The sequence below is a fragment of the Schistocerca nitens genome, chromosome 4, assembly GCF_023898315.1.
Source record: "Schistocerca nitens isolate TAMUIC-IGC-003100 chromosome 4, iqSchNite1.1, whole genome shotgun sequence".
In the NCBI taxonomy this organism is placed as follows: Eukaryota; Metazoa; Arthropoda; class Insecta; order Orthoptera; family Acrididae; genus Schistocerca; species Schistocerca nitens.
The window spans coordinates 652,169,703-652,241,791 of record NC_064617.1 but is presented as its reverse complement, the minus strand read 5'-3'; positions in this window follow the sequence as shown (position 1 = coordinate 652,241,791).

Here is a 72,089-nt window from a genome sequence, read left to right as displayed (position 1 = left end):
CGTGCTGCGATGATGAGAGGCACCGCCCACAATGACACACAGTACTTTTGTTCACTGCCAGGCCTCCGAAGACGTTCTGAAAGCGCCTATAAATATCAGCCATGCTCGGGTTTTCCGCCAAAATTAAACTAAATGACAGCTCTCAGCCCGAAACGCACCTCCCTTACATACTCCATTTTGCAGACTACGTATATTGCCGCCGTCTATCGGAACTTCAAGAAACCATAAGGACTGAAGCGGGAAGATTGCACGATTCCCCACAACAACCAACAGTGATCGAGAAAAAGGTGTGTTCACTACCTATTGAACGCCCCTGGTAAATAAAAGAAACGTTATTAACATTCAACATTTTTACTGTTCATACTTACATATTTACTTCTCAACATAGTCGCGCTGGCGACGAACATATTTCTCTCAGTGAGAGATCATTTTGTTGATACCTTCACTGCAGAATGTCTGACTTTGTTGACGCATCTAAAACCCCACCTCTGCATACACCGCTTCATCACTTTCAAAAGGTGAAGTCCTCGAAGGTGTTCCTCAAGTTTGGAAACAAATGAAAACCTGATGGTGTGAAATCGGGACTGTATCGAGGATGATCGATTGCAGAGAACCTAAGGCGTCGGATGGCTACAGATGTCGCTGCCCTCGTATGTGGTCTGATACTGTCATGCTGAAGGAGACGGTGCTCCATGTGTGGACGAGCTCTTCGAACTGGTAACTCGATTACAGCGTGCTATTTTTAACGCATCGACATAGTTACGTTACACGCCATTATGTTACAGGGATTCTTGCGGCAAATGGCTTCAGATAAGTTGACATGAAGAATAAATATGTGAAATGTTAATAAAGAATGTTGGATTTAAAGAGCTTTAAGAGATTTCAATAAAAAACTCGGAGGCATTATTTTCCAGCGAACCCTCGTATAGCACGCGTGGGCAACATGCTCCTCCCCGTGATTTGCCCTACAGCAGCAGTTGCCTGCTGTATCTGGAGCTCGAATCAAACAGTTTGTTTGCGAAAACTGACGTGTCTAAAATTGCTACGCTAGCTAATTTAAAACGCACTTTTGCTGCCTTCTCCTTATACTAATCTTGTTGTTCTCTCTGTAATATACGTAAGTCAAAAGTTCCATATTTATGAACACGACATAACGCGAAATGATAAGTTCTAGCTCCAGCCAGTAATGACGCCAGCGTTTAAGACTTTCAATGAAAGTAGTCTGACACTGGTTTTCGATAGTCTTCCGCATAAGATAAAAAATTTTGCCCCATTTTCACTTTCTACTGACTCGCTAATGACATTCTTCATCTACATCTACATCTACATGGATACTCAGCAAATCACATTTAAGTGCCTGGCAGAGGGTTCATCGAACCACCTTCACAATTCTCTACTATTCCAATCTCGTATAGCGCGCGGAAAGAATGAACACCTATATCTTTCCGTACGAGCTATGATTTCCCTTATTTTATCGTGGTGGTCGTTGCTCCCTATGTACGTCGGTGTCAACAAAATGTTTTCGCATTCGGAGGAGAAAGTTGGTGATTGGAATTTCGTGAGAAGCTCCCATCGCAACGAAAAACGCCTTTCTTTTAATGCTTTCCAGCCCAAATCCTGTATCATTTCTGTGACACTCTCTCCCATATTTCACGATAACACAAAACGTGCTGCCCTTCTTTGAACTTTTTCGATGTACACCGTCAGTCCTATCTGGTAAGGATCCCACACCGCGCAGCAGTTTTCTAAAACAGGACGGACAAGCGTAGTGTAGGCAGTCTGCTTAGCAGGTCTATTACATTTTCTAAGTGTCCTTCAAATAAAACGCAGTCTTTGGTTAGCCTTCCCCACAACATTTTCTATGTGTTTCTTCCAATTTAAGTTGTTTTAATTGTAATATCTAGGTATTTAGTTGAATTTACGGCTTTTAGATTACATTGATTTATCGTATAACCGAAGTTTACGAGTTCTTTTTAGCACTCATGTGGATGACCTCACATTTTTCGTTATTTAGTGTCAACTGCCTCTTTTCGCACCATTAAGATATCTTTTCTAAATCGCTTTGAAGTTTTCGTTTATCTTCTGATGACTTTATTAATATATAAACGACAGAGTCATCTGCAAACAACCTAAGACGGCTGCTCAGATTGTCTCCCAAATCGTTTACATAGATAAGGGACAGCAAAGGGCCTATAACAGTACCTTGGGGAACGCCTGAAATCACTTCCGTTTTACTCTATGACTTTCCGTCAATTACTACGAACTGTGACCTCTTCGACAGGAAATCACAAATCCAGTTACATAACTGAGACGATATTCCAAAAGGCACGCAATTTCACTACATGCCGCTTGTGCGGTACAGTGTCAGAAGCCTACCGGAAATCCATAAATACGGAATCGATCTGAAATCCCTTGTCAATAGCACTCAGCACTTCATGTGAATAAAGAGCTAGATGTGTTTCATAGGAACGATGTTTTCTAAACCCATGTTGACTGTTTGTCAATTGACAGTTTTCTTCGAGGTTATTCATAATGTTAGAACACAATATATGTTCCAAAATCCTGCTGCATATCGACGTTAACGATATGGGCCTGTAATTTAGTGGATTACTCCTACTATCGTTCTTGAATATTGGTGTGACCTGTGCAACTTTCCAGTCATTGGGTACGGATCTTTCCTCGAGCAAACGCTTGTATATGATTGTTAAGTATAGAGCCAATGCATCATCATAGTCCGAAAGGAACCTAATTGGTATACAGTCTGGACCAGAAGACTTGCTTTTATGAAGCGATTTAAGTTGCTTCGCTACTCCGAGGATATTTACTTCTACGTTACTCATGTTGGCACCTGTTCTCGATTCGAATTCTGGAATATTTACTTCGACTTCTTTTGTGAAGGCATTTCGGAAGGCTGTGTTTAGTAACTCTGCTTTTGCAGCACTGTCTTCGATGGTATCTCCATTGTTATCGTGCAGAGAAGGCAGTGATTCTCTCTTGCCGCTAACATACTTTACACACGACCAGAATCTCTTTGGATTTTCTACCAGGTTTCGAGACAATGTTTCGTTGTGGAAACTGTTATAAGCATCTCGCATTGATTTTTTTTTTAATTTCATTAAATGACGTAACATCTGAGGTCATCAGTCCCCTAGACTTAGAACTACTTAAAACTAACTAACCTAAGAACAACTAACTAACCTAAGAACATCACAGAAATCCATGCCCGAGGCATGATTCGAACCTGCGACCGTAGCAGCAGCGCGGTTTCGGACTGAAGCGCCTAGAACCGCTCGGCCACACCGACCGGCCGTCTGGCATTGAAGTCCGCGCTAAATTTCGAGCTTCTGTAAAAGATAATCAATCTTGGGGATTTTGCGTCTGTTTAAATTTAGGGTGTTTCTTTCATTGTATCTGGCTGGCTCTCAGCACTATGGGACTTAACATCTTAGGTCATCAGTCCCCTAGAACTTAGAACTACTTAAACCTAACTAACCTAAGGACATCACACACATCCATGCCCGAGGCAGGATTCGAACCTGCGACCGTAGCAGTCCCCCGGTTCCGGACTGCAGCGCCTAGAACCGCACGGCCTCCACGGCCGGCTCTTTCATTGTATCTGGAACAGTGTTCTAACCCGTTTTGTGTACCAAGGAGGATCAGCTCCGTCGTTTGTCAATTTATTTGGTATAAATCTCTCAATTGCTGCCGATACTATATCTTTGAATTCAAGCCACATCTGGTCTACACTTATATTATTAATTTGGAATGAGTGGAGATTGTCTCTCAGGAAGGCGTAAAGTGAATTTTTATCTGCTGTTTTGAATAGTTATATTTTTCGCTTATTTGGAGGATTTGGGATTACACTATTCGATCACGCTCATAATGTTTATGTCAGAAGATATGTGTAAGTAGGCTGTTTAGGTTTTCTTATTGGTAACGCCACGTAGCGCTCTGTATGAAAATCACTGGCTGTGCTGTGTGCAGTCTGTGGCTAGTTTGCATTGTTGTCTGCCATTGTAGTGTTGGGCAGCTGGATGTTAACAGCGCGTAGCGTTGCGCAGTTGGAGGTGAGCCGTCAGCAGTGGTGGATGTGGGGAGAGATATGGCGGAGTTTGGAAATTTGTAAGACTGGATGTCATGAACTGCTATGTATATTATGATTTTTCAACAGTATTAGGTAAATACATTGTTTGTTCTCTATTAAAATCTTTCATTTGCTAACTATGCCTATCAGTAGTTAGTGCCTTCCGTAGTTGGAATCTTTTATTTAGCTGGCAGTAGTGGCGCTCGCTGTATTGCAGTAGCTTGAGTAACGAAGATTTTTGTGGGGTAAGTGATTTGTGAAAGGTATAGGTTAATGTTAGTCAGGGCAATTCTTGTGTAGGGATTTCTGAAAGTCAGATTGCGTTGCGCTAAAAAAGTATTGTGTGTCAGTTTAAGCACTGTCATGTATATTTGTTCAAAGGGGACGTTTCATATGTACAGAATCTGGTAATAATACTTTCATGTGGTTCAATGTCTGGTGCACAGACTTGCTGAGTATCTCACTTGGACAGCACTTTGGCAACTTGCAGTGTCCCTGACTTAGTTATCGAACCAGGTAAATGGGTTCTACAGTTTAACAGGGAGTCCGAGCTGTGTATCGTTTTTGATGAAATTCCTCTTCATTGTGAAGTAAATGCTAGGTTAAATACTAGGCAGACAAATAGGTGATTCGACTGGAATTCGATCACGTAACTTTTCTGTGCAAGCAAGCGCTTTACCGCTGTACAACTCAGCCCAACATATACTGTGATCAAAGTTCGCTGCTGTGTATAGTTGTGGTCGCTGTTTACTGCTTTCCTGTCAGATACCGCCGCCTCTGTAGCTGACCGGCTCGTATCTCCCATCACTGCCTCGAGATGTTACTCTAGACACCAATCAGTTATGGAGTAGTATCAATACATAGATTACATATCCATAAGTGATAAGCGGTAATAAATTATATACACAAACCTTTCTCGTGAGTCATTGTATCTGTCAGTAAAAACCGTCTCAAAAACTCTACATTACTTCCTTACATTAGCCTGTACATGCAGATACACAGTACATACCCCGATCGCGCTTTATTTCTACAATTATTGAAATGCTTATCCATCATTTTACATTGCGTGATCTTCAACCCTGAGTAATTTTATGGAAAATTCGTTTGGGTCACCAAGTTTATGGCCATAGCGTATTATTCCACTTAAATTAGGTCACCCAATTGAATCCCTGAAAATATACGGTTATTAATCTGTCCCCTGAGAATCCAACTACGGTTATATAAGAAAGGAACGTGAAACGACGTATTGTACGCAGTTTGGTGAGTGTGCCTCAATCCTACTGTATACATCAGAAACAGCTTGCACTGAATTATGCACCATTGTAACTGAGACGTTCTTCGCGTCTCACAAACTATAACAGCTGATGTTTGCTCGTATGTTATTTAAGTGATCAATTACTAATACTATACCGCTGTCGTAAAAGGCAACGGGCGGTCTGTTATTGTAACTGCTTTACCATGTAACTATATGACAGCATCACTCAACACCAATCAGTTCATAAGCTAGTTCGTCGCTGCACCTGGTATGGTATAGAATGCACGTACTTCTCGTTCTTGTAAGCACACTCATCACAGCGACGTGCTGTGCGTCGTCAACTGTGATGAAACTTCGCTGAGTGGCAGAGTCTAGGTCACTGGTTCGATTAACAAAATGGTTCAAATGGCTCTGAGCACTATGGGACTCAACTGCTGAGGTCATTAGTCCCCTAGAACTTAGAACTAGTTAAACCTAACTAACCTAAGGACATCACAAACATCCATGCCCGAGGCAGGATTCGAACCTGCGACCGTAGCGGTCTTGCGGTTCCAGACTGCAGCGCCTTGAACCGCACGGCCACTTCGGCCGGCGGTTCGATTAACACCTCCAGTATTTCTTTAACATTCAGATATTATGATTCCTGGAAGGTTCTGGGACTTTTTATGGAATATTGTAATTTTCTGTATAATTCAATGTTTGTATTAACAGGAGCACTGGTTGCCAATGTAGGCGTTTCAACTTCATGTGTGTATCGTGTGTGCTGAGAAACATGCTTCCTCAATTGTTGGATCTAGTTGACAGGCCGGCTCTTGTAAACAGTACTTGATATTGGATTCTACTTGAGAAGGTTCAATAACACAGGGAACCTTTTAAATAAAAGAAACGTAACTAAAGGTCAGATGGTTGAATTACAGCCAACATATTTATTATGTAGTCGATTTAACAGGTAGCTGGCAAATTTTGCAGTCATCACAAACCAACTCAGGTCACAATTTCGCTGTTTGAGTCTGATACAAAAACATCACGCAACGACCGCGAATGCGACCTTAGATTTTCGAGCACTGACAGTATCGTGTCTCCAGGAGACATTGCTAAAATAGCACTGTCCTTGCGGGAGTAGACGTTTGCGTGTTTTGTTACGCTAAGAGCTATGCTGGTGGTAGCATAGCTAACGCCAAGCCTGACAGATGTTAGTCGATGAACTGGACAAAGAGCGTCCTACAAAGCCCTATCCTCTCACTCACTGTCTGTCATCTTTTCAGTTTTTAAGAAAAGGTAAGATGAACCTCGACAGCTGTAGAGAAAGCAATTCATTTAGGGGAATGTTATCACAAAAGATACAAAACTCTCGTGTTCCAGGTTGGGATTGGTGGTGGGTTACCACTACTTCACACAAAACGTGTCAGCGTTAAACAGACTATAAGGAAGTCTCGGGATTTGCTAATACAAAATGGCTGATGAGCGTGAGAGCGACGTATATTATTTGAAAGATGAAATATTCGTAGTTTATGTGAAACAAAATCAGTCTAGTCAAGGAGATCCAAAGATATAGGATGGATTTAGTTGCTTTGCAGGAAGTTCTTTGGGAGGGCACTGGAACCTTTGGTTTCGCAAAGTATACGATCTTTGTGGAAGCTGTGAGGCAGGACGCAAACTCAGTATCGTATTTTGTGTCATTAATGCTCTACTTGCTAAAGTGCCTGATTTGTTGTCAGTGACCCCAAGAATAGCAGTATTTACAAAAGACTGTATCAAAATGTCATTTGTGAACTGCCATGCATCCAGAGAAGAGAGCACATTCCATATACAAGATGAATTATATGAGGAATTGGAGGTAGCCGTGGATGCCATCTCCAGTAACAGTTGTGAAGTCTAACGGTGATATGAATGCTAAAGTGAGAAGGGAAGGCGTATTCCATCTAACATCCGAAAGAAACAGTTCACCTGAACGCAGCAACGTGTATGGCATCAGGCTCATAAGTTTCATAACATCGAATAGGACGTTCATCAACAGCGTAAATTTGCAACGGAAGGGTACACATAAAGGAACCTGGGTGTCGCCAGATAGTAAAACGGTTACTCACATAGATCACATTGCAACTGACATCGAAGCAAAGGAGTGAGTAATGGCTGTAAAGACAGCACGGCGTCCGGATTTCGAGAGCCATCACTTCCTAGTGGAAAGCTGGCTGCAAGTACAACCCGCAGCCAGAGTCTTTTTTTTTTCTTTTTTTTTCTTTATTTGACCGTTGAGTGTGTACTCAATTTAGCCATCGGCAACACATAGTGACAATGTACACGTAATTGAATAAACAAATACAGAAATGCATATTTACAAGAATAAAAACTTAACTGTTACAGTTTTGTACATAATGTTTTAAAATTTGAATTGAATTGTAAAATAATTAAAAGTGTCTTGGCTTACAATTCACACCACTTCTGAAATATCTTCATCAGCAAGACATATTTATAATTTATGTACACCATTAAAACCTACAGATTGTAACCAGTACTCTTGATGAAGTTAACTATCACTTTATATAGACGAACGTCTTTAGTACACAAAAGAGAAGAAGCTGATTGAGGAAGATGGTAGCCCATACTCAGCAATGTCTTCAGAAAGACCAACCGTTCACGGTCAAATTTGGGGCACATAAATAACATGTGGTTGACATCAGCTTCCGACTCAGGATCACACTCACATGCTGGTGACTGTAAACGTTGATCCGATGTAGATGTTGTGGGAAAGAGGCATGATTGAAGTGGAGTCTTATGATGGTAAAAATCGTGGATCGGTCCGCAGCCAGTTAGAAACATCTTCTTAAGAAAGTAGTACGCTACCAAGTCGATGCCTTCAAAGATACTAAAAAGAGAGAGGAATTTCAGCTCCATCTCAAGAAGGCTTTTAAATTCTGCGGGAAGAGTATTCACAAAACAGCACAGAAGAAGTGTAGAAAGAACTCAAGGATGCAGTAAATGAGGTTGCAAATGTAGTTATCAAGAAACGGATCAGGGGCATCAAGATGTGATTTGAGGAAGGCTGCACTACGGCATTAGCCAAGAGGAGAGAAGAGAAGACAAGGCGAGCTGGCTACAAGGTGCAGAGTTTCCAGAGTTTGCAGAGTTTGCACAAGAGAAAGCGAAGTTAGAAGAAGTGCAGAGAACTACCCAAGCAACCCAAAGGAGAGCAAAGAGAACGTACATAAAAGGAGTAATACAGGATGTTCAAGGTTTCCTGTGGGGAAGAAGCGCAAAAAAGGTACCGTAAGGTTAACTTATTTAAGAACAGACACCAGAGCCGCCAAAAATTCGCCATGGACAATAACGGAACCATTCTCACCAATGAGTGCAACACTGCTGAGAGGAGGAAACAATACTACAGGAAGCTCCTTAACTATGATAAACATAAAGATCTTTTAGAATTTCAACCTCCTGACGTGTAGATTTAGATTATCCACCACCTACACTGAAGGAAATAAAATATCAGATAAAGAAGCTGAAGAAGAACGCAAGTACAGGAGAAGATGGAGTCATTCAAACTGGAAGAGGGAGACCCCACAAGAAAATTCACCAACTAATACAGAGGGTTGGATTTTGGAGGAGATCCCAGTAGGTTGGAAGACAGCGGTCATCCGCCTCATACAAATAAGACAAAATGGACTGCTCCAACTACAGAGGAATCGCCCTCCTGAACGTCTGCTATAACTTGTCCACCTGTATAGAAAGCAGTTTGCTGGAGAAGTGAATGGTGAATATGGGGGGTTTCAGAAAGGGCCGTTCTTCTGTTGACAACATCTCTGTGCTACATCAGCTCATCGAGAAGATGTGGGAATATGAAGACCTGCATGCTATCTTCACAGATTTGAAGAAGGCAAGTGACTGTATCCACTGGGAGAGCCCGATTAAATTGCCTAACCGAGTTTGGAAAATCTGAGGAACTCGTCAGCCTAGTTCGAGTTTTTCACACTGATTCAAAAGCAAACCTGAAGCTTGGAAATCAAGTCACGGAAACTACTACTTAAATACAGGGCTGAGACTTGGAGAGGGTGTGTCACCCATGTTGTTCAACCTGTCGCTCGAAAACATAATGAGGGAAGCTTTCCATAAGATCTTATAGGGGACTGAGGTAGAGGGGGAGAAAATCACACGCTCCCATTTGCCGACGATGTGGTCCTGTTTTCTAAATCGAAGAAACAATGATACGAATTAGCGACAGTGTGGGGGCGGCAGCGAGCAGAATTGGTCTCCTTGTGAATCAATCGAAGACCGAGTATCTGGTGATAAACAGACTCACGACTATTCGAAAGAACCCCAGCCTCCTGCAGTCTGAACCCAATCATACAAGATGGCTCAAAATTTTAAATATCTGTGCGTAAACATTACAAAGGATGCATTATGTGAAGCAGAAATCAAAGCGACGATCCAAGCCGCAAAACGATCACACTACAGTCTGAGTCCGCTCTTTAAATCGCGCAGCCTCTAAAGATATTTCAAACTCCTTTAGTAAAACACATTGATACGAATCGTAGGGCTGTATGGTTGCAAGAGTGTCCGGAAAAAAGACTGAAATAATCTTACAGTTTTCGAGCGAAAAGTCTCAAGGATGATATATGATTCGGTACAAGATGAGGTTACTGGAGAAGGGAGGATCCAGCACAGTTGTGAGCTGGACGGAATCTACAATAGACCAAACGTTATAGGCCTGATGAGAGGCATGCGGCTTGTATTGGCGGAAGAATACCATATGGAGAAATGGAATCGCTGCAGATCGGCATATGGTAGATGGTGATTAGCGAGCAAGGCACAATACAGAATCTAGTGCAAGAGGGGTAAAGTAAAGTAAATAGGACAGAACCGTAATCGACCAGCGGTACACTCATCGAACATATCCTCACCCTATGAGCGTATATTTCTTAGAATCAATACTTCAGCTAAAAGAGTTTAAACTTAGCTCCGAAGACCAGACTCTTTACGCTACAGATTACAGTGATAAATTTGAGGCAACATTTTACGCATGAATTGGAACAAGCGTTCCCGACTTTGAAAAATGTTTTGCACAATGTTGCATTCCTGAATATAATTTTGATTTCCGATGTAAGCCTGAAGTTCTGAAAGTATTAGTGAATGACATCGTCTATAGTTTTACATGGAGTGTCTAGGAAAATTTACACTGTCGTGCTGTTTCTTGCGGAGAGAATACGGATTTTTGGTTATGTGACAACGATACAACGGTAGGATCCAAGAAATGATCGATTCCGAAACAACTAAACTGACAGTCAGTACAAGAGATCATTCCTCTAGTTTGCATGCTTTTCTGCGGAAAAGTCTGTATGTATGTATACTTTACAAACATTACATAACCACAAATATGGATTTGAAAGAAACGCTGCCGGGCCGCAATTGAGCTAAAGCCCACTGCTTACGTCCCACTGATACTAAGGAAAGAGATTCGTGAAGATAGGACTTTACTACGCTAAAGGTTGCCGAAATGTCGCAGCACATCAAACTGGGAAAGTCTGCATAAAACGTTCACTGAATGGTGAGATACTAACAGTGCAGTTATAAAACTTTTGCCATGAGAATATCTACTTGTGTTACAGGATCGATTGCAGTGCCATAGGTTACAGTGAAGAAAATTCGGCATGTTGTTACTGTTGCTAATTGTACACAGGAGCGACACTCATTACTGTCTTAATGACGCAAGTTTGTGCGTTGTATCCCTCTTCTCCTGTTACAAGGCAGCCGAGATGGCTGTGGTGCGCGGAAGCCAGACATGAAGTGGAACAGCTACGGAAACCGGTTAGTTGGTCCGACCTCCTCACCACACTCCACTAACACTTTCTCTCAGCTTCCAAGAACGGTGACAAATTAAGACGTTACTAACTGGCCTCTGTGGAGAAGCAGGTCTCTTAGGAACGGCCACATCCGTAAATCTGTTTTACGTCAAAGATATAAGGTAACTGAAAGGTCGACCACATCATTCAGATTATTCATCATAGTTTTGCAGCTCTTGCAGTAGCTACGTTTGCAGGTTACTGGATCTCGGGTCCACCAGTTATGCAACAAACTGATTTTATATAAATCAAGACGTGTTCCAGTACATTTATGCCATCGTCAGTGGGCTCTCTTTATTCGTTTACGTACACTGTACACATGTTTTATGTAATGACTCTTCTATCGCAATTAGACCTAAAAGCAACTTTGGTCTGGTTTTCTCAGCGCATTAATTTTTTCTACATTTTTGTCTTATGTACTGTATTACCCTCTGTACATTCGTAGCTTGTCATCTGCAGTTAAATTATGTTACTCTGAGTTTGGTTTGAGAGTTAACAAATCACTTTATCTATGGACGTAAGTTGGTTGTACGAAAATATTTCTCAACTAAAGACTACAGAGAGAGAGAGAGAGAGAGAGAGAGAGGGAGGGAGGGAGAGAGAGAGAGAGAAGGGGGCGGGAGGAGGGAGAAAGAGTAAACAAAGTTTTAAATTTGTAGCCAAACTGAAATAACAACAAGGCAACAAGTAAACATCAACATAGAGTGGACACACAGTACTCAGCAGCAACGAAGACATTGTATTTTTTAAAGTGATAAAATGTTGTTTCGTTTGAAGTTGTATGTTTGTGTATGTATTTCAACAACAGGTGAGAATGCCAATGAGAACGGAATTTCGAAACTAACTGTCACTGGTCGCAATATATAGTCGCGAAATACTTGCGTAATAAAGTTATATTTGTAGATAAAGTGATCTGTTAACTCGCTAACAAAATTCACAATAACATACTCGTAATTTAATTGCAGGTGACAAGATACAAATAGACGACTGTTCTATGCCTAGTTTCGTAAGAATAATTATCCCTTAAAACAAGAAACATTGGACCAACTATCCGACTCCTTCAACTGAACATAAGTTTCTTGTGTGTCAATATGTACATATGTATATGTACTTTAATTTCATGATATGTCTGTATTAGCCATACGCCAAATAAATAAATAAATAAATAATCCTTAAAACGTGCTTATGTGTTTCAGAACTGAGTAGATAGCAGCCCCTGACGAAGGAACAAAGGTGTTAAGACAAGTTGGATTTCATATAAAAACAGCTGTTTGAATAACAGACGGATCTGAAATCCAGTAATTATTTAGAATTCGTTAAAATGAAATTATTATCTTTCAATGACACATTTTTAGACAATGTATGTCATTATCATACAGACAAATTAAGGTGAATTTTCACTTCATTTCCGGTAATCAAACTGTATACAGGAGAACATGCTGAGTTCTTTTCTCTGACTATTAATAGAAAATTAAAACTGAGTGATGCAAAAGGAAACGTGAGGAATTCCGATAGCCTGTTTTCTCAATGTTTTCTTAAATTGCTCTTTACGAAACGACATAGAGCTTCAAAAACTGCGCCATGTTCTCGAATAAAATACCACGAAGAACTATCTATGCTGAACAGTTGAAAACGTGGTTTTTATTTCCAACTCATAATTAAGTTGTCCATATTGCAGTGTATTGCTTTCCGTGTGGAAAAATATATCTTCAACCAGACTGTGGGACCACTCAAAAGAAAATTGGTACCTACGAGGACTGTCCAGAAAGTAAGTTACGATTGATCGCGAAATGAAAATCACAGTGAAAATCATAAATGTTTCATTTGTAAAGTAAGCTACACCTTTCAGCTACTTCTCTACGTAGTCGCCGTTCTGACTCAGACATTCGACGTAGCGTTGTACCAACTTTCCAATACTCTCATCATAGAAGGCAGCCGCCAGTGCTTTCCGCCAATTCTCTACGCTGGCCTAAAGCTCGTTGTCTGTGCCAAAATGTTGTCTTCATAGCCAGCGGTTCGTTTGAGCAGAGATTAAACTCAGTGGGAGAAAATTACGGGTTGTATTGTGGGTAATCAAACATTTCCAATTGAAACGATGCAGGAACATCTTCATTGCCCCTGCAGAATGAGGCTGAGAATTGTCTTGAAGAAGAAACCGCACGACAGTTATGTAATGTTGGTTGCATAGCTTCAGGGGAAAATGCTCACCAGGCCCTTGTACTTGGCGGGAGATACTACACTCCTGGAAATGGAAAACAGAACACATTGACACCGGTGTGTCAGACCCACCATACTTGCTCCGGACACTGCGAGAGGGCTGTACAAGCAATGATCACACGCACGGCACAGCGGACACACCAGGAACCGCGGTGTTGGCCGTCGAATGGCGCTAGCTGCGCAGCATTTGTGCACCGCCGCCGTCAGTGTCAGCCAGTTTGCCGTGGCATACGGAGCTCCATCGCAGTCTTTAACACTGGTAGCATGCCGCGACAGCGTGGACGTGAACCGTATGTGCAGTTGACGGACTTTGAGCGAGGGCGTATAGTGGGCATGCGGGAGGCCGGGTGGACGTACCGCCGAATTGCTCAACACGTGGGGCGTGAGGTCTCCACAGTACATCGATGTTGTCGCCAGTGGTCGGCGGAAGGTGCACGTGCCCGTCGACCTGGGACCGGACCGCAGCGACGCACGGATGCACGCCAAGACCGTAGGATCCTACGCAGTGCCGTAGGGGACCGCACCGCCACTTCCCAGCAAATTAGGGACACTGTTGCTCCCGGGGTATCGGCGAGGACCATTCGCAACCGTCTCCATGAAGCTGGGCTACGGTCCCGCACACCGTTAGGCCGTCTTCAGCTCACGCCCCAACATCGTGCAGCCCGCCTCCAGTGGTGTCGCGACAGGCGTGAATGGAGGGACGAATGGAGACGTGTCGTCTTCAGCGATGAGAGTCGCTTCTGCCTTGGTGCCAATGATGGTCGTATGCGTGTTTGGCGCCGTGCAGGTGAGCGCCACAATCAGGACTGCATACGACCGAGGCACACAGGGCCAACACCCGGCATCATGGTGTGGGGAGCGATCTCCTACACTGGCCGTACACCACTGGTGATCGTCGATGGGACACTGAATAGTGCACGGTACATCCAAACCGTCATCGAACCCATCGTTCTACCATTCCTAGACCGGCAAGGGAACTTGCTGTTCCAACAGGACAATGCACGTCCGCATGTATCCCGTGCCACCCAACGTGCTCTAGAAGGTGTAAGTCAACTACCCTGGCCAGCAAGATCTCCGGATCTGTCCCCCATTGAGCATGTTTGCGACTGGATGAAGCGTCGTCTCACGCGGTCTGCACGTCCAGCACCAACGCTGGTCCAACCGAGGCGCCAGGTGGAAATGGCATGGCAAGCCGTTCCACAGGACTACTTCCAGCATCTCTACGATCGTCTCCATGGGAGAATAGCAGCCTGCATTGCTGCGAAAGGTGGATATACACTGTACTAGTGCCGACATTGTGCATGCTCTGTTGCCTGTGTCTATGTGCCTGTGGTTCTGTCAGTGTGATCATGTGATGTATCTGACCCCAGGAATGTGTCAATAAAGTTTCCCCTTCCTGGGACAATGAATTCACGGTGTTCTTATTTCAATTTCCAGGAGTGTATTTTCTAACATCTTTATGCGCTCACTAAGAGCTCAGGAATGAAAAGAGCGACATAATTCTACCTAGTCATACTAGACACACTGCCCAACACATCGTTGCAAAGCTTTATCGGATTTTCATAGTCGTTTCCATTTCGCGACCGATCGTAACTTACTTTCTGGACAGCCCTCGTGCATTAAAACTGACAGGATGGAGCTGGTTCCCTGTAGGATGTTTACGGTCAAGGTTCTCTGTGAAAACAGACGTTTAAATACAAGGACCCTGACCTAGTATCAACTGTGGTGACGTGGTATATAACAGAAAGAGCAGTTTGGGAATCAATCTTTGGTAACAAAATTTTCTAAGTGGACAAATATGTTAGAAGGGTTATGACTCATTAAGCAAGTTGAAAGCGACGATAACTTCACGAATTGCTTGTTTTTTCTAAGATGAATACATATTCGACGCTTGCTGCATCTCCGCAATGCCCAATAAGTCTAGAAACGTTTGGTGCTACGACTGTAACGTTTACTTTCTCACAAAGTACAATGGGCTGGCGTTAAAATAACTAGTATGTGGTGCCAGATGCGTATTTTACTACGTAAAATGTAGCCTTTCAATATGTGCCGGTGAACAACGATTGTAACAATGCAAACGAAACTTCATTTTGTAATGTGTCCTGTATAAAATAACGCCACCTTGATGTTTCACGGTCGCGACCCGGATGAAGCGCGTTCGCTTTCTAACACAGTTAGCACTCTGTGAAAAACAAATGTCTGTGCTAGCAGCTCTTCGAGGGAACATTACAAGGCGCTTTTCACTTTGCTTCTCTCTCCACTAAGTAGAAAACATGAGCGTCTTTATCTTTCACTTAAAAGAAAGCTTCTATTTGCAACACCAGGAAAAAGTTGATAATTTCTGAATTGAAATTCATTTGAGGCAAACTAGATTGAAGAATCATTGAAGTTATGTTTCATTGTTGCAGAAAATCTGTGTGATTAGCTATTGTATGAAGACATATGCAGAACGAGGGACTAAGGCAAAATGATCAAATATTTACTGGGCATTAGTCGGCAAATATAGCGGTTGCACAAAGTAATGTGAACACCTGTGTCAAAACAGTACTGAAAGGTGGCTACACTGAGCCACAGCGACAGAGATCGCTAGAGAGCATTGTTCCGCCGCCTCCACGGGAGTGATTATTGAGATGTCGTAGTAGTCAGTGCTTGTCCAGGACTCGTAGTAGTCAGTTCGTGTTCAGATGTGCTAGTAGGGAGTGCTTGCTGAGATGTGATACTGAAAGGTTCTTGTTCAGATGTGGTAATAGCGAGGCGGTGTGGAGATATATTGTAATTATGAGAGTGATTTTGGTCAATATATGAAGGTAACGAAACTTGATTTATTTTTCATTATTTCCATGTTTTAAATAATGTGTCATTACAGGTTCAGTCAACAAAGCATCTGGCTTGGGTTCTTGGATTAGAGTGTAATTGTGGTTCTCTTGAGTAATTATGGTATTTGTATTTTCTTTAATTAATTCAGTATAATGTTATTTAAAAATTGTTGTGTTGTTGAAGAAGAACCGTGCCAGATGCGTACGTTGAGTCACACTCCCACACACAGAACAGTTACTCTTGTGCTTGTTGTTGCGTTGGTTTTATAGTTGCTGGGGGCTTAATTAATTAACTGTGTTAATGAAAATTTCCATTTCATTCTTTGTTATTGTTCTAAGCAGTCAGATTGCGTAACAATAACAGTCAGGGCCAACCGTTACGAGACTTCGTAATCGGACAGACAGCTACTAAAGCAAAAAAAAAAAATTAAAATTATTTGCATTAATATTTTTATTAAGCCCCCATGCACGTGGCGTCCACTGCTTCGGATCGTCCCTTGGAATTCTTCTGATTGTAGAAATAGTAGACAGTAGGATTGTTGTAGTAATTTGTAGTTAGTAATTGTAGTCTATATTGCATGTGTAGATTTGGTAATTAGCATTCTTCTAATGGTATTTTTCAAAATTTAATTTTTATTGCCTTGTATACGCGTTTGACAATTTAATGCAATTATTTCAATTGTTCGTTAATCGTGTTTGAGGGAAGCATTTCGTGTGAAGGGTATTGTTGGAGATAAAGAGTCATTGTGTGTAATTTTCATATAGTGACGAGTTTTGTATATTTTGTAAATGATTACGCGATCAATGAAAAAGGCAAAAATGATGAATAGTGAGAATGACGAAATTGTTGACATGGCGAACTCGCCAACACAGGAGAACAGTATGTTGAATAATGAAGTGGAAATCAATTTAATAAGTCGGGAAAGTAGTCCGGAACCATTTCAAAATTTTTCTCAATCAGAAAATTCACAGAATACGAGATTAACGATAGAAAATTCTGGAATAGCATCAAACACAGATAGCTTTACAGCTATGACGAATGAAACTGGTTTTGCGGGAAATGTTAGGGGCGAAAGGAATTGCGAACAAGCTAATATGGAGCAGTTGATGGGTGCAATATTAAATTTGGGATCACAAATAGGAACAATTAAAACACAGATGGGAACAATGGAAACACGGTTAGACTCACTGGGATCACAGTTACGATCTGAATTAAAAACAGATAGGGGAACAATGGAAACACGGTTAGACTCACTGGGATCACAGTTGGGATCACAAATAGGCACAATTAAAACAGAGATGGAAACAATGGAAACACGGTTAGATTCACGAATAGGGACATGTTTCAAAAATATGAAAGATGAATTAAAGAAAGAAATCAGAGAAGAAGTACAACCGATTTTGAATGCTCACAATAATAGATTAATTGCAGTAGAGATTAGACAAAGGGAACAGGATAGAGAACAGGAGGAGAGAGATCGCGTGATAGTACAGAAATTTTCAGAGTTAAATTTACAACGTGCACACGATAAGGAAGAAATATTTGAGAGAATCGAGGAATCCGTACCAAATGACAGAATAAATAAACTAACACAACAATATGAACAGTTAACTACCAAATGTGTTAATACTGAAACCCGAGTCGCGACACTTACGGAAGACGTAAATAGACAGAAAGAACAAATAGGTGATTTATCGGAAAGAATTGAGGAGATTTCAGATAAATTGACAAGTCTTAGTTTAAATGGGGATAGAGATTCAGATGATACAGCTCCATTACCATTTGCAGAAACCGAAGAGTACCAGAACATAAATAAGCATGTTGAAAATCAGGGAAAATTTAATGAACGCGTTAAAAGGGAAGTTGAGGCATTACGAAAGCAAGTCAAACAAATTGAAGGCGAAATCGTAGGAAAAGACAGCAGAAGAAATTTAGAATCACAGATAGCAGAGGGGTTTGAAGAAAGTAATTTATTTCATTTACGGGACACAACAAGAGAGCGCCAGGCGCGCGAACTTGACAATAATCGACATTCAAACTGGGACAGACGCGGTAGGTCTTTGTCGCCACGAGGCGAAAACTTTGACTATAAACACTTTTTGACTGTTCGGAAATTTAAGATCTTCCGCAATTCTAAAAATGACATACATCCATGTGCATGGTTAGATCAATTTATGTATGCACTCCCACCAAATTGGCCACTAAGTCACAAACTGGAATTTATGTGTGGATATTTAGAAAACGAACCGGCGACGCGGATGCGTGCACTCATTAGAGATTGTAATAATCTGAATGATTTTTATCATGCATTTCTATCGGCATATTGGTCCGAAAACACGCAAGACAGAGTCAAACACAGTCTTATTATGCAGCGTAATTTCAAACAGTAATTCCGCACGCCAGCAGAATATTTTGAAGACATGATTCGAAAGAATCAGTTCCTTTCCAACCCTTACAGTCCGACTGAATTAATTCGCATTTGTTTAACTAAGCTGCCACAATCCATAAGACAAATTGCTTTAGCCGGAAGATGTAAAGACGACATTGAGACTTTTAAGACTTTGCTACAAGAACTTGAGTATGACAACGACGACGGGACTTCTTGTAATTTTTTCAGTAGCAGTAATTATAATACATTTTCAGAGAAAAGGGATAGTGATCGGAACGGACGTTATTTGGGTAACTTTGAGAATGACAGACGTAACAGACAGGACAATAGATACCAGCCTTATGACAATAACAGACGTTCTAACAGAAATTACACAGACAATTATAATAACGGTAATTCCTACCGGAATGATCAACCATACGGAAACAGTAATCGGTATCATCAAGATAGAAATTATTCATACAGTAACAGAAATTCTTACTACAGAAATAACCAGGGTAGTAGATACAACAATAATTTCAGAAGTGACAGTCGAAATTGCACAAGAAGTAGTTATGCAGACAGACAGGAAAACAGAAATTTTAATAACAGACACAACCAAGAATTTGCATCTAACAGACAGGAAGGACCTAATTGGCATCCTCCACGTGACAGAACTTCAGAGAGACAAGTGCAATTAGTAGAAATTGATCCGCGAAATGACGCGAATAATCAAAGACGTGACGCAAACAATCGACAATGACTAGCAGCTTCGGCTTCTGGCAGCAATATAGACGGTTCAGAAAGTAATGACACTTCGACTTTACACTACGTACGACTGGAAGACATGAGAGACATTTTGTTAGACGAAAAGGAAACTAATGTAGACGCATTTTTACATCCTGTTATTGAAGTATGTGTGGGTAAGAATAAGTTCACTGCAGTTTTAGATTCTGGGAGCCCATTGAACGTCATTAGTGAATCAGTTTTTCGTATATGTGAAAGAACTATTGCCTGTCCCGTGTTACCTATTTCTAAAACTACAATTCGAGGAGCGATTTCTGGAAAAGGTGTGGAAGTTAAACAACAGACCAACCTAAATTTCATTTGTCAAGGATACGAATTTTCTGCTAATTTTATTATTGTTCCATTACTCAGTACACAGATTATTTTAGGTATGGAGTTTCTTAACGCACATAAGGCAATTTTGAACTTTAAAGAAGGAAGTGTGAATTTGACTGTTGCCGGAATGCTGAAATGTTTGAAATTTTTCGAGTGTTTAGCAAGATCTGAATCAGATACAAAATGTTTAAGGTTTCTTACTTCTGATGCTTTTGTTGAGCATTATGACGACAGTGTGTTTATTCATGACAATGACAATAGATACAGGGACGCGATGGATGATGTAATTAATAGCGAAGAATTAATTAATGAAAAGGTTAAGAAAGCTGAAGTGCCAGATGACGTTGCAAGAGAAGAGCTGCACCATATTTTGACTTCACATGCTACAGTGTTTAGTCATCACACAGGAACTATACAAGGCTTACAATATTTATTTAAAGTAAAAGAACACACACCATTTCGCGGAAAAACGTACGCTATTCCTTTGGCTTACAGAGACAAGGTTAAGAATGAACTTCAATACATGTTAGATCAGGGCATTGTTGAGCCAGCAGTCAGTCCTTATACCAGCCCATTACACGTTGTTCTTAAAAAGGATGGGTCAATTCGTTTGGTTCTGGATTCCAGACAGATAAATAATATTATTATTCCTGAAACTGACCGTCCACAAAATTTAGATGAACTTCTTCAACATTTCCATGGAATTAAAGTTTTATCCACGATTGATATGCGCGCAAGTTTTTGGCAAATAGAACTCCACCCTGATTGTAGAAAATATACTGCTTTTTTAGCCTTTGGTAACTGTTACCAGTTTCGGAAATTACCGTTTGGACTTACTGTATCTTCAGCAGCATTCATTCGTAGCTTAAATGAAATTTTACCTGTTTATCTTCGTGACAATATTACTTCTTATGTTGACGACATTCTTATTGCTAAACGTTCTTGGAGTGAGCATAACAAAATTTTGGATTCATTATTACGTATTTTTGCACGAGTTGGCATGACAGTGAACTTGGAAAAATCTGAATTTGGTCGTTCTCAGGTGAAATTTCTCGGTCACATTATTTCTACAGAAGGTATTCTCCTTGATCCAGAGAAACTAGACGCTATTCATAATTATGCTGTTCCTACCACAAAACGTGATGTTCGTAGTTTCCTTGGTGTCTGTAATTTTCTTAGACGCTTTGCTAGATTGGACAATTTGGCCACACCTCGTTTATGTGAATTATCTGGAAAAAATTCTAATTGGTGTTGGGATGAGGAAGCTCAGTCAGAATTTGAACAACTTCGTGATGCTTTAGTTGCTGCCCCACTTCTTTCACATCCGGATTTATCTAAAGATTTTTGTTTGGCGACGGACTCATCATACAAAGGCCTAGGTGCACATTTATTTCAAGAGATAGAAGAAAACGGCGTTGTAGTACAGAAAACTGTTGCCTTTGGAAGCCGTGTTCTCTCTAAATCAGAGAAGAATTATTCGATTACGGAACTTGAAGCTTTGGCTGTTGTTTGGGCTTTCACAAAATTTCGCACATTTTTGTTTGGCAGACATACTAAGGTTTACACCGATCATCGAGCTCTGGAATTTCTTATGTCGACAAAATTAACTCATGGCAGATTGTCACGATGGGCGTTGTACCTACAGGAATTTGATTTTAGTATTGTTTACATACAGGGATCTTCAAATATTGTTGCTGATGCTTTATCACGTGCACCTATGGGTTTGAAACAAAGTGCCGAAGAGGACGGCAAAGAAAACCATTATTGTTTGATGTACATTCAAGGTGTTGCGTTTGAGAACTTTATTTCGTCTTCGCTCCAGGACATCGCTAAGGAGCAAAATAAGGATCCAATCTGGAAGGACATTAAGGAGAAGTGGAGGAGAAAGGAAAGCGTAGCGATCAGACAGTATTATTTAGTTCGCAATGATATTCTTTTCAAACGAAAATCGGTCGACAACTCTGTTTGGTTAGTTTGTATTCCTGATGAGTGGGTCAATAAATTGATTTGGTACACACATTTCAGTTATGCGCACCTTGGTCCCAGAAAATGCTTTCATAAATTACGAGAAAATTGCTACTTCAGTAATATGGAAAAACGTATTCGATCTGTTCTTGCCAAATGCAAATTATGTCAACAGGCTAAGCCGCCAACAGTTTCTCACAGAGCACCGTTGTTTCCTATCATTCCAGCGAAATTAAAGGAGATGGCTGCAGTCGATTTGTTCGGTCCAGTGGTTCGTTCTACTAATGGTTTTGCGTATATTTTCGTAGCAGTGGAATTAACATCAAAATATGTGTGTTTTACACCTTTACGCAAAGCAACAGCTCGTTCAGTATCTAATGCTTTCATCAAACATTTTCTTAAAGAAGTGGGTCACGTTGATAATGTTATATCAGATAATGGATCACAGTTTCGCTCTAAAATTTGGCTTCGTACTCTACGGCGTCGTAAAATTAAACCAATCTTCATTTCACTTTTTCACCCTCAATCTAACGCTTCAGAGAGATGGATGAAGGAAATCAATAAATTGTGCCGTCTTTATTGTCATCAGAATCACAGAACTTGGGATCAGTATCTTCATATTTTTCAAAACATTCTGAATGAACTTCCTAATGACTCAACTTCTTTACCGCCTCTATTGATATTAAAAAATAAAGTACCAACAAATCGCATTTCTGAAATCGTTCCTTTTCCGCCTTCACGGAAACTGCGGCATTCTGAAGTTGTCAACCTGGCTCTACGAAATATTGCATCTGCGGCTGCTAGAAGAGAGAAATCAGCGAAACGTCCTGGTCGTTTAAAAATCTTGTCAGTTGGCCAGAAGGTGTTAATTAAGTCCCACCGTTTATCTCATAAAGGAAAAGGCTTATGTCGCAAATTTTTTCTGCTTTATAACGGTCCATATAGAGTTCGCAAAATTATACATGATAACACTGTTGAAGTAGAAACTCTTAAATCTCGACGCTCTAAGGGAATACATCACATATCTAACGTAAAAATTTTTGTGGAATGACATACTTGTGAGAAACCAACAGTTTACGTAAACATGGAGAGAGTACAAGGATACCGCGCTGTGTTTGGCGGCGGCACATACTCAAAGCAACAGTCAGTCTGCGCGCCGCACAAGGCAGTCGTTGACCGCAAACAATTACCTTCCTACGTCACGCGCCTACAGCAGATCGAGCGCTCAGTGCGAATGCACTGACAGACGTAAACAAATACACAGTCTAATTTCTCCGACTAAATTCTGTATAAAGCTATAAGGACTTCATAAATTATGTTATTAACGTTCAGTATTTTTCAGGATACGGTTGTATAAAGTATTTAAGACCTTCAGGTAAATTCTGTGCGTGTCCGACGTTAAGACGACTTGCTTTGGAGAAAATTTTCAGGAAGAAGGTCATTTCGAAGATGAAACTAATAAACTAAAAAGGGTAACTATTAATTGAGTTTATTTTTCAGGTAACATAATTTCACTTAGGTACGTACTTTAGACGTAATTTGCTGCTCGCGATTACGTGACTCATACTTTGTGCTAAATTTTATGTTCTATGAAATTACTTGTGAAGCGACGTGCTTGTGTACATTTACTGATTTTGACAATTATTGATTAATGAACAGTGTTATTACTTGCGTATATTATGCATCGCTTGGCTGCTATGCTTTTTCACTGACGTCATATTTTTTTTATTATGTGCCTGCTGTGCTTAGTTATTTAAATTATAATTGTCACCTGATTAATTGTGCTGATGTGGTTAGATATGTAAGTTATACTTTGTGATTTATCTGCTTGCGCCTTCATGTTTACTTATTAAGATTACATATGAAGATTTATTTGCTTATGGCGATGTGATTCTAATGACCTGTTTATTGTGTAAGGCATGTTTGCTGCTGTGCGTATGGATTGCATATTTACACATTTCTGTTTTGTTGTCATAACTACTCTTCAATCTAGTATATTGAAATGCTGATATACTGTGTACAAATATAGAGTTTAGGTTACACTGTGGTATTAATTATAGATTGTTCACTTGGCAGAGCCTCGTTGTAGGGATTGTGCTGCATCCACTTGTTGACATTCTGTTCTCTACTGGTATATTTACTCGCTATTGCATGTTTTGCTTACGCTCAGTGCCTTATATTTTTAAGATAAGAAAATGAACTGCTATAATTCGACGAACGACATTAGTAAAAGAAAGTCATAGAAGTCACATGAGCTGAGGTTTTATGGAAGCTGTATAAATTTATGCTAATAGGAAGGAAGCTAACGACATGACAGACCAAAACTAGGTTTAGACCATTGACAGTATTACACTGCATTTTTCGTGAGCAATTGAAATAGGAAGTGACACTTGACACAAGGAATACTCCACATGATTGCTTCTGCCATGATTCTTGAAGTGGTGTACACACTGTGAAATATTATGATTATTCACACTCCGTAATCGTACTTAATTACTGAGAGTTATTCGAACTAAGTCTGTTAGAGGTCATGTATGCATTTCTTTTATTTAATGATGGACAAGGAACCAAAATGTATCTTATAATTTATAATGAGTAGAAAATTTGGGTCAGATGGAATACACAGAGGTTGTGTGTGGACAATGTGTCTTCGGATTGTATGGGATGCTGAATTGAAGTTGCACTAGGATTTTATCTGTACTTGTTCGAGGAGACTGACTAGAGGAAAGAGTTGTTATGGAAGTGAAATGATATTGGTGCTGAGGTTTATATGTATCGACGTATTATTGAAGTATTAAGATTAAGTGATGATTATTGGAGTTTGGTGGATAAGAGGTAAAGTAAGTGAGGAGCATATTTTTTTTTTTTTGGTCCATATGGAACAAGGAGGATGAAGATGGCAGACTAGAACACACAAGTAGAAAGAAGATTGCCTACACACACACTTTGTTAAATCAATAAGCAGTATACATTTTTTTTTGAAGAGAGGAAGTATTTGCATATCTTGGCTCACTGACAGTTGTTCAGCAACAGTACAATTTGATCTGGCTTGGCAAACATTGGTCTTGACATGATGACTATGACGTTGACTAACTATTATTGACTGTTATACATTGCTGCCACTACTACTTGGTACACATGATGAACATCAAATCTTGGACAGAGTTACATTTACACAGTTAACACTATTCAATTACACAGTAGCACTAATGTGGATGAAAGATGAGTGAGTGTGTTTTGTGTGTTTTCCTTTTATAATCCCAGAGAAGTGATCCCAACCTATCTCCTAAATATTATTTCACTTGTTTGTTGTGGCTTGCACTGACACCCATAAATATTATAGGTTAACTGTTATTGTGTACTGTAATAGTTAATGTGACAATTACCTGATATCATTTGTGTGTTTATTATGATTTGTATGTTTAGTGTAAGAGCATTGATAATAATTTGTTAAAGAAATTGTATGTGCATTCAAACTATTGTTCATGACTGAACTGTCTCAGTAGTTATGGTGAATAGTATGGACTGTTACTTGCACTTTTTCTACATGATTGGTGCCACAAGGACATGTTTAATTTCTGCTGATGAACTGTGTGATCAGTGATTGTAAAAAATTATGGACTGTTACTTGTACCTTTTCTACATGATTGGTGCCACTAGGACATGTTTAATTTCTGCTTATAAACTCTGATGAACAGTGTGATCAGTGCTAGTGAATTTTATGGAACTGCTTCTGCTGAGAAATGTGACTTGTTGCTGTGTGCACCTGATCAACATTGCTGGTGCCACTAATGGACTGCTTCTACTGAAATGGTGTTACTTGTTGCTGTCTGCACCTGCTCAACATTGCTGGGTGCCAATGATGGATTGCTTCCACTGAAATGAAGTCACCTGTTGCTGTGTGCACCTGATCAACATTGCTGGTGCCACAAATGGACTGCTTCTACTGAAATGGTGTTACTTGTTGCTGTCTGCACCTGCTCAACATTGCTGGGTGCCACTGATGGACTGTTTCTACTGAAAAGATGTCACCTGTTGATGTCTGCACCTGCTCAACATTGCTGGGTGCCACTGATGGATTGCTTCTACTGAAATGAAGTCACCTGTTGCTGTGTGCACCTGATCAACATTGCTGGTGCCACTAATGGACTGCTTCTACTGAAATGGTGTTACTTGTTGGTGTCTGCACCTACTCAACATTGCTGGGTGCCACTGATGGACTGCTTCTACTGAAAAGATGTCACCTGTTGATGTCTGCACCTGCTCAACATTGCTGGGTGCCACTGATGGATTGCTTCTACTGAAATGAAGTCACCTGTTGCTGTGTGCACCTGATCAACATTGCGGGTGCCACTGATGGACTGCTTCTATTGAAAAAATGTTACTTATTGGTATTTGCACCTGTTGACCATTGCTGGGTGCTACTGCTGGAACTGTCAACTGCTTATTCTTGGGCTATGGAAAGCGTTTATGTGAATATTTGTATAAACTGATTTTTTGTGTATTACTGTTTGTGAAAAGCTATGAGACTCTTACCTGCACATATTCGTCATTGCTGACGCTATTGATTGAACTGTTTAACCACATAATACTTGTGTAAACTTATGTAAAGTCACATGTATGAAAGAATTTGTATTGCTTACTGTATTTTATATATTAGGTTATTGAAAGGTCAGTGCAAAGCCAAAATTTTATCTAGTTATATGATATTTACGTATTAATATTATCTTTTATTTCTGTCTGTATTTTTTGACGAATTTGGTGGTATTTTCACCACCAATGCTGGCAAAAATACCATCAAATTCTAGCCGTGGAGGAAGGGCATATGAAAGGTGGCTACACTGAGCCACAGCGACAGAGATCGCTAGAGAGCATTGTTCCGCCGCCTCCACGGGAGTGATTATTGAGATGTCGTAGTAGTCAGTGCTTGTCCAGGACTCGTAGTAGTCAGTTCGTGTTCAGATGTGCTAGTAGGGAGTGCTTGCTGAGATGTGATACTGAAAGGTTCTTGTTCAGATGTGGTAATAGCGAGGCGGTGTGGAGATATATTGTAATTATGAGAGTGATTTTGGTCAATATATGAAGGTAACGAAACTTGATTTATTTTTCATTATTTCCATGTTTTAAATAATGTGTCATTACAGGTTCAGTCAACAAAGCATCTGGCTTGGGTTCTTGGATTAGAGTGTAATTGTGGTTCTCTTGAGTAATTATGGTATTTGTATTTTCTTTAATTAATTCAGTATAATGTTATTTAAAAATTGTTGTGTTGTTGAAGAAGAACCGTGCCAGATGCGTACGTTGAGTCACACTCCCACACACAGAACAGTTACTCTTGTGCTTGTTGTTGCGTTGGTTTTATAGTTGCTGGGGGCTTAATTAATTAACTGTGTTAATGAAAATTTCCATTTCATTCTTTGTTATTGTTCTAAGCAGTCAGATTGCGTAACAATAACAGTCAGGGCCAACCGTTACGAGACTTCGTAATCGGACAGACAGCTACTAAAGCAAAAAAAAAATTAAAATTATTTGCATTAATATTTTTATTAAGCCCCCATGCAGTACTTAAAGTAAATCTATAACATTTACCCGTACTGTAGCGTCGAAACGTATCACCCACGGGCGAGACAACAGAAACATCATAATCTTTCGATGCGAAAAGTATTGTGGCACTAGAACTCTGTTATGGATGATCTCTCAAATTTCAAAACGGGTGTTGTGAGACGTACGATGTAGACTATAATGGAAGCCACATACACTGCAGAAAAGAATTAAGGGAACATGATTTTCCGCGTCTGCCACACTCCATTGAGCAATAGATGAGGACTGAGAATGTTACAAAATTACACCTTAACCTTACACAAATAAAGTACGAACAAAACATCACTACATCCTCGATCGTTTACCCAAAAAGGAACTAAAATGTCTGACAGGTGTCGAAAAAAAGTGAAACAGTCACTCATTCCGCCATCCTGGATGCCTTTTATCGGACCTCCGAATGCTTCAGTAACGCATATGCGATCCGTGAGCGTTATTATTGCTTGACACTTCCATGGCATGCTCCGTATAAGTCTGCAGAAGTCACCCGATAGTTGAGAGGTATATACCAAAAATACTAATAAGAGATTGTGCTGATCTCCCAAGGAACACAAAGCAGGACAGAACACTATTGCAGAAGCAACGAAAAAAGCACACCAATTTTAAAATAACGCAGAATCCTCAGGATTGGCGAAACCTTTCAGAAACTTGAAATTTAGCGCGAACTTCAGTGCAAGATGCTTTTAATAGTATCCATAATGAAACTCTGTCTCGAAATCTGGCAGAAAACCCGAAGAGATTCTGGTTGTATGTAAAGTACACCAGGGGCAAGACGCAATCAATACCTTCACTGCACGGTAAAAACGTTGATGTTATTGATGACAGCGTCGCTAAAGGAGAGTTACTAAACACGGTTTTCCCAAAAATTTCTTCACAAAAGAAGACGAAGTAAAGCTCCTGAATTCGAATCGCCGTCCGGTATGGCCGAGCGGTTCTAGGCGCTTCAGTATGGAACCGCGCGACCGCTACGGTCGCAGGTTCGAATCCTGCATCGGGCATTGATGTGTGGGATGTCCTTAGGTTAGTTAGGTTTAAGTAGTTCTAAGTTCTTGGGGACTGATGACCTCAGATGTTAAGTCCCATAGTGCTCAGAGCCATTTGAACCATTTTTCGAATTCGAATCAAGATCAACTATCAAGACGAATAACTTAGCAACAGATATCCTCAGTGTAGCGAAGCAGCTTAAAATACTTAACAAGGGCAAGAGGATTCCGTTCCAAAGTGTGTACCAGTCAGGTTCCTTACAGAGTATTCTGATACAATTGCTCCGAAGTTAGCAATGATGTACATCCGCTCGTTAGTAGAAAGATCCGTATCAAAAGATTGGAAAGTAGCACAAGGATTTTGGAACATGTAGTGTGCTCGAACATTACGAATAAACTCGAAGAAAATGGTTTATTGATAAATAGCCAACACGAATTCAAATGGCTCCAAGCACTGTGGGACTTAACATCTGAGGTCACCAGTCCCCTAGACTTAGAACTACTTAAACCTAACTAAACTAAGGACATCACACACATCCATGCTCAAGACAGGATTCGAACCTGCGACCGTAGCAGTAGGTAGGTTCCGGACTGAAGCGCCTAGCCAACACGGATTCGGAAGATATCGTTCTTATGAAACACGGCTAGCTCTTTATTCTCACGAAGTAATGAGTGCTATCAACATGGGACAACAAATTGCTTCCATATTTTTAGATTTCCAGAAGACTTTTGATACCGTTCCTCACAAGCGACTTCTCATTAAATTTCCTGCCTGTGGAGCATCGCCTCAGTTGTGTGAGTGGATTCGTTATCACCTGTGAGAAAAGTCACATTTCGAAATAACTGCCCGAAAGTCATCGAGTAAAACAGAAGTAATATCTGGCGTTCCCCAAGGAATTGTTATAGGCCCTCTGTGGTTTCTGAAGTGAGCAATCCTCTTAGATTGTTTGCAGATAATGCTGTATTTTACCGTCATGTGAAGTCTTCAGATGATAAAATGAATTGTAAAATGATTTAGACAAGATATTTGTACGGTACAAAAAGCGCAATTGACTATAAATCATTAAAAGTGTGAAGTTATCCACTTGAGCACTAAAATAAATCCGCTAAATTTCAGTTACACGATAAATCACACAAATGTGAAGGCTGTAAACGCACCTAAACATTGTGGATTACAATTACGAATAACTTAAACTGGAACTATCACATAGATAATGTTATATGGAAAGCAAAGTAAAGACTGCAATTTATTGGCAAAAGGCGTAGAAAATGCAAAAGGTCTACTAAAGATAAAGAGACTGCTTACAGTACGCTTGTCCGTCCTCTTCTGGACTGTTGCTGTTCTGTGTGGAATCCGCATTAGGTAGGATTGACGGAGGAAGTCGTGAAAGTTTAAAGAAGAGCAGCTTATTTTGTTTTTATAACGGAAAAGGTAACAAAGTGACACGTATATTATGCACGAATTGGGGTGGAAATCATTAAAACAAAGGTGTTTGTTGCTGCGACGGGACCTTCTCATGAGATTTGTGTCACGTACCTTCTCTTCAGTGTTAATTTTTGTTGGCACCCACGTATATAGGGAGAAATGATAGGCACAATGTCTTTCCCTGGTAGCTGGGTGGTCAGCGCGACAGAATGTGAATCCTAAGGGCCCGGGTTCGATTCCCGGCTGGGTCGGAGATTTTCTCTGCTCAGGGACTGGGTGTTGTGTTTTCCTAATCATCATTTCATCCCTATTGACGCGCAAATCCCCGAAGTGGCGTCAAATCGAAAGACTTGCGCCAGGCTAACGGTCTATCCGACGGAAGGCCCTCGTCACACGACATTATTATATTATATATCGTCACAATAAAAATAACTCACAGCTCGCATGTAAAAAAAATTGTTTGTTTTTCCGCGCACTGTTCGAGAGTGGAATAGTGGAGAAGTATGTTAAAGGTGATTCGATGAACCCTCTGCCAGGTACTCAATTGTGAATTGCGGAGCAATCATGTAGTTGTAGATGTACATATAGGTCCGTTCCCATTCTTCAGCGAGAGCCCATGAGAGTCTTTGGAAGATCTGTGGTGGAACAGGACGACCACGAACATGTCTGTCAAGCATGTCCCACGTATTCATAATGGGATTCAAAGCTGTCCATTTCGTTTCTTCAATGTCCAGGCTTTCAAGACATCCCTGCTGGCTCCCGCCACATAGGTCCTGGCATTCGAAGGAATTCAGAGCCACATAGGTCCTTCCATTCGAAGGAATTCAGGGCCACTACTGTGTGCAGCAGTCACCACCCGATCCAACGGGATCTGTTCGATGTACCGGCTGGCAGTAAGGCGACCATGGACAACGCCCAGGTCGGTATGGTTATCCGCAGTGAAGCCTCCCCACAACATTACAGAATCTTGGTAACTGGCCGATTTCCTGGACAGCATTTGGCAGGCATCGCTCCCCACATGTCTCGGCACACGAACACGGCCGTCACCTTGCGTCAGAGGACATCAGGACTCTTCTGTGAGTAACACGTTTCGCCAGAGTCGAAGATACCAGTTGACATGTGAACGGAAAAATTTAAGGCGAGCTGTAAGATGTGTCAAGCGGATTACTCAAACTGGACGTCTGGGTCGCAAGGTTCTTTCTCGTTACCTATTCATTATAGCCTGACCGGACACAGCAGCTCCAGTGGTCCTTCTGAGATCGCCATGCAGTGCTCTGGTGATATATATACCACGCCACAACGCAGAGATTGCCAGATATAAGATTCACGTGTTGTAATGCGATGCGTCGGCGACCTTGTCCAACTCGCGTTATGTACTGACTTGTCTCCCTGTAGTGAGCCCACATCCTATGGAAGACATGTGGAAAGGCATTGGCACCTCCAGCAACGCGACCGGGAATCCGTCTTCTCTGCAGCAAATTGTGTATTGTTGTCATCCACAGCTGTAGAATTGAACCCTGATGAATAAGACCGCTTCTGATGATGATCATGGTGATGTTTAGTTTGTGGGGTGCTCAACTGCACGGTCATCAGCGTTCGTACAGAGTACCAGTATTTACACAGTCCAATTTTTCTTTTACAGTCCACTGTCACGAATGATGATGATCATGATAATATCGTGAGGACAATACGAACACCCGGTGCCCGGGCAGAGTAAATCCCCAACCTGGCCGGGAACCGAACCCGAGTCTCCGCAATCCATAGGCAGCAACGCTAGTCACTAGAGCACGAGCTGCGGACCCGCTTCTGATTCAGATAGTTTCAAGGCGTTAAAGCCACATATTCAAGGATACAGATGTATAATTTATTCCAAACGATAAGGACTAGATGACCCAACTTCCTTTGTCAAATAGGACTACCGACCTCTGGACGGTTAAACAATTTATCATAACAGGGTAAAGAACGTTGGGGCATCTACTCCTTATCGATTGGAATAAATTATAAATATGTATCACTGAATATGTGTCTCGAATGCCATGCAACTACTTGGATCAGAAATATTTATCGTCCAGCTGAAGCGGTGTTATTCATCTTGGTTCCCTCCTTTCTCGATCAACCACCATTGCTATTTCCACAGGATTAAGATGTCGCATTGCGTTTGCTTGCTTGAACACATAATCCATAACCGACAATTGCCATCTCTGTACCTCACTAAAAACACTGGGACACCGGTACTCACTTCGTTCTGAGGAGCTTACCGACACTGTAATGCATAATACAGCCAATAGATGGAAAATGATTTTTATTGTTGACTACATTGAAAGCGAAGAGCTCAAGCCATGCATTAAGACCACACGTACCGCCTGTATCGAAATAGATATAACTTACTGGACGTTGCTACACGTCTTTCTCTAATTCTTTTGAACAGTGTATAAAAGGGATAAATATCAGGATACATCTTTCATTCTGTTGCGGAGTGTGCGCTGATTTGCAACATCTTATGTGAAACACAACAGTGGCCGAAAGCTGAAGCTGATTGACACTGAAGGGGTTTGAAGTGGGTTTTGGCCAGATATCAACAGCATCCTGGGTAACGTAAACGAACACACATCAACAGGGATTTGTAGCAACCAACATCACCGACGCCGGACTCCATTTGACAAACGTTCATCGTATAGTGGCAACTTCCAGACCAATGATTACATCATGAATTGTCTTTAAACTGGTAAAATAGGTGTCGCTTTTGTACAAACTTTAAAGTTCAAGAATGGGAGTCTGTTATCTGGTCAGGCCAATCAATATTCACATCGTGCCCGACCAATGGAAGGGACTACATGTGGGAAACGGCAGCAGAAGCCTATCATGCCGACAGTGTCTGACCTACTGTGAAGTATGGCGGAGAGTCAGTGGTGATGTGGGGTGACGTCTATGATAAAGCAATACGTCTTTTGTTACTTCCGTGGTCTGGTCTGTTTATAAGTGAACCTTTGTGGGGAGTTCTGGTGGACAAGATGTGCACTCGATTTCGTCCTCAAAAGACCGTTATGATTGACTTATTGTTGTCCATTCCACGTCGGATAAAATCTATAATTAATGGAAAATGGATTAATTTGAAATATCTCCTTTAGCAAAACGTTCTTTCATCAAGTGTCAATCAGTGCATCTGACTTAGTTACGGTTTTTTATACGAAAGTAAACTAGCTAGTCCTCGTTGTACGCACAAAAAAAAAAAATGTACAAATGTGTGTGAATTTCTAAGGGACCAAACTGCTGAGGTCATCGGTCCCTAAGCTTACACTAACTTATACTAAGAACTACACACACATCCATGCCTGAGGGAGAGGCCACGCAATCAGTGACCTGGCGCCTCCAACCGCGTGGCCTCTCCGCGTGACATATGCACCATTAACCATGATGTGTACGATGCTATCGATGTCTCCGTGTGGATTTTGCAAGTTTTTACTAATAACTTGCGCTGTGTGGAAAATAAACAGAAATATTTCCCTCCTTCACGCGATCACAAAAGAAAGCTACTAACTGTCGCCACGTGGGACCCACGATGAGCCGAGCAGGTGATCCATTATTTACCTGATTATCACTCTGTTTGCTAGGCTGCTTTACGAGTGAACACAGATAAATCTCTATCACTAGCTCCTATTTAAATATAACTTCTTAACGCAATGTACAGCCATGATATTATTACCCATGAGACAAGGTTAGCTCTTGTCTTAAGTCCTGGTGTGACACTTGTCTGATTACAGCATAAATCGTCTGATATGAGTGGAGCTACAGAGTCAAAGAGATCTTGGCATTTATTTAACCACGTTCATGGTATAGTGTTGATAAAATGTTCCTAAAACTGTAGAAAAAGTATCACAATAATAGTTAAATTCACCACGGTAAACATTTCATTCGCCACAGAAACAATGTAGTTTGTAGCTTTATTTTTTGTATTAGTAGAAAATAGTTTCCTCACTAGCACATATAACTGTGTCTGTCGCTTCTATCAAAACCTTATCCAGTTCTTTACTGGATTGTCAACGTGACACGACGCTTCCACTGAAAGGCACCACACACTAGGGTTAAAAACAGAAGATCCCCCACGTAGTCTCTTCCACATAAGTACTCGTGAAAGGAACGGTAACTTTAACCTTCCTTCATTCTCTTAAATCGTGTCTATGCCAGTTGCACTGCACCACGACTCTTTACTCTGAAAAAAAATGAGATAGTCCTGAAAACTTCAGAGCGTCAGAGGACGCTAATATTCAGACTGAAGTGAGAAACGTCACACAATGAACCACGTGTCCCGTATTGATCAAACTTTGTCGTGATGTTAATCACGTAACAGGCCACACCTCATACTTCATATGCTAAGGATGGTAAGGAGCTTGGTGATCGAGAGGTAAGGTGTTGGATTTTAAAAATCATAATATTATAAACAAATTTATTTAAAAGATTTAAAAACTCTGACTGTGGAAACATATTTGATCTTTTCTTTTATAATAAAATACGTTCGCTGTGGACAATATGAAACAATAACCTTGATCAGAATGAATTAAGTTGAAAAACCTCCAACCAAAAGCAATTAATAACCGCACTATTACAAACTTCAAGCTACACTCCTGGAAATTGAAATAAGAACACCGTGAATTCATTGTCCCAGGAAGGGGAAACTTTATTGACACATTCCTGGGGTCAGATACATCACATGATCACACTGACAGAACCACAGGCACATACACACAGGCAACAGAGCATGCACAATGTCGGCACTAGTACAGTGTATATCCACCTTTCGCAGCAATGCAGGCTGCTATTCTCCCATGGAGACGATCGTAGAGATGCTGGATGTAGTCCTGTGGAACGGCTTGCCATGCCATTTCCACCTGGCGCCTCAGTTGGACCAGCGTTCGTGCTGGACGTGCAGACCGCGTGAGACGACGCTTCATCCAGTCCCAAACATGCTAAATGGGGGACAGATCCGGAGATCTTGCTGGCCAGGGTAGTTGACTTACACCTTCTAGAGCACGTTGGGTGGCACGGGATACATGCGGACGTGCATTGTCCTGTTGGAACAGCAAGTTCCCTTGCCGGTCTAGGAATGGTAGAACGATGGGTTCGATGACGGTTTGGATGTACCGTGCACTATTCAGTGTCCCCTCGACGATCACCAGTGGTGTACGGCCAGTGTAGGAGATCGCTCCCCACACCATGATGCCGGGTGTTGGCCCTGTGTGCCTCGGTCGTATGCAGTCCTGATTGTGGCGCTCACCTGCACGGCGCCAAACACGTATACGACCATCATTGGCACCAAGGCAGAAGCGACTCTCATCGCTTAAGACGACACGTCTCCATTCGTCCCTCCATTCACGCCTGTCGCGACACCACTGGAGGCGGGCTGCACGATGTTGGGGCGTGAGCGGAAGACGGCCTAACGGTGTGCGGGACCGTAGCCCAGCTTCATGGAGACGGTTGCGAATGGTCCTCGCCGATACCCCAGGAGCAACAGTGTCCCTAATTTGCTGGGAAGTGGCGGTGCGGTCCCCTACGGCACTGCGTAGGATCCTACGGTCTTGGCGTGCATCCGTGCGTCGCTGCGGTCCGGTCCCAGGTCGACGGGCACGTGCACCTTCCGCCGACCACTGGCGACAACATCGATGTACTGTGGAGACCTCACGCCCCACGTGTTGAGCAATTCGGCGGTACGTCCACCCGGCCTCCCGCATGCCCACTATACGCCCTCGCTCAAAGTCCGTCAACTGCACATACGGTTCACGTCCACGCTGTCGCGGCATGCTACCAGTGTTAAAGACTGCGATGGAGCTCCGTATGCCACGGCAAACTGGCTGACACTGACGGCGGCGGTGCACAAATGCTGCGCAACTAGCGCCATTCGACGGCCAACACCGCCGGTCCTGGTGTGTCCGCTGTGCCGTGCGTGTGATCATTGCTTGTACAGCCCTCTCGCAGTGTCCGGAGCAAGTATGGTGGGTCTGACACACCGGTGTCAATGTGTTCTTTTTTCCATTTCCAGGAGTGTATTTTTAACAAACGTTAACGGCAATATATACAGGTTTATAGTTGTAATTTTCGGAACAAATGGTCATGCAGGCTTTCATGAAAAAGGTAAAGACCCAGTATCAATGTGGTTTCAACAAACCGCCTTAGTTTACTGCAGGGTACCCTACGGCCTCCACGTAAGCGCTTTAAGGTTTGAAGCTTTTTCATCACAAAAAAAGCTACCTTTAAACACCAAATGTATATAAGCACAAATATAATTCACACACACACACACACACACACACACATGAATACATACATACAATAAAATAACCATTCGTACTTTCAACAGCCAGAATTACCTAAAACTTGAAGAGAATCTTTAAATTATTACAGAATGACCTCAGATGGATGAACCGCCAACTTTAAGGTACTTTGCTTGAAATAAGTTTCGGACGACTCAGGAAATTTACAGACAAGGAACCAGAACACTGATTGACCGTTACTGTAACTTAATAGCAACAGCTCTCGTACGTCACCTGAGACAGAATTACACAGAAACCTTTAATAAATGACAACACTTTCTTACGTGTAAGCCGCGTAGCACGTATTATTGGATATTACTCTTTATTCCAAATACGACTTATACTGCGCTGCAATCTCAGAGGGCTCTTAGTAAACCAAAATATAATAGATTGGAAACCAGAATGAATAGACTGGTAGGCTGCCTAGAACAAACCTAATAAGTTTTTGAACGAAATTAGAGAGGCAAATGCTCACTACTCTAACACCGACGCAATCCTCCAAAAGTAAACTATTCAAAGACCGTAATAGGAGCCACAGCTAGACCACGTGCAACAGTGAATAGACTGTATTCGCAACGGTTCCTCCCAAGGCGAGGTAAACCCACCCGCTCTGCCCCTGCCTAGCGAACCTTCTCGAGGAATAACGCCTCTTCACGGGAGACAGCCTTGGTGCTTACTGCTGGCTGTCAACTGCGCTCCAGGCTGCACCAGGTGTCGCCTGGACTAGGTCAAACCTGGAAACACAGCTGAGCGTTCCTGCCGAGAACACTGCGCTCACACTGCTTGCAGACCAAAACATTACTGCGTGTTACCACTCCAAGACAACTGTCGCCAACAAGTACACCAGCACATGCGATTTTCTGTACACACCTTATGCCGCTAGCCTTTTGGTGACAAACACCGACGATCCACCTATTGATCAAGAGAAAATACACTCTAAGACAGAAAAAACGACGCACGACGAAGGGATTCTCCGAATCAGACGGAAATCGTTACACGTGACATACACTTACAGACAAACAAGTGATTACAATTCCAGAAAAAGTGGATGACTTACTCAAGAGAAAAGCTTCACGAACTGAGAAAGTCAATAACACATTGGTCGACCTCTGTCACTTATGTAGGCACGTTATTCGGCTCGGCATTGATTGATAAAGTTGGTAGACGTCCGCCTGAGGGATATCACGCCAACTTCTGTCCAATTGGCGCGTTAGATTGCTAAAATACCGAGATCGTTGGAGAAAGCCGCTCGTAACTTTCGAAACGTTCTCAGTTCGGGAGAGACGTCACGAAATTGCTGGCCAAGTTGGGATTTGGCAAGCACGTTGACAAGCAGTAGAAACTCTCGCCGTGTGTGGCCAGGCAATATGTTGGTGGTATTGAAAGCACAGAATGGCTTGCCATGAAGAACAACGGAACAGGTCATAGAATGTACCGCTGGGCTATAAAGCTGCAGATGTGCGGATGACAACCAGTGGAGTCTTGCTGTGAAATGAAATGGCACCCCGACCGTCAGTCCTGGTTATCGGGCCATATGCCAGACGACAGTTAGGTTGGTATTAGACCGCTGTCCGGATCTCTCCTCAACTGAGAACATTTGGAGCGTTATGGGCAGGGCTCTCCAACCATATCGGGATTCTGACGATCGAAAGCGCCATTTGGACAGAAATTAGCACGTTATCTCACAGGAGGACACCCAAAATCTCTGTCAGCCAATATCAGGCCGAATAATTGCTTGCGTAAGGGCCAGAGGTCAGCCAACGCGCTATTCACGTGCTCATTTTCAGAATCTCTTTCTCTTTTTCTGCCGGCCGGTGTGGCCGTGCGGTCTAGGCGCTTCAGTCTGGAACAGCGTGACCGCTCCGGTCGCAGGTTCGAATCCTGCGTCGGGCATGGATGTGTGTGATGTCCTTAGGTTAGTTAGGTTTAAGTAGTTCTAAGTTCTAGGGGACTGATGACCACAGCCACAGATGTTAAGTCCCATAGTGCTCAGAGCCCCCCCCCCCCCCCTTTTTTTTCTCTTCTTCTCTAAAATAGATCATCCACTTTTTCTGAAATTGTAAACATTTCTTTGTCTGTATATGTACCGGGTGATCGAAAAGTCAGTATAAATTTGTAACTTAATAAACAACGGAATAATGTAGATACAGAGGTAAAAATTGACACATGGGGTTTTATTAGAACAAAAAAAAAAGTTCACAAAATATCCGACAGATGGCGGTGGACAGCAAAACATCAGAGTGACTGCGCATGACAATCGTGTATAAAAGGAGCTGTAATCAGAGAGAGAATCAGATGCGCCAGCAGTCGCAGCATGTTGACGTTCCCTAAAAAGGCGCTTTTAGTGAAGCTGTATTATCGGAATGGGGAATGTGTTAATTCAGCGTTACGATCCTATCGTCAAAGGAAGGGGATTCGAATGGATAAAGGTCCGTTGACACATGCAGCTATGGCGAGAATGATTTCGAAGTTCGAAACCACGGGTTGTTTAGACGATAGACCCCTAGTGGCCGACTGAGCACAAGGCGTAATACTGCTGAGACAGTTCATGAAGAAATGGAGACTGTAGCGAGTTCGTCTATGCACGGGGAAGTCAGCGCTCGTGCAGTCGCACGTCGGACCGGCATTCCATACACTACTGTTTGGTTGGTACTTAGGCGTACCCTCCGATGCTATCCGTACAAAGTCCATCGGCATCATGAACTGTTACCTGGCGATTTAGCGAAGCAGAGGGCATTTGTGGTGTGGGCGTTTCAAAAGATGGCGGAAGATGACGATTGTTTGAGTAACGTATTGTGGACCGACGAAGCTCATTTCATGCTCCGAGAATCTGTCAACGCCCACAACTGCAGAATCTGGGCTACCGAAAATCCTAGAACTGTCGTGGAAACTCCATTGCACGACGAGAAAGTCACGGTATGGGTTGGATTTACCACATGTACAGTTGTCGGGCCTTTTTTCTTCGAGGAAATGCGTGATTCTGGTTTTGTAACTAATACCGTGACGGGTGAGAGGTACGCCGATACGTTACAGAATCGCATCATCCCCATCCTGGCTGATAAACACCTGCTGGAACGTACGATATTTATTCAGGATGACGCTCCACCCCATATTGCTAGACGCGTGAAAGATCTCTTGCGCGTGTCGTTTGGTGATGATCGTGTGCTCAGCCGCCACTTTCGTCATGCTTGGCCTCCCAGGTCCCCAGACCTCAGTCCGTGCGATTACTTGCTTTGGGGTTACCTGAAATCGTAAGTTTATCGTGATCGACCGACATCTCTAGGGATGCTGAAAGACAACATCCGACGCCAATGCCTCACCATAACTCCGGACATTCTTTACAGTGCTGTTCACAATTTTATTCCTCGACTTCAGCTGTTGTTGAGGAATGATGGTGGACATATTGAGCATTTCCTGTAAAGAACATCTCGGTTCCTCCCTCGGGCGTGTGTGTGTGTGTTTGTCATTAGGATAATTTAGGTTAAGTAGTGTGTAAGCTTAGGGACTGATGACCCTAGCAGTTAAGTCCCATAAGAATGACACACATTTTTGAAAGAACATCATCTTTGCTTTGTCTTACTTTGTCATGCTAATTATTGCTATTCTGATCATATGAAGCGCCATCTGTCGGACATTTTCTGAACTTTTGTATATTTTTGGTTCTAATAAAACCCCATGTCATTCCAAGCGCGTGTGTCAATTTGTACCTCTCTATCTACATTATTCCGTTTTCAAATTTATACTGACTTTTTGATCACCCGGTACATCACATCTACTGATATCTACTGACTTCCGTCAATTTCCGATAGCTGCTTCCTGGTGTGTTGGCTTTTTTTTTTAGTTTGCCTTTATTCACCAAAATCTTAATCGGAGAACCGTGCGCCACGGATAAATACTTACTTGTTATGTGACAACCATCTCAACCATCATAGATATTGAGCTAGTGCTTCATGATGTACAGTTTACTACTGGCTTCCAGTAACCATTTTGCTATGTAGTTCTATCGAAAGGCTCCGTTGCTACTCTCATTGTCACTTTGTTGTCGTGAGTCTATCTTGTCACCTCTCGCGCTGCAGTGATTGAAGCGATCTCAGTGCGATTTGTCGGTATACTTCTGATTTGTCCTTAATTCCAAATATTAGACCTGTCTCAAAACCCAAAAACGCCGATGAAAGGCAGACGCAAGCAGTCGGAGCATAGTGTGTTGCAATCTGTACCTGAAGAGTTTCAGTAACGCTATACACACCAAAATGCCATCAGGTAGGGGAAAGGACTGTACCTTGAGGATGTTTGTCTGGTAATCGACTTAAGAAACACGTGAAGGAAGGCGCCCTAGAGACAGCCATAAGCAGTTTCCGAGATTTCCTACTGTTCTTGTTATTGTGAGGTCCTATTTTATGCAGCGTTTCTAAATATTTTGAGTTCTACCCATTTATATGCTGCACAGTATATTGAAGCTATTTGAAAGATATTGTTAAATCTGAAGTTACAGAAGTGTGGGGTTAGTAAAATTCTACATTTAATTTAAAACTAGTTGTATAACGTGAGGGCGCTTAAACTGTACTTCATCGGCCGTGCACCATTTTTTATCTTGACATGAAAAAGGTCTTCTTCTGACACGTATCACGTAGTACTTGAAATGAATTGAGTTTCTTTAGTACCTAAACAATTTTCTCTGTCTTCAAAATGGAAATTTGTGTTAGTTGCCGGTAACTTGTATATCAAAACGTTTTCAACTGTAAGTTCAGATGTGTGTGAGACCATATGGGACTTAACTGATAAGGTCATCAGTCCCTAAGCTAACACACTGCTTAACCTAACTTATCCTAAGGACAAACACACACAACCATGCCGGAGGGAGGACTCGAACGTCCGCCGTGACCAGCCGCACAGTCCGTGACTGCAGCCCCTTAGACCGCTCGGCTAATCCCGCGCGGCTAACTGTAAGTGATTTTTTATAATATTCCTACTTATTCTGATTTCGCTTACCGATTGTTGATGGGTATTAGGGAAATAATATGACAGACATACTATTGCAACAGTACAGAAAAGATTGTCACTATTGCAACATCTTTGAATTTCAATAAATACTTCCTAGGTACGTTCTACTTTGGAAAATATTTTTCGTGTATGAAAAAGCCTTACTTTTCCGGAGAAATACTTGTAATTAAAAAAAAAAACTGCAGTAAACAAACAGTGAATTCTTTCATCTGAAAATGAAATGCGAAAATATATCAAACTTCCACCTACATCTACATGTACATCTACGTCATTACTCTGCCATTCACAATAAAGTGCCTGGCAGAGGGTTCAATGAACCACCTTCAAGCTGTCCCTCTACCGTTCCACTCTCGAACGGCACGCGGGAAAAAACGAGCACTTAAATTTTTCTGTGCGAGCCCTGATTTCTCTTATTTTATTGTGATGACCGTTTCTCCCTATGTAGGTGGGTGCCAACAGAATGTTTTCGCAATCGGAGGGGAAATCTGATGATTTAAATTTCGTGAGAAGATCCCGTCGCAACGAAAAACGCCTTTGTTTTAATGATTGCCACTCCAATTCATGTATCATGTCTGTGACACTATCTCCCCTATTTCGCGATAATACTTAACGAGCTGCACTTCTTTGTACTTTTTCCATGTCATCCGGCAGTCCCACCATGTAACCAGTCTCTTTAGAAGACCTGTTGCTCCTTCTAAATGTTCTGCCAATGAATCGCAGTTTTTGGTTTGCTCTACCCGTAATATTATCTATGTGATAGTTCCAATTTAGGTTATTTGTAATTGTAATCCCTAATTATTTAGCTAAATTTATAGCCATCAGATTTGTGTGACTTATCGCGTAATAGAGATTTAGCTGATTTCTGTTCGTACTTATGCGAATAACTTCACACATTTCTTTATTCAGGATCAATTGCTACTTTTCGAACCATGCAGATATTTTATTTAAATCATTTGGCAAGTCGTTTTGATCTGATGACTTTACAAGACGGTAACTGACAGCATCATCTGCAAACAATCTAAGACAGCTACTCAGATTGTCTCCAATGTTGTTAATATAGATCAGGAACAATAGAGGGCCTATAAAACCTCCTTGGGGAACGCCTGATATTACTTCTGTTTTACTCGATGACTTTCCTTCTATTACTACAAAGTGTGACCTTTCTGACAGGAAATCACGTATCAGTCGCATAACTGAGGCGATACACAGTAGGCACGCAGTTTGGTTAGAAGACGCTTATGAGGAACGGTGTCGAATGCCTTCTGGAAATCTAAAAATATGGAATCAATTTGACATCCCCTGTCGATAGCACTTATTACTTCATGAGTATAAAGAGCTAGTTGTGCTTCACAAGTACATTACTTTCTCAATCCGTGCTGACTATGTGTCAATAAATCATTTCTTCGAGGTACTTCATAATGTTCGAATACAGTATAAGTTCCAAAACCCTACTGCAAATCGACGTTAGTGATATAGGCCTGTAATTCAGCGGATTACTCCTACTTCCCGTTTTGGGTACTGGCGTGACTTGAGCAATTTTCCAGTCTTTAGGTACGGATCTTTCTGTGAGCGAGTGGTTGTATATAATTGCTAAATATGGAACTATTTTATTAACATACTCAGAGATAATCCTGGACCGGAGGCCTTGCCTTTATTAAGTGATTTAAGCTGCTTTGTTACACCGAGGATATCTACTTCTATGTATTCTCATCTTGACAGTTGTCCTTGTCTGGAATTTAGGAATTATTCGTCTTCTTTGGCGAAGGAGTTTCGGAAACCCTTGTTTGATAACTCTGCTTTATTTATGACCAGAATCTCTTTGGGTTTTCTGCCAGATTTCGAAACAGAATTTCGTTGTGGAAATTATTAAAAGCATTTCGCATTAAAGTACGTGCTATACTTCGAGCTTCTGTAAAACTTTGCCATCTTGGGGATTTTGCGTTCTTTTAAATTTAGCATGCTTTTTTCGTTTCTTCTGCAACAACGATCTGACCCGTTTTGCGTACCATGGGGGATCAGTACAATCACTTATTAATTTATGTGGTATATATCTCTCAATTTCTGTCGATACTATCTCTTTGAAAACATTCCACAACTATTTTATACTTACAAGATCAGATCGGAAGGAGTGAATACTATCTCTTAAAAAGGCATTAAGAGCATTTTATCAGCTTTTTAAATAGATATACTTTTTGATGGTTGTAGGTGTTACGGTATTCAGCCTAGCAGCAGCTGTCTTGTGGTCGCTAATCCCTGTATTCGTCACAATACGCACTATTTGTCCACGATTACTTGTTGCTAAAATGTCAAGTATGCTTTCGCAAACATTTACGATTCGAATGGGTTCATGAACTAATTGTTCAAAATAATTTTCTGAGAAAGCATGCAGTACAATTTCGGATGACGTTTTATGCCTGCCGCTGGCCTTAAACGTATAATTTTTAAAGCATATCGAGGGTACATTGAAGTCACACCGACTGTAATAGTATTAGCGGGGTACTTGTTTGAAATGAGACTTTGAACTGTTCAGCAACTGTATCTTCTGAGTCGGGGGGGTCGGTAAAACGGTCCAATTAATAGTTTATCCGATTGTCAGGTATAACCTCTACCCATACTACGAGCGAACTATCTACTTCGATTTCGCTACAAGGCTACCTGTGACAGCAATAAATACTCCACCACCAACTGTATTTAATCTATCCTTTCAGTAGACTGTTAGATAGTTTGAAAAAAATTCGGCTGAACTTATTTCCGGCTTTAGCCAGCTCTCTGTAGCTACAACTATTTGAGCTTCAGTGTTTCCTATTAGGGCTTGGAGCTCTGGTTCTTTCCCAACACAGCTACGACAATTTACAACTACAACACCAATCGTTTCTACAACTACCTTACTGTGTTTTACCTACCCACTTTTAGACGGACGATCCTTCCGTGGTTCCCTGAGACCCTGTAACCTAAAAAGCGGCCCAGTCCCTTCCACACATCCCCCGATGCCCGTGTAGCCGCCTCCTGTGTGTAGTGGACTCCTGACCTATTAAGCGGAACCCGGAAACCCACCACCCGATGACGCAAGTCAAGGGATCTGCAGCCTACACGGTCACAGAACCGCCTGAGCCTCTAATTCAGCCCCTCCACTCGGCTCTGCACCAAAGGACCACAGACGGTTCTATCCATAATGCTTCTCCTTAATCTCGGAAGCAAGACTGGCAGTCTTAACCATTTCTGCTAGCCGCCCTAAAGCAGACAGAATCTGCTCCGATCCAAAGCGACACACGTCATTGGTACCGACATGAGCCACCACCTGCAGTTGGCTGCACCCTGTACTCTTCATGGCATCCAGAAGCACCCTTTCCACATCCGGAATGACTTTCCCCAGTATGCACACAGAGTGCACACTGGCTTCCTTCCCCTCCTTGGCAGCCATGTTCCTAAAGGGCCCCTTTACGGGCCTAACGTTGGAGCTCCCAACTACCAGCAAACCTACCCTCTGTGAGTGCCCAGACCTTGGGGGCTGAGAAGCTTCCTCTGGAACAGGGTGGACAACTGCATCCGGCTCAGAGACATCGTCAGCCACTGATAACGACCGAAACCTGTTCGTCAAACGAACTGGGGACGCCCTACGATCAGCCCCTCAGAGAGTTTTTCGCTGCCTGCCAGACTTAGGAATGATCTCCTACTCCACCACGGATGAGGGGTCAACCTCAGTGCAGGCAGTAACCTGGGAGGTCACAGCAGTGGACCGATAGGAGGACATGTGGGACGTGCTCGATGTCCCTTGCATCCCCACGTTTGATCCCCCACAGTGACGCCCCTTGGCAGTAGCCTCAAGCTGTGTGACAGAAGCCAACACAGCCTGGAGCTGTGAGCGAAGGGTTGCCAACTCAGCTTGCATCTGCACACAACAATCACAGTTCGCCAGCCACGGTGGCTGTGTGGTTCTAGGCGCTTCAGTCCGGAACCACGCGACTGCTACAGTCGCAGGTTCGAATCCTGCCTCGTGCATGGATGTGTGTGATGTACTTAGGTTAGTTAGGTTTAAGTAGTTCTAAGTTCTAGGGGACGGATGACCTCAGATGTTAAGTCCCGTAGTACTGAGAGCCATTTTAACCAACAATCACAGTTCCTGTCCATTACTGCAGTCGCTCCTGTTTGAAGCGTGCAAAACTATGCAACAAACGAACAGTGTACTCGCTCTTATTAGGAGTGGGAAATCGAAGTGCTCTCTCACTGATGGTCTAACTGACACTGAGCTGTTCTAACCGAACAAACGAAAGCCTGTACGATACGATCGTCGATACAGCAATGGTGGTACTATACACTACACTGTTATTGAAATAAAAGGTTGTGACTAGTACGCACTCAAACACGCAAGACATTACAAAAATAAACTAGTAACTAGACAGATAACTGAAAATAAGTCGCTCCTGTTTGAAGCTCGTAAAAATATGTAACAAGCGAATGGTGTACTCGCCTTATTAGTAGCAGAAACCTTGCCTAGAGGCCCACACCAATGTATTACGGTTGACCAATAAATGTTGTTATTCTTTCATCAGGAGCCACCGGTGGACACAAGCCAACCATCCTCTTCATCATGTCAAACAGAAAATACATGTTTGATTCCGGCGAAGGGTAGTGGAGTCCCATGCCTGTTAACATGGCGTGTTTACACTGATGTGAGGAAAACTACTGAGGCATAGTGGAGGGTGGATCTCGTGCAGTTAAGAGTTAGCATGATGGAGCACCTACAGCGATGCTGTGCCATGCAGCAAAAAAGTACTGATTTCAGTTATTTTGGTTTCGAGCCTGTTGTGTTGCCCCTTTTCTTGTTTTTTGTATTCTTGCATATATAATATTAAATTATAATCGTGGCGAAGGAACTTTCGGCCACTGAGGTAAATAAGCTCAGAGTGGCGGAGAGAGACCAGTCACGCCCCATCCCACACAACTTCGATGTCACTGCTGCTGGATAGTTTACCCCATTTTCAGGGAAACTGGGGGGATCTTTTTGACAATTTGGCTCCAGCCAACAAATTTGGGGTGGGGGTGGGGGAGAGAGTAAGAAGCATTTATTACGTGTCCCTGGACTGAATAATGGGAGACGCTAGAACACATGCTATGTGTGAAGAGGATCTAAGGGAAGCTAGAACGTGTGAGATTTTTAGGAAGAGTTAATAGAGACATATCAGAAGAAGAGCACTGCGAGACATTGTCTGGAACAGCTTGCTAAGATATTTCGTAAGTAGAATGAATCGCCTGAAAGTTTCGCCTACCTTAATCACAAAATCAGTGTAGTTACCTATGAGATTATGGATGATGATAGGGGTAACTCTGCAATTTTGCGGGAGGCAGAGCAGAGGGCTTTTGACGCATTGCAACCGGAAATGTCAAGAAAGGTTCGTTTGGAATTTCCCAAGTATTTGAGTAAATTAGTGGGTACTGAATCATCTCTGGAAGAAACTGAAGCATTTACTAGGTGACATGAACGCCGGACAGTGTTTAGTATGAACATCAGTTGTTTTCAGTGTGGACAAAGTGACTGCAGACAGCAACGTTTCGGGTATTGTAAGAAATTTGGTCACTCGGATCGGCACTGCCATACAGAAATCAGCAACAACAAGGTTCAATCACAAGGTAGATCGTATGGGCAGCAGTTAAATAGCGCAGGGGATGGGTTTTCCAAAAACGTTCAAATGTGTGTCAAATCTTATGGGACTTAACTGCTATGGTCATCAGTCCCTAAGCTTACACAATCCTTAACCTAAATTATCCAAAGGACAAACACACACACCCATGCCCGAGGGAGGACTCGAACCTCCGCCGGGACCAGCCACACATTCCATGACTGTAGCGTCTTAGACCGCTTGGCTAATCCCTCGTGGCACGGGTTTTCCACTGTGCAACACTCCCAGTAAGAGTTAGCGCGTATAAGAAAGCAGTGGCAGACTTTTTTTTCTGACTGGCTATGTGAGGGATAAATTACGTAAATGTTTTTTGGATACCGTTGCTCAGGTATTGGTTCCAAGTAAGCGAATATTTGGGGCAAAAAGGTTAAGTGTACCACTCTGAACGTTAAGTGTTATACGTGGATGGCTTGTAAATACACACGGTGTTCGACTGCTGAAGTTTGGACTGAGTGAAGTTAAGTTCCAAGTGGATGTAGAAGTTATTCCGAGTGTTAGTGGTCGGTATGACGTGATTCTCGGACTTGATTTCCTGGCAGCACAACGCGCCGTAATTGACCTGGAACGGAATACGTCAGAACTGGATGGAAAATTTTCAGCTACTCTCTGCAGCCAGAATACCTTCGTGGTCGCAAGGTTCGCCCCACCGCCAGGGGGTATCAATTAAACTGCTTAAGGTCAATTCGGGTGGTCACATACCGAGAGGTACAGGAAAGATAGTCTCGATTGATGTTGGTACAGACGTACCAGTGAACTCGTTGTGTATCATTTAAACTTTGGTATATAACGAAGCGATAGGTGCAGTTGTTTTATACAACATAGCCTGCCCTACATCTGGGGGTCGGACGGCCCAAGGGTAGTGTCTGTCAGTATTGACATATGATTCAAATGGCTCTGAGCACTATGGGACTTAACTTCTGAGGTCATCAGTCCCCTATAACTCAGAACTACATAAACCTAACTAACCTAAGGACATCACACACATCCATGCCCAAGGCAGGATTCGAACCTGTGATCGCAGTGGTCGCGCGGTTCCAGACTGTAGCGCCTAGAACCGCTCGGCCACCACGGCCGGCTCAGTATTGACAATTTTGGCCCCCAGGAAGTGAAGTTGTCACACGGTACCGAGGTTGCGAGTTTAGAATTTTTAGATCAGGGTGAACTAGACCGCGATTTTACAACAAATTACACAATGCCGGCAGGGTCTGTCAACTTCTCAGCACTACGGACCAATGTTTTGAAGCACAGGATAGAGCATTAGGGGAGAAACGGTGGAGAGAGTACGTGGAATTATTTAACCCGTTAGGTCCATTACTCGCAACACCACTTGTTCAGCACCAAATTCCTACTGCAAGAGAAGCACCTACCTACAAAGTATTGTACCGACTTCCAAGGCATTTACAGCCGATTATGGAAGAATTTATAAATCAGCAAGATACCAATGCCATCATGCATATCCTACACCTGAAACACAAAAGCGCCAAAGAAACTGGTATAGGCATGCCTATTCAAATACAGAGACATGAAAACAGGATGAATACTGGGCAACGCCTGTATATTACAACAAAGGTTTGGCGCAGTTGTTAGATCAGTTACTGCTGCTACAATGGCAGGCCATCGAGATTGAAGTGAGTTTGAACGTGGTGCTATAGTCGGCGCACGAGGGATGGGACACAGTATCTCCAAGGTAGCGATAAAATGGGGATTTTGCTGTACGACCATTTCGCGGTGTACCTTGAATATAAGGAATCTGGTATAACATCAACTCTCTCACATCGCTGCAACTGGGAATGTCCTGCACGAATAGGACGACTGAAGAAAACTCGTTCAGTGTAATACAAGTACCACCCTTCCGCAAATTGCTGCATATTTCAATGTGTCATCGTGCGAACCCTTCAATGAAACATCATCGATATGGGCTTTTGCAGCCGAAGGCCCATCCATGTACCCTTGGTGGCTGCATGACAGAAAGCTTTATGCCTCGCCTGGGACCATCAACACCGACATTCGACTGTTGGTAACTGGAAACATGTTGGCTGGTTGGACGAGTTTCGTTTCAAATTGTATAGAGCAGATGGACGTGTACGGCTGTGGAGACAACCTCATCAATCCATGGACCCTGCACCTCAGCGGGGGACTGTCCAAGCTGGTGGAGGCTCTGTAACGGTGTGCAGCATGTGCAGTTGGAGTGATATGGGACCCCTGACATGTCTAGATAGGACTATGTGAGGTGACATGTATGTAGGTACCATATCTGATCACCTGCTTCCATTCATGTCCATTGTTCATTCTGACGGACTCGAGCAATTCCAGCAGGACAATGTGACAGCCCACACGGCCAGAATTGCTATGAAGTGGCTCCAGGTACACTTTTCCGAGCTTTAACACTTCTGCTGACCACCAAACTCCCCAGACATGAACTTTATTGGGCATCTATGGGATGCTTTGCTACATGTTATTCAGAAGAGGGCTCCACCTCCTTGTACACTTAACGGATTTACGGACAGCCCTGCAGGATTCGTATCATCAGTTCCCTCCAGAACTACTTCAGACATTAGTCGAGTTCATGCCACGTCGTGTTGTGGCACTTCTGCGTGCTTGAGGGGGGGGGGGGGCTGTATGATTCTAGGTAGGTGTACCAGTTTCCTTGGCTTTTCAATGTATAACAGAGACACTGGACAAGGTGGGTCAGTATCAGTAGTACACAACACTGAATATGTATATTGATTACCACCAGTTGGAAGTAACGCCGATTGGGCATTTTCAGTTTGGCCCCATGCCTGTTGGATTCAAAATCGAATGGCAACCTCTTCAGCGTTTGTTGGATAGTGTTACACACATTAAAACTAAAACAGTGCCTGGTATACCTGGATGACAAAATCGTGTATCGGAAGAATATTCCAGAACATTTGGAGTGGCTGCACAAAGTGTTTGATCATGTGTGGTTAGCACAGTTAACGTTATGTCTAGAGAAATGTCATTTTGTATCGCGAGAAGTTTGGTATTTGGGGCATATTATTGGGCAGGATGGATTTCATACCATTCCAAATCTAGCTGAGGCCATTCAAAATTTTCCAACACCCACCAACATAAACGAATTGCAATCTTATTTGAGGCTCACGAATTTTTACTGTAGATATGTTCTGAAACTTGCAGAAATTGCAAGACTTTTGATGCAATTCATATGGAAAAGAATGAAGTTTCATTGGACATATGAGTGTGAGGTGGCCTTCTAGAATTTGAAAGATCTGTTGACATCCATTCCCATCTTGGTCTATCTGGATTTTGAAAAAATCTTTCATTTTTTCTTGTCATTTGTAACGGAACTGAAATGATGGTGGGCTGACAGTAATTTGGAGCCCGCGCGTCGGAAACGGGCGTGCTGGTGTGAGACTGCCAGGGAGTGCACCCTGATGCCATCTATTGACGAAACTGGGAATTAGCGCTACCTGTCAGACAATGCACTAAGCTCTCGGAGTCAAATGTATTCTTTTTCTTGATAATTATAAGTTATTACTGTATAATTTAATGTTGTAAATCGCTAGTTGTAAATCATTGTGACTGGTATGAACTCCAGGGTAATAAATATAAATATTCTTAAATACTAAATGATTTCGGTAAAAAGGTGGTAGGGGAACGCCCCCACTCTTGGTGATACGAGCGTAGCTAGGGGTAGCTGGAGACACAGGGACTGAACAATGAATTGGCCTGGGGAGTGTTGACGTGAGCGGGCGTGCGTAACTGTGCTCACGCAAAAGTGATTGTGCAACAGCGAAGAGGCGAATATCGTCGCCATTTGTGGAGTAGAACGCGACGAATGGTTGTCGAAGCCGTCTCTATGCCACTGGGGCTGATTGTAAGAGTTCCTGCGCCCAGATTTTATGGCGGACGTGCAGTAGCTAATACGAGTGCTACAGCTCGTAGTTCCAGCCGCCATTAAGGGCATGAGGCGTGAAGAGCTGCGTTAGCCACATGCATCTCACCCCCAGCACCGACACGTCTACCCAAGGCAAGACTGCTTGCAATTGTTAAGTCGAACTTTGTATACATGTAAAAGGAGAATACCAGTTTTCTTTTATGAAAGTGCAGAGTACAGAATATAGTAATGAGTAGAATTACGACGCATGTTGTTCATTGTAAAGTGTAGTAACCTCAAACATAGAATAGTGAAATCAGACTGAGGCCACCATCGCCTCTTTCATTTACAATTCTTTTGGTTGTAGAATACTTTAGCGTATAAGAATGTTGAAAAGAGCAATGGTCACACCAGAATGAGTCGCCTATTTATAGTTACTTAAATTTTTCTGAGTAACCTTTCAAGTAAAGTCACTTAACTAATTCTATATCAATTGTCCAAAGAGTAATATCCAAAATCATTAAATAAGTTGAAGGATAGAATTTTGTTAACCCAAGTTGCATAAATTGTCTTGGTAGTAATTACCAAGCTGACTCACCGAAATTGAGAGAGTATTTGCTTTGTAGAATCACCTAGAATGATCAGAAATAGTAATATTCAGAAGTAAGTTTAAATTCAACTCAAGCCGTTTCACTTTGAAACGAGCCAAAAATTGATTTATTCTTTTGCTCCTTCAGAGCTGGCGACCGTAGTTATAAGTATTTTCAGGAGGATTCGACGGTAAGTCTGCTGCTCTCGTCGTGCTGATAGGATTATCCACTGCTGCTAGCAGTGGTGATTGGATACATAAGCTCACTACCAAGTGAAGTGGGTCAGGTAGGCAGTGTTACCGTGTGAACTGTAGGGCACTGTAGGCCGTGGATCAAACCCGTTCAATCATCACAGCTCTTTGGGAAATAGTCCGGTTAGGAGTGTACTAATCATTAGGTAAATACTGGCGAGTAACGGTCAAAAATGTATACGCAAGTGAATTTAGCAAGGTCCGTGTAGCACCTAGTTAATGTGGTGCAATGGCGAGGGTAGGAGTGGAGTAAAAGTGAGCTGAGCTTGTGGCAGCTGTGCTGTATACAAAGATTAACAACGTGAATTCACTACTACCTCTTACCATTAGGACTGAGCTATTCACGGTTAAAATACGTAGCAGTAAGCGCAAAGGCGTGACAGCTACAAGTCCGTATTGGCTTCATACATACGGAATTAGGAAGCGGGTCATTCCGTCAGTGGAGGGGGTTAAAACAACCGAGTCAGTTGAGAACATACCCCATTTACTGATGGAAAGATTCGGCTGTTCGGTCGCATGTGGCGACCGTGACAGGACTTACCAAGTTTGTAGAATAATGGCTGCAATAAAAGTGTTTTATATAAACTTGTAGTTTCAAGAAAATTTTAAATTTAAAATTCTGTTGTAGACAAATATACCACAATTGGTAAGTTCAAGACGACAACCTGCAAAGCAGCAAAAGAAATTCCAATAGTAGGAGTTAAACAAGTAATACTTGGTTTAATAAACATTTCTATTAGGCACGAAATACAGCAGCATAAGATGGAGTCGAATAGTAACAAGCAAGATGAAAACATTACAAGGTCAGACCCAGAATTAGGGACCATAGATACTGTTGTAGGGTTGGAAAATCTTATAGATGAATCCACACCCATAAGACAGGAGGAACAGGAAGTGAAAGCAAAGGTAGTGAAAAGTGAACCCAATGTATCTGTGGATGCAAGTCACAAGGAAGAGGATATGGAATTAACAAGTTTGTTAAATAGGATGATGGCGCAAATTCGAGAAGGGAATGCTAGTTTGAAAGCAGAAATGGCTAGTCATATATCCCAATTGGATGAAAACCTATCTGGTAAAATAAAAGCCAATTTAGATATTTTGAATACGCAAAGCCAATGTATCACAGAGGTAAACAAATCAGTAAATAGCATTAGGGCTGAAATAACAAATGTTCAGAGAAAAGTCACAGAAATAGAGAAAAGATTTGATACCGAAATTCAGAGAATAGAGAAATCAGTGGAACCTTTGGTTAGTGAAAAATTAGAACCGATAATTGAAAGTAAATTACAGGTGATAGTACCAGTTGTAAAGAAAGAGATTGTTAAAGAAACGGCAGCTGATATTGAAACACTGCACAATACCATGTTGAGTTTTGATGCATGTGTGCAGGAGCAGGAAAATACACTGCGTAATGAGATAAAATTGTTAAGTCAGCAAGTTCAGAATCAGACGTTTCTTAACTGTAGTGGTATCCCATTGGTAATGCAAAAATCGGAAATACTGAGCAGGGAGGAAAAATACGATCCTCAAAAAAAAACAAGGTGGATGGCATCCAATGGATTTTATAAAAAATTGTGAACGTGTCTTACCAACAGACATGTTGGTTAAAGAAAAAATTAATTTAGTAATAGACGCTTTAGCAGGTCATGCTAAACGTTGGGGATTGAATTTGGATATCGACAATTTGAAGTTTACAGACTTCAAAGAAAAGTTCCTTGAGGAATTCTGGAGCACACAAGAGAGAGATAGGTTGTGGAGAGAATTCGTTGTCGCCAGAATGCCAGAACATGGGCGTGGGCTCATGAGAGAATACTGTGAAGGATGGTTCAAGCGTTTGGAGTATCTTAAAGATCGTAGATCAGAATCGGAGATAGTGTGGGAGTTGTGGAAAAAGCTACCTGACGATTCAAAGCGTTATGTAGGAGGCACTCATCGAACATTCGATGAATTTTTAGAAAAAATCGAGAATGAAGATAGGTGGCGTGAAACTAGAGAGTTTCGAGGTTTCAGAAATCAGAATGGAATAGTAAAAGGTGGTAGGAATGAACCGCAAATTAACATGAGAGAAAGAGGTCAAGGAGGTAACTCTCAGCGAGGGAGAGGACACTATCAGGGAAACGGGATGCATTATCAAAATCAGGAAAACTAAATACCGCGCAGGTCAAGGGCCTAACGCGCGCGGAAAGAAAGAAATGGCCCAAATATAGGGAAGACCAGAGTAGTCGGTACTATAGTAGGATAGTGCGTCGTTCGCCTGAAGAGCAGTTACATAAACGAAACTTTGCGAATTATAATGCAGGGATACAAACAGAGGAGAGAGAGCAGGGAGGAATTATTAAGGGAAATGAAGTAGGAAAAGAATATCGGTCGGATGTGAAGGCTCACGTGAATGAAATAAGTACAATTCGAGGTCAGAGTGACGAATTGATGAAGGAAGAGTCAGAGAAGGCGTTGTTTGTCGGTGGGGATGGCAACTGTGCAGAGAGGCAGGGGCTAGGTAGGAGTGATGTGACTTATGGTAAAAGGTTCATACGAATAGTCGACGAATCGCATCGAGAAGTAATTAAAGAGGAAAGGGTGGATAAGAAAAAGGGGCATAGTGCAGAGACGCATGCCGATTCAGAAATTACCTCGTATGCAGAATATGTACATCAGCTCAAAAGCCAGCCAGCACAATTAGGAAGATCTTCCACTCAAGTGATTAATTTGGACCCGAATATGACAGTGTTAGAGAGCCATACCGATTATGATGTGTACCTAGTGACAGCAAGAGTACATGACTGTGATGAAGATTCTTTTAAAGAAATTAGAGAAAGTGTATCTAACCAAGAGAAAGAGTGTTGTGATCCCTGTAGTACTGAAGCAAATGAGTTGAGTGAGACTGGAATTCCATTAGTAGGGGAAAATAATGAAAGTAAGAGTGGCGAATGCACTATCCAACAAAGGGAAAGTAGAGAAATGGATTATAATTTGCGAGAATTGTTTGAATCCGAAGAAGGTCATATTTCTAAGGAGGAGGAATTATCGTCAGAATCATCAGAAAGCATCCAGGGAGAAAAAGAAGTAGAGGAAGTTTCCGATTCCGCAACCGAGAGTTCAGGCATGACAGATTCGAATGAGAACGAGATGGCATTAAAGAGCCTAGACGAAGGACTATTGGAAAAAGTGGTGAAAGAATTTAGGATGAAAAGGAGAAAGAAACCTCCAGATGGAATGGTCAGTATAAAAACCGGAAAAATAGTATGGCAAGACTTGGCGGTGGAAAAGGATTTATTATGGGAAGATAAAGAAAGTATGAAAGAGGACAATAGGATGCAAACAATCCTACCCATTACTGTATGTGGGTATGATTTATATGTATTGTTGGATACCGGTGCTCAAATAAGTGCTATTTCGCACGCATTTTTTGAGATGATCAAAGAGCAACGAGGAGTAGTCATGATGCCAATAACAGGTGTTAAAGTGATAGGGGCGACAGGGAAATGTAGTAAACCTGTTAAACATCAAGTGATGATGGAATTTAAGATAAAAAACAAGCTATTTTCGAATGCATTTTTAGTAGTTCCAGAGCTCTGTGCCGAGATCATTTTAGGCATTGACTGGATAATAAAACAGAAAGTAATTATAGATTGTGACAAAGGGATAATAGTTTGTAAAGTTGATAGTGCGGTATTAGAAATACCATTTGAATCATCTAGAGTAATGGAAGAGAACCAGCTGAGATGGGTAGAATTTAGAGATGATCATGATTCAGGAATAGGTCAAAAATTCGATTGGTTTCTGGTGAGGCAGATAGTTGAAGATGGAAATAAGGAGACACTCCTTCGAAATGTAGTGGATAAAACGGAAGGACTATCTGATGCCCAAAGGGAGGATCTATGGCAAATTCTGAAAGAAAATCAGGAGGTATTTTCGGACAAACCGGGACGAGTGATAAATTATGAGTACTGCATGGAGGTAGAGGAGCATGAACCTTTCTTTAAACCACCATATAATGTACCCTTGTGTAAGAAAGAAGCAGTTCAAAAAGAAATAGATAAAATGGTTTCATGTGGGGTCATTGAACGGAGTTCTAGCCCATATAATAACCCATTGGTAATAGTAGGTAAGAAGGATGGAAGTGTACGAATAGTGATAGATGCTCGTACTCTGAATAAAGTAGTGAAGAGGGAGTTGGATCGTCCAGAGAACATAGATAATTTATTGCAGAAGTTTAATGGTGTAAAGTACATGACTAGTTTAGACCTAACTGCAGGATACTGGCAAATCCCACTAAGTGAGGAGTCTAGGAAGTACATGGCATTTTTATTCAATGGCAAATGCTACCATTACACAGTGGTACCATTTGGCCTAAACACTTCCGTTTCAGTGTTCATTCGGGCTTTAGACAAAATTTTAGGGAGTGAACTTAGTTCGCTAATCACAGTTTATGTAGATGATCTGTTAATTGCTACAAGGACATGGGAAGAGCACATGGAGTTATGCGACAGGGTGTTCAAAGCTTTAATTAAAGGAGGAATGACCCTGAACCTGAAAAAATGCGAGTTTGTGAAGAAAGAAATAAAGTTTTTAGGTCACATAGTAACACCAGAGGGAATTGAAAAGGATCCCGATAAAGTCAAAGCAATAAGAAATTGTCCGGCTCCCAAGAATAAAAAACAACTAAAGTCGTTTATAGGACTTTGTTCCTTTTATCGTAAGTATGTGGATGATCAGATGTTCAATAGCCCACATCTGAACAACCTACTTAAGAAGAACAGTGTGTATATATGGACTGAGGAATGTGAAACAGCATTCAACCGGCTAAAAGACAATTTGGCTAAAAACATAAAGTTATGGCACCCTGACCTGTGTGAACCATTCCACATGGAAACAGATAGTTCAGATTATGGATTGGGAGTATCCATATTTCAGGAGGTAATGATAGATGGGGAAAAAACTCATAGACAAATAGCATTTGCGAATAGAACCATGTCTAAGTACGAAAGAAACTATACGGTTTCAGAGAAGGAGGCTTTAGCTATAGTATGGGGTTTTAGGAAATTTCAACTTTTCTTATGGGGACATAAGACTGTGGTCCATACAGACCACAAAGCTTTAATATTTTTGAAGGACTGCAGATTGTTACATAACAGGTTGACCAGATGGGCGCTGTTTTTACAACAATTTGATATAGAGATCAAGTATGTTAAAGGGAATGAACATGCAGTACCGGATGCTTTGTCGAGATTACCGGAAGGATGTGAGACACTAGAAAGTGTAAAGAATAGGGAAGATGTTTTTGAGGTGAATTACTTCAAAAAAGCGGAAGGAAGAGAAAAAATTAGGGAAATATGTCGGAATATGCGAAGATATCAAAGTGATGATGATGCACTCAAGTCGGTGAAGGTCAAGTTTGACAATCCGGACGCAACTAACATAAGGGCTTCATATAAAATACATAAAGGTGTACTGTATCTTCAAAGATTAAATAATCCAGGGAAGTGGAGAGTATGTTGGCCGGAACAACACACTGAAGTGCTGATAGATTATGTTCACTTGGCATATGGCCATTGTGGTGCACGGAAGTGTACCGATAAGTTAGATGAATGCATTACCTTTAACAACATGGCACGAAGGGTAGCACAGAGGATAAGATCTTGTGATCTATGCCAAAAGGCGAAAGTAACAAATGCAACTAATCAAGGGCCCATGCAATCAATAAAACCTGATGAAGTATTAGAAATAGTAGCAGTAGATATCTTTGGTCCATTACCGAAAACCATGGGGGGTTTTTTGTACATATTTGTAGCAGTTGAACTTTTCTCAAAGTATATAAAGCTATATCCCTTGAGGAAAGCTACTGCCAGAGCTGTGTATGATAAAATGGTGTGTGATTATTTTGTGAAAGTAGGGAAGCAAAAGAGAATACTATCAGATAATGGTGTTCAGTTTTGCTCAAAAATGTGGAAGGATGGGATAACTGAGAAACAGGTAGAAGTGGTACATATCTCAGCTTATCACCCATCAAGCAATCCGGCAGAAAGATATATGCGTGAGATAGGTCAGTTATTTAGGACGTACTGCCATAGTAACCACAAGAAGTGGGGCAAGTATGTGAGTGAATTCGAAGAAATCATGAATTCATTAACAAACGAGAGCACTGGATTTACTCCAGAAGAAATCCTGAAAAAGACAAGAAGTAAAAGTCTAGTAGAAGACCTACTAGAATTTCCAGATAGAGTTGAATTAGATTATGATAGTAAAAAGAACTTAGTAAAAGACAAGATGAGGAAACAAGCAGATGCGAGAATTCGTCGTCACGACGAAAAAGTAAGGAATCCTAAATTCAAAATAGGTGATCTCGTTCTTGTAAAAACACATGAAAAGTCAAGTGAAATTGATAACGAGATCAGTAAATTTAAATATATATGTATAATGGACCATTTAAAATAATGTCCATACCCAATGTGAATGCTTATTATTTAGAGTACCCATTAACAGGCAAACGCCTGGGAGTAAGAAACATAGTGGATCTCAAAAGGTATGAACCACGAATTCTACCAGATTGAAAATAAATATATAAATAAATATTAAAGTAAACCAATATGTAAATAGTTTTGTTTCTTTTGTTCTATGTGAAAGGTAAATGTTCACTAAAATATGTTGCAGTATTTTAATGAAACTTCTAGTTTAAGTAGAGACTAAACAGACTGGGAAAGACTGAGCTAAGAAAGCCTTAATACATGTGTAAATAAGTGTTGTGGAAGAGGTAGAAAAGTGAGGAGGAAAAGTGAAAAGGACGGGCTATAAAGTGATAGGCGCATAACGTGTGTTTTACTTGCCTGAGATAAAAGAAGTGTATTTAAAATTTTTGTAAAAAAGATGTTTAAAGTTTACTGTGTTTAGAAGTAAGAAAATTGGAAAGAATATATGTAAATCATTTATGTAATGTTTAGCAGGAAAGAGCGAAAGAATTGGTGTTTAATTTGAAATATGTAATATAAGTATCGAGGTGTATCAGTAAGAAAGGGAAAACCCTTGGTAAAAAGCTTAACGAACATTTCAGATTCATTATCGGAGAGACTTCTTATTGAATTATCACTGTTAGATACTTCAATAAGAAGTGGGGCATGTGTAACGGAACTGAAATGATGGTGGGCTGACAGTAATTTGGAGCCCGCGCGTCGGAAACGGGCGTGCTGGTGTGAGACTGCCAGGGAGTGCACCCTGATGCCATCTATTGGCGAAACTGGGAATTAGCGCTACCTGTCAGACAATGCACTAAGCTCTCGGAGTCAAATGTATTCTTTTTCTTGATAATTATAAGTTATTACTGTATAATTTAATGTTGTAAATCGCTAGTAGTAAATCATTATGACTGGTATGAACTCCAGGGTAATAAATATAAATATTCTTAAATACTAAATGATTTCGGTAAAAAGGTGGTAGGGGAACGCCCCCACTCTTGGTGATATGAGCGTAGCTAGGGGTAGCTGGAGACACAGGGACTGAACAATGAATTGGCCTGGGGAGTGTTGACGTGAGCGGGAGTGCGTAACTGTGCTCACGCAAAAGTGATTGTGCAACAGCGAAGAGGCGAATATCGTCGCCGTTTGTGGAGCAGAACGCGACGAATGGTTGTCGAAGCCGTCTCTATGCCACTGGGGCTGATTGTAAGAGTTCCTGCGCCCAGATTTTATGGCGGACGTGCAGTAGCTAATACGAGTGCTACAGCTCGTAGTTCCAGCCGCCATTAAGGGCATGAGGCGTGAAGAGCTGCGTTAGCCACATGCATCTCACCACCAGCACCGACACGTCTACCCAAGGCAAGACTGCTTGCAATTGTTAAGACGAACTTTGTATACATGTAAAAGGAGAATACCAGTTTTCTTTTATGAAAGTGCAGAGTACAGAATATAGTAATGAGTAGAATTACGACGCATGTTGTTCATTGTAAAGTGTAGTAACCTCAAACATAGAATAGTGAAATCAGACTGAGGCCACAGTTACTTAAATTTTTCTGAGTAACCTTTCAAGTAAAGTCACTTAACTAATTCTATATCAATTGTCCAAAGAGTAATATCCAAAATCATTAAATAAGTTGAAGGATAGAATTTTGTTAACCCAAGTTGCATAAATTGTCTTGGTAGTAATTACCAAGCCGACTCACCGAAATTGAGAGAGTATTTGCTTTGTAGAATCACCTAGAATGATCAGAAATAGTAATATTCAGAAGTAAGTTTAAATTCAACTCAAGCCGTTTCACTTTGAAACGAGCCAAAAATTGATTTATTCTTTTGCTCCTTCAGAGCTGGCGACCGTAGTTATAAGTATTTTCAGGAGGATTCGACGGTAAGTCTGCTGCTCTCGTCGTGCTGATAGGATTATCCACTGCTGCTAGCAGTGGTGATTGGATACATAAGCTCACTACCAAGTGAAGTGGGTCAGGTAGGCAGTGTTACCGTGTGAACTGTAGGGCACTGTAGGCCGTGGATCGAACCCGTTCAATCATCACAGCTCTTTGGGAAATAGTCTGGTTAGGAGTGTACTAATCATTAGGTAAATACTGGCGAGTAACGGTCAAAAATGTATACGCAAGTGAATTTAGCAAGGTCCGTGTAGCACCTAGTTAATGTGGTGCAATGGCGAGGGTAGGAGTGGAGTAAAAGTGAGCTGAGCTTGTGGCAGCTGTGCTGTATACAAAGATTAACAACGTGAATTCACTACTACCTCTTACCATTAGGACTGAGCTATTCACGGTTAAAATACGTAGCAGTAAGCGCAAAGGCGTGACAGCTACAAGTCCGTATTGGCTTCATACATACGGAATTAGGAAGCGGGTCATTCCGTCAGTGGAGGGGGTTAAAACAACCGAGTCAGTTGAGAACATACCCCATTTACTGATGGAAAGATTCGGCGGTTCGGTCGCACATTCTAACGAATTTGCACTAGAGGTTATTGTGAGTCAGAAAGTAGATGAGCTGGAGCACCTTACTTCATATGCTTCACAGCAGCTCAATAATGCTGAACAAAATTATTCCACTACAGAGAAGGAAATGCTCACAGTGATTTTTGAAAGTGGGTACTTTCATTATTACCTCTATGGCAGACGATTTAAAGTGGTAACTAATCTCGCAGTACTTGAGTGACTTTAAGGACTTAAAGATCAAAGGAGTAAATTTTCAAGATGGGCCTTGCAGTTAAGCGTGTTTTCTTACAAGGTAGTACTTCATCTGGGAATGTTGCACACTAACACCGATAGACACAGCCGTAAGGCACAAACCATGGACTACACAGATATTGATGTAAGTAAATAGAGGGCAGCAAAGCGCTGACCCGGACTGTCAGTGGTTTCCTAAACAACAGCAATTCTGCACGGAAGATGGAGTATTGTATTGCATGGTGTGAAATGGGCCATAGTTAGCACTATCACAGAGCTAGCATGATGAAGCGTTGATGCAACTGCAGGAGTCGATTTTAGAAGGACATTGGAGTTGAAGAGCAATGGAGAGAAGGATAGCACAGGATTGTTGGTGGATGACATATAGGCAGGACATCGACCATTATGTGAAAAATTGTGTTCCATATGCTCAAAGAGCAGAACTTAATTACCAGAAAATTAAACTACAGAAGTTGTCGGAAACTGATAAACCCTTCCAAATGGTGGGGTTGAACATACTTGGACCCCTAGCACAAACACCAGCAGGGCATAGTTTCATATTAACTGTTATTGACCATTTTTCTCATCATGTTTCCATGACAGATTTACCAGAACATGATGGTGCCTCAGGCACCAGTCAGCCAGTGGATACTTTGGTTTGGGGCACCTGAAACCCTAATCGTGAAGAGGCTGCAAATTTTATATCAGAATTAATGCAGCAACCATGCAGACTGTTTCACATTAAGAAATCATGGATAAATGCTCTGCATGCTCAAACTAATAGTCACACTGAATGGGTTCACAGGAATATTGTGAAAATGTTGAGTTTTTACATAAATTCCCAGCATAACAATTGGAGTGTCCTATTGGCCTACTTCGTCACTGCATACAACTCTAAAATTTACCAGAGCACAGGGTTACCCCATATGAAGTAATTTTTTGACATAAGATGCCATCGCCTTTTAAATTTTGCAAAGCCCTACTGTAAGGAGACATCCCATCGACGAATGATTTCACTTGGAGAGTGAAACTTATCTGGAGGCAAGTACAAAAAATGAGAACGAATGCTTTAGAGAAACAGGAAAGTGTGCATGATGTGAAAGCAGTGTTACCTAAGTACCATGCGGGTAGTGGGTTGTGGTAACTAATGCTTATGTGCCAAATCGGAAAACAAAGAAGTTTGTGTCATGGTATAATGACGCTTACCAGGTAATAGACACGATGTCTCCACGTTAAATTACAGTGCTCCACCCACCCTTTGATAGTTCCCATAAGCAGAATACAGTTATTTAAGAGGCATAGTGGACAATTTGTCTCGTGTGACCCCAGTTTCTGAAGGAGAAGGGAGAGGAACGATGGATGAGGAGGAGAAAAAGCAAAAAGCAAGGTGAAGGAAACAGGATATCACTCTGAGTCATTGGTATAGTATGCTAATAACTAGAGCAGGTATGCAAGACTGACATTATGATTTACTTTCCGCTTACCAGCTATCATAACAGGAACTATAGCCTTCAGTATGGTTCCTTAATTTATGTACCTGATTTCCTTCCTCAGTTTTCCCTTCTGAACCCCTTTTGTTTCTTAATTATAGCACTGACCAGGACCTGTTCACCTCTGTGGATCAGATGACTGCCACCCACCTTGGTTGTGTTACCACAGAACATCTCTTAGAGCACGTGAAAAGCCACAGAAGTAAGCAACAGCCATTGGTTCACTAACATCAGTCGCCTGTGTAATCCTTGTGGTGATCGGAGTTATACATTTCTTATTCAAGAGAAGAGTTGCCGAAACTATACCCCTCCCAACCTTCAGCCTAAGGGTTTGAAACGATCAGAATCGCACAGCTCCCGCAACAATGCGTTGTAGTGAATGAACAGTATTGAAGGCGAAGACCAAGTGTGTTCATGGACTGTAAGAAAGATTTTTTGTATAAGAGGGAGAACTGTGATGTAATTAGTGGTGACAAGCCACAATATAGAGTTTCAAAGGAAGTGAACTGTGTTGATACGGTGCAAGTTGAGTATTAGTAGTGGGTTCACAACCTTGTAAATACAGTCAAGTGGAAACAGATACAGAGGCAGAATGCAGTGACGCGTTCTTTCCATAGAACGTGGGAGTATAGAGGTTTGAATGATTAAAGCACTTGAGTTAGTTAAATGTGAAGGAATATTATCGCGAAATATGGGAGAGAGTGTCACAGAAATGATACAGGATTTGGGATGGACATCATTAAAAGAAAGGCGTTTTTCGTTGCAACGGAATCTTCTCACGAAATTCCAATCACCAACTTTCTCCTCCGAATGCGAAAATGTTTTATTGACACCGACTTACATAGGGAGGAACGATCACCAAGATAAAATAAGGAAAATGAAAGCTCGTACAGAAAGATATATGTGTTCATTCTTCCCACGCGCTGTACAGGATTGGAATAATTGAGAATTGTGAAGGTGGTTCGATGAACCCTCTGCCAGGCACTTGAAAGTGATTTGCAGAGTATCCATGTAGATGTAGATGTAGAATGTTGAGAGCTAGAAGTTGTATGTGTGTTAAATTCTGTTGCGTAGTTCAGTGGTATGATATCATGATGTAAGTGGGTCAGTGGAACACCAAATTAAGCAACACAAAGCAGAACACTGTCTGTGGCCAGCAGAGGATGTACGAAAAGCAGCTTGGCGTACACCAGGGTCTCAACATCGACAGTGGTAATAAGGTCAGGTACTTCAGCCAAGCAACACCAGAATATTCTACCAACCTGCTTCGGAACAAGAACCGCAAACATCAGCGGCACAAAGCCATATATAAGGATCAACAGCGTCAACAGGCAGTCGCTGTCATGGGAGTCATCGCTTGGCGTGCATTGAGGTAATGCACCGTTGCCATTGCCTGGGACGATGCCTCTACAAACACCATAACCAGGGCCGGATCTGCGAACACTAGCCTGCCATCATCAGACGACCACAGCTCGGGATGATCACTGAAAGTGCACTGACCTGTGCTGCTGCCACGCCTCCCATTGGTGATCACAACAGAGGCCCAAAGTGCATGGTTTCAGCTGTTGCAGTACGACCCAGCAAGGCCGTAGCACTGGTGTCGAGGAAGCAGATTCGAGTTAACGCCAGCACAGCTGCAGTCGCCACAGAAGGCGCAAAGGTGAGCATTCGCTGACTACCTCCATCGCCACCGAAATAGGGTAGGATTAATGAAGTTTTTTGGGTGGGGGCGGTTGCTTAGAAGAGAAAGAAGCCCCAGGGCTCCTGTCCTTGAAACTTTAGGAAAATGTTCCAAAAACTAATGTTTTAAGCTGTTTTGATACTGAAAAATATCAAACAATTTCAAAAATGTTTTATTTTAGAAAAAAGTTTCAAATTTCTAGAAATGTGCAGCATCATAACCTCTTTCTGAGTAACTTCTTTTATACAATTGTTAACATGCAGCAACAAGTACATAAGCCTTTTGTTAAAAGCGAGTTGATATATTTTCGACAGTTTCGTTCATATATACGTAAAGCATACTACTGTGGCAATCGGGAAGGCCTGATAAGTTTTGGCGCCCACAATACGAACAGGAGGGGAGCACAAGTCAATGGAACAGGTAGTACATTCTCTCGAGCACACAAAGTAAGATGGCTAGGTGAATACTGAATTAAGTGACTAAATCCACTTACCAAGACTCTAAATTAATGTGTCTGATTTAGGTGCAGTTTACAAAAACTACCATTTGATTTTAATTTAGTTGCAACTCCCTCAGGGGGCGATCGCCCCCTCCAAACTTTCCCCCCTCCCTCCCAGCCCCGTTTAATCCGCCCTTGCGCCTAGAATACTATGAACGGAAGGAAACCTCGCCCAGAGAGCCGACAACCACTGTACTCCAGTGACCAATAAATGTTGTTATTCTGTCATCACGAGCCATCTGTGGACACACCCCCAGGATCCTCTTCCTCTCGCTTAGCAGAAGAGAATCCACGTTTGAATTTGGCGGTGTTTAATGGAGTCCTGTACCTGTTAGCATGATGCATTTACAGTACAGCGTGCTTCTCTTTGCAGTGTGTAGAAATAAGTGCAAATCGAGAGCCGTAATCCAAATATCGCTTTGGAGAGAGGTTCACAATAAATTAGCAGCCTTGAAATTAATTTTACATTCTATTAGGTTACGCATGGTTCCAAATAATTACACATCCTTTAACTCTTTCATGGGCGCAATATTTGTAAAACCAGTGACGAGAATGATTTGCTATCCTATTAGAATTGTGATCAACTGACTACATTTTTTTAAAATTTTTTTGTGATTTAGGACCAAAAACTATGGCGATACTTATATCACCACGGCACCTTTGTAAGGTATTAAAACTATGGTGGTAAATGGATTTCCCACTTACCTTCTGTGAACTGTTATGTGTTTCCATTACACATAAAACATAATAAACAGTTTTTTCTGTATTCATTTTATGTTTTGTTATCAATATTAAAGTTTACTTATCAAGATGTCAAAACACCATTGAATCTTCATCACGAAGTAAAGGTATGAGCTCATACAGTTCACAATAGTATATATTGCAGAAGCAAAGCTATGTGTTCCGGCAACAGTAGTGATCCCGCTACAAACAGAGCTGATTGTCGTAGCAGTTTTAATACACCTGGTGCAGTGTACTAACTCAAGATGTCAGGCATAGCCAGAGGTGGTAAGACTTATTGTGAAAAGCTTTTGGATACCCCCCAGTTGGTGATAAGAATGCTTCCCAACGACCACAAAAGACAGATTAATTTTGTGGTAAGCATACTTCTCAAGCCTCTTCCAGAAACTACTTTGGTGGTAACCATACTTCCCAATACCCATTAAAACACCGTTGTTTGGCTGGATATATAGTTCCCACAGTCCTGAAGGATGTATTTCACAGCAAATAGAAACTACAGATGGTGCAGTGGACAGCCACTAGATGCCAGCAGTGTACAGAAGTGATGACACATTCCCTTCAGCACTGTGAAGAAACATATTTAGTGGGAAGTACATCCCCTACGACCTGCGAAAGGGTTAAGTCAGTACAAAAGTAACAGTTTTGAGATGTAGAGTAAATACCGATGCTCAACTAACCGGTAAAAGCTTTCGGTGTCACTTGTCACTGGGAGTAGGAAGCCGTTTTGACTGGTGAGGTGTTTAACGGATTGGGGTAAGAGGGGCGTCGCATGAATCGAACGTTTTGGGACTAAACACAGCTTTCATATTATTTAAAAATTGCCATTTTCCAAGTTAAATACAAGCACTTTTGCTGTTATAAAAAATTTCATTAAGTTCGATTAAATGTGCACTTTGATAATTTTTCAAATCGGTCACACGTTGCAATTGGTGGTTCGGTGAATTCACTAATCACAAACACTCAGTCGTGAAGGAATATTCTTTTGAACACACATTTCTAAGCTTTGGATACCAGTGTAACATTACAATCCATGTTTTGCAGACTAGAGTTCCTGCTGGATATAGCAAACGATTCCAAAAGGAAGCAACACTACCTTAAAAAAATAAAATAAAAGAAAGAAGAATAGTGCACTTCATGTGGAACACTGTAAACTCTAACCTAAATATTCCCGATTTCCGCATTTGCGAGAAATACTGGTCTAACAGAACCATCACAATGTGTAAAAATAACCTGAAAACCAACCGATGAGGAAAAGAGTCTACTTGCAAGGGATCTAGGAAGTTCACAAAAAATGTATACATATCAGAGTCAAAATAAGCGTTATCTACCTGCTCAGATGCAACTCGATTTGTATCGGCAAACCAATCGAGAATTCATAAGGAACCTGTTTTAACATGACATGTACTCTTGTCAAAACTGCAACGAACGGTTCCCCAACAAAGAATATTCTTGGGAGACTCGAGAGACATCATGGCGGGGACAGAGAATGTCACCACCAGAGAGCAAACCTGCAACGAACTTCGCTAAGCAAGAACGATACGACACGGATGATACACACACACAAGACTGAGTACACATGCGTTCGCCACATGCAGCGCTGTGGTATGGGTGGAAGTAAGAACAACCTGCTCACTCCACGAGCAAGGCGAAGCTATCACTACTCCACCATGCCATATACGAATTTGGTTATGCCTCCTCGTTAATCAGTGTATCTATTAGTCAAAACCAAATCAAAATCCCTACAGCAGCTACAAAGATTAGTCGATATATATATACACTCCTGGAAATTGAAATAAGAACACCGTGAATTCATTGTCCCAGGAAGGGGAAACTTTATTGACACATTCCTGGGGTCAGATACATCACATGATCACACTGACAGGACCACAGGCACATAGACACAGGCAACAGAGCATGCACAATGTCGGCACTAGTACAGTGTATATCCACCTTTCGCAGCAATGCAGGCTGCTATTCTCCCATGGAGACGATCGTAGAGATGCTGGATGTAGTCCTGTGGAACGGCTTGCCATGCCATTTCCACCTGGCGCCTCAGTTGGACCAGCGTTCGTGCTGGACGTGCAGACCGCGTGAGACGACGCTTCATCCAGTCCCAAACATGCTCAATGGGGGACAGATCCGGAGATCTTGCTGGCCAGGGTAGTTGACTTACACCTTCTAGAGCACGTTGGGTGGCACGGGATACATGCGGACGTGCATTGTCCTGTTGGAACAGCAAGTTCCCTTGCTGGTCTAGGAATGGTAGAACGATGGGTTCGATGACGGTTTGGATGTACCGTGCACTATTCAGTGTCCCCTCGACGATCACCAGTGGTGTACGGCCAGTGTAGGAGATCGCTCCCGACACCATGATGCCGGGTGTTGGCCCTGTGTGCCTCGGTCGTATGCAGTCCTGATTGTGGCGCTCACATGCACAGCGCCAAACACGCATACGACCATCATTGGCACCAAGGCAGAAGCGACTCTCATCGCTGAAGACGACACGTCTCCATTCGTCCCTCCATTCACGCCTGTCGCGACACCACTGGAGGCGGACTGCACGATGTTGGGGCGTGAGCGGAAGACGGCCTAACGGTGTGCGGGACCGTAGCCCAGCTTCATGGAGACGGTTGCGAATGGTCCTCGCCGATACCCCAGGAGCAACAGTGTCCCTAATTTGCTGGGAAGTGGCGGTGCGGTCCCCTACGGCACTGCGTAGGATCCTACGGTCTTGGCGTGCATCCGTGCGTCGCTGCGGTCCGGTCCCAGGTCGACGGGCACGTGCACCTTCCGCCGACCACTGGCGACAACATCGATGTACTGTGGAGACCTCACGCCCCACGTGTTGAGCAATTCGGCGGTACGTCCACCCGGCCTCCCGCATGCCCACTATACGCCCTCGCTCAAAGTCCGTCAACTGCACATACAGTTCACGTCCACACTGTCGCGGCATGCTACCAGTGTTAAAGAGTGCGATGGAGCTCCGTATGCCACGGCAAACTGGCTGACACTGACGGCGGCGGTGCACAAATGCTGCGCAGCTAGCGCCATTCGACGGCCAACACCGCGGTTCCTGGTGTGTCCGCTGTGCCGTGCGTGTGATCATTGCTTGTACAGCCCTCTCGCAGTGTCCGGAGCAAGTATGGTGCGTCTGACACACCGGCGTCAATGTGTTCTTTTTTCCATTTCAAGGAGTGTGTATATATATATACTAGGGCTTACCATCCAGCAGGTTTTGAGTGTGAAAACTAGCACCTCTAGCACCTGCTCATGCTCTTTCTAATGAGCAGAACTTGATAGGTAGTGAGACAAATGCGCGCGGCCATCGGATCGTGATGACATGAAAGAGGCGCTGAGAGTGAAATATGGGTGAGTCAGTTTTGACAGTGGTGACATCTTATAGCAGCAAGGGTGAGTTGGTCATGTGTAACACTGACAATGTCTTCACATCTCAAAATCATATGTGAGGAATATTACCATTTTGCACAAAGCGACTGGTATGCAAAATGGCAGCTATAAAAAGGAAATTAAGTTGATGTCAAATAATTTCAATGTTATTCATGTAGTTTAGTATCCCTACGAGTAGTAACTTACTTTATCATAAATGTATGTCCAAGTTATGCTAAATCGAATATGGATCCTATATGTGTCCTGTAAACTGGATTCCCCCCCCCCCATCCTTTGTTTACCCCATCCTCTCCCACCCTAGCCCACCTGTACCACAGTGTTCCGCCTGATCTCCATCTCCACACACTCCATACCCTCTCCCAAGGTGGCTTCTGCCAACTCCCCCTCCGGATGATGTCATCATGCCTTCCATCTACCCCTCCTACCAGATCTAATCCCTCCATCTATCACCCCTCCTCAGGGCTCCCTCTCTCCCTCCATCTCAACCTTCCCTTCTTCCTCCTTTTCCCTTTCCAACCACCTTCTTTCTCCTTTTTACCCTCCCTCCCTAGTTCTGGCTCATTTCCTTCTCACCTCCACCGCCCCCTCCTTTCCGTTCATGGTTTCCCCTACCATCTCTTCTCCCTCCCTTTTCTTCCCCCCTTCCTAACCTGCACCCAGTGGTAGGTCCCCATCGGGCAGTGATTTTTAATGTTTCCGTTGTGGTGTCAGTGTTTCTCAAGTACCGTTTGCAGTGCTACATTCCACCAGCACTAACAGTGTCGTCAGCATCATTCATTTGTGTTCCCACTGTTGTGTTTCTTTGTTTTTGTGTGGACTCGCAGTGCTCATTCTCCGCATGTGTGTATGGCTCTTGTCTATCTTATTTTTAAATCCACCATTTATACTCATCTAATTTTTTTTGTTTTTCATTCACCAACTTATACGATTCTATGTTATGTGTTCTTTACTCATTTGACTATGTTTCAATGTAGCTCGCTTGGCTGAAGAGCAGTGTATTGTGCCACTGCCATCCCGCCCCATTTTGGGGAGTGAAATAACAATAAAAAAAATTATGCTAAATGTTATTATTTTTACTTAATGAAAGGTATTATCTTACCAGTCTTCAAATCATGAGATACATCATTAACTTTTATATACGAAATTAATGAATTTACTCATGGTACCTTTGTTGCCTTTGTCTGCAGTCACTTTCAGAACTGAAATTAAGCATCAAATTAACTAATATAGTATGACTTCATTCTGATTTGTTGGTGTATCCATGTATCACCACAATAAAATAAGAACAGTGAATGACTGGAGGAATATGATTGAGAAGAGTTGCACATTTAAGTTTACAAAGATAATGGCAAGTTTTTATTCATCCTTTTATAACTACATACGAGCTCATAAATTTTACAAAAAATGGCAGCCATAATTCAGGAAAAGAGTAGTGCTTGACTGGGAAAGCATTCAATGGGGTGGAAACCTTCAAGTTCTCCCCTGAATTAATCCCTTTTACAATGTAATCAGACTTCGTTCACATGAATCCACTATGAGGCCAAATTCTATTCAAATGGAATCAACTTAAACCAGGTACACCACAAACTATGGTTCTCGGAGAAAAGGGAGCAGTGAATATCATTTAACACCCCTAAGCTGCTGCAGCAATACTTTATCCTACCACCTTGATTCAGGAGGCAGCAGAAAACGGCACACAGAGCGTGGTGGCAGCTTTAATGTTCTGATGCGTCCACAAAGACTTGCACACTATGCAGACTGGCGTTCTGATTACTAGAATGTAGGGAATTTCCCTATCAGAGCCCTGAAATCCCGGAACATTTAAGTGCGTTTTTTCCGCTCGCTAAAAGAACCTGGCGATTTCATGGCACCAGCGGAGTTACAGTCTTGATTCCACTAAAGATGTACACCAGCTGCTCTGATCTTATCGTCCCAGCTTCTAACATGAGAATGCTCACAGTTTTATGACTATCCCACAGCTTTGCACAAATTTCAGATTACAGCAGTTTCTTTTAAATGGCTTCCTCCACCCACTTTTGGCTAGCTGGCTGTCTTCATGTGGACTGTCGCCTGATACAAGTAAAATGTTTTGCGAACTGGTAGCCCCCTGCTCTGGCCCTAAGTGGGAAGAGTGGAGTGCCATGGCCTGAGGTCCCTCTGCAGGTACAATTGACAGAGTGCTACTTCCATGAATGACTCGGACAGCCAGGTAGCTGAACAGAACATTTATGTCCTACAATCTATCTTCCTCCCTGTTCTCCATCATCTTACTACAGCCCCTCGGGTACAAGTTCTCTGCAGGCTACACAAGCAGTTATAAGATCATTCTACTCACAACTTCCTCATGTAAAGGAGCCATGTGCCACACATACCAAATTTAGAACTGGAGAACATGGAGACCACGATAAAAATACGAATATTAATGTGAGTGAATAGTGGAAGTGAGGAGTGGCTTGCCACCTTTCAACCCTTAAAGAAAAATGTGGGCAATGTTTTGAGCATCTGATGGCAGTAGTAGGTAGTGCTGATCTGTTCTCCTCTCCGTATTCAACGTTCCCCCTGATAGCTGAATGGTTAGCGTGACAGACTGCTGTAAGGTGCCCGGGTTCGGTTCCCTGCTGGGTCGGGGATTTTCTTCGCTCAGGGACTGGGTGTTGTGTTGTCTTCTTCATCATTTCATCCCCATCCGGCGCTCAGGTCACCCAATGTGGCGTCCAATGTAATAAGACGTGTACCAAGGCGGTCGGACTTGCCCCCGTAAGGGCAATGACGCCAAACGCTCATTTCCATTTTTCCATATTCAGCAAATTGGAGAGATCTGTTCTAAACTACGACTACAAATTATTGACCTGGAGTGTGTGGAGTGTACAGAACCAATGTCAGTCAAAGAAAAACATCTTGGATTTCTGTAGACTTGTCCCTCATGATAAATTTCCTCGTTTCCACCAACAGGCAGCTACAATTACATCAATGTCAAGTACTCCTAACACAGTAGCTATTCTTAAGGGGGGAAATGCAAGAGAACTGAGCATCCCGGACTTCATTTTTATATAACAGCCGACGAAGTAAATTAAAAGTCTAGTACTGTATGTTAATAAAATTAAGTGGCATGTGGAGATTTTTGTTTATTTGTAGAAATAATATTTCATATAGTGATTTTCAAGCAGCTAGTCAGAGATTTAAACTGAGTGACGAGAATGGGACAGCAGCTGTTTTGCCCCCCACTCTCCACCCTGTACCGATAGTCGGGGTGCCATGCTCGCCACGCTCTGTGGTGGCTCTCCACTGCTCACAGCTTGCTCGATGAGAAGGTTTGTGGTGGAGCCCTAGCGTAGCACTTCCAGTTAGCAATAAATAAAGGGGTTAGATGGAAATGTAAACACCATACTTTAAAACAGATTTCAGTTTAAAAAGAAGTGCTATCCTGATGTTAATATACAGAAGTGATATACAGAAGTGAATTTTTATTTCTATAAAGCTATACTTACATACAGATTAGGCCTAATTAATAACTGAATATCCAAATCTTTGTTTCTGGAATGTGGTTATGATGAATAATATATTTTAAAATTTATTTCGTTAAATGTTTATTACTTTGATTGTTTCTTCTTTAAATTTAGAGCTTAAATTTGTAAATGTAATGGGAAAAAGTTTCCATGTTTATTAGGAAAATTATTTGGAAAGTTAAACTCGATAAAGCAAGGTATCATTCCTAAATAATTTCCTTCTCAGTAGTATGTTAATATCCACATGAATAAACATCTTTTTCAAAATA